General features: G+C 44.1%; 1 protein-coding gene across 1 annotated transcript; it reads left to right on the forward strand.

The window, feature by feature from the left end:
* Nucleotides 1-868: 868 nt before the first annotated feature.
* On the forward strand, nucleotides 869-47,721 carry LOC140427029 (non-selective voltage-gated ion channel VDAC1-like). The gene is made up of 9 exons (XM_072512445.1): nucleotides 869-1,022; nucleotides 25,880-25,987; nucleotides 26,496-26,545; nucleotides 29,065-29,217; nucleotides 29,300-29,352; nucleotides 29,907-30,134; nucleotides 37,236-37,386; nucleotides 37,547-37,604; nucleotides 43,872-47,721. Exons 2-9 carry the CDS (start codon nucleotides 25,885-25,887, stop codon nucleotides 43,961-43,963), a joined length of 888 nt encoding a protein of 295 aa, XP_072368546.1. The 5' UTR covers nucleotides 869-1,022; nucleotides 25,880-25,884; the 3' UTR covers nucleotides 43,964-47,721.
* Nucleotides 47,722-72,089: the final 24,368 nt, after the last annotated feature.

Here is a 72,089-nt window from a genome sequence, read left to right on the forward strand (position 1 = left end):
CATCTCTGCATCCTCCTCAGTTCACCCTCCCTTTTTGTGTCACCTGCAAATATGGAGATATTACATTTAGTTTCCTCATCATCTAAATTATACATTGTGAATAGCTGGGGTCCCAGCACTGATCCCTGCGGTATCCCATTGCCTGTCACTCAGAAAAGACCCATTTATTCCTACTCTTCGATTTATTCCTGTTTGTCTGCCAACCAGTTTGCTATCCATCTCCATACATTACCCACAATCGCATGCACCTTGTCAAAAACCTTCTGAAAGTTCAAATAAACCACATCTACCGGCTTTCCCTCATCAACTCTACTTGTTACATCCTCAAAGAATTCCAGTGGATTTGTCAAGCAGGATTTCCCTTTTGCACATCCATGCTGACTCTGTCCAATATTGTTTTCCAAGTGCTTTGCTATTGAATCTTTTATAATGGAGTCCAGCATGTTCCCAATGTGGAACTGCTACTATGTGGCGTGGTTGAAGCGATGAATACAAATACACTTCAGGAGAAACTGCGCACACATATGAGGAAAGGAATAGATTACGTTGGGAGATTTAAGAAAGGGAAGGCAGCTCAGTTGACTATAAACGCCGACGTAGAGCAGTAAAGAGAGTTCGGTGCTTTTATTCAGATAACCCTCAGCTACAGCACCTTAGACTTCACCGCTTTTAAACTTCACAGGCGGCGCCCCTCCCCCTCTGCACGCTAGCGACGCCCCTCCCCTTCTGTGCGCAGGCGCCGCCTTCCCCCTCTGCCCGCAGGCACCGCCCCTCGCCCTCTCTCGCGCAGGCGCCGCCCCTCGCCGTCTCTGCGCGCAGGCCCCGCCCCTCGCCGTCCCTGCGCGCAGGCGCCGCCCCTCGCCCTCTGCGCGCAGGCGCTCTTCGCTCAACCCTTTAGCCCCCACGCATGTGCAGTTGCTCACGTCCAGTGTCTGCTGCTGTGTGGTTCGGTTGAAGATTGCCGTCTGCTGGAAACCTCCTCCCCCACCACCACCTGCAGTCGGTGTGTGCGCTCTTCAGTGGTACGTGTGAGCCTCTAACACTTGCGGAACGTAGAAAGAATAACATACTCAGGGATGGGATGGGGGAGGGAAATGAGTGCCTTGTTCCGGAGGTTAAGGAACAGATTTTTATTTGAAAGGCCGGGGCCATGAGTAAGTAGCTGGCATCGTGTTAGCCCGTTCTTAGCCAGGGGAATGCGGTCCATAACCCTTCCCTCTGCCTCCAGGTTGAATCCATGGAAGAGTAGAGCGGGTTAAAGGTTTTGTATGTTTCCGCAGCAGGGATCAATGTGTTCGGCTCGCTGGGGGTTTATTGTATGGCGACTGGAGTTGACCTTTAAGAGCATGCAAGGTTGGGAGGCTGACAGCACGTCTCCTGACCAAAGGCTTTGTAACATTGTAAGTGCTTTTAAGTCGTGCCTCATTTGCGAGTACACGCCATTCCTGCTGTATTCATAAAGACCGCCTTCTAGTTTCACGATTTACAATTTATTTTACTTTTATTCTGAACTCCATTTCGTAATATACTCGTTACCGCTCGCCTACACCTAGTGCATTGCGCCTTGTACGATTATTCTTTTGCAACATGCCAAAGGAAAGTCGTGCCAGCTTGTAAGTAGCTCCCCAGATGTGGTAGGGTTAGAATGACATTAGCAATCGTGCGTGTCTGAATCTCATGAGATGAAAACATTGTTCAAAAGAACTGTTTTTTTAAAATGCTGTTCACCGGGAACATGTCTCCGAAAGCAAATTTTTTCACACCCGCATTAGTTCTATTATGGATGAGTACAGATCAGTACAGATGGTTATTTTCTTTGGTATTTTTAGGCGAATAATGCGTGATCAAGATTTCCAATTGCTCTCATCTAGGCATTTCAGCTGGACGTTATTCCTGGTATTATAAATGTGAGGAATGCTGCTAAGTCTAGCATTCATAATATCATTGTACATGACCTTCATGGAGAGGGCTGTCCCCCAAATGTCGGTTTTTATTTTGCAGATTTGAAATGGAGAATATTAACAAAGGGAGAAAAATATCAAGCTTCAGTACCAATATGCACGTATTAATGTTTTATGTTTAATGTTTTAGGATTCTTTAACGTATCAGTAGAATTTATTTTAATTTGAAAATGCAGTCTACATTGGAGTGCATTGCAGTGCTAGGATGTTCTATATTTTTGCAAAAAGCTGAGATAAGCTTGACTTAAGGTGGGAAGTGATACTTGGCCATGAATCAGCAAAGCATTGCAAAATCTTTGTTCCTAAATACAATCAAATATTAGTGTTCTGCACTTGTATCCTCCATTGAGTCTGCTTCCTTGATGTAAAACTGCATGAAGACTTTGAATTGCAATTTGAAATATTTAGAATATTGTGTGAACGTACACCAAAGCTTCCCTCTGAAGTCAAGTTGACTTTATGAACCAGACCTAAATCAGTAGATGATACTTGAGGTGATTGGGTGTACATCATGTTGCAACTAACCAAGTTGCAATGATAATTTGTTGTTCATTCCCTGGTATGAGTGTCATTGCTCAGATCAGCATTTATTTCCTTTATCTACTGTTCTGGGAAGGTGATGGACTGCCTCTTTGAAATACTGCATGTGATTTGATTCAACTGAGTGACTTGCTAGGCCACATTGTGGGCATTTGTGGGATTGGAGCCACGTATGTAAGTTATACCAGATAAGAACAGGTTTCCTTCCTTAAAGAACAACAAAGAGCAGCACAGGAACAGGCCCTTCTGCCCTCAAAGCTTGCGCCGATCACGTGTCCCATCTAGACCAAACGCCTGTATCCTTCTATACCCCCTCTGTTCAGATAAGTCTTAAAGGTCGCTAACGTCTCTGCTTCAATCACCTCACTTGGCAGTGCATTCCAGGTTACCACCACCCTCTGTGTTAAAAAACTTGCCCACACATCTCCACTGAACCTATTCCCCCTCACTTTGAACTTATGCCCCCTTGTAATTGTAATTTCCTCCCTGGGGAAAAAGCCTCCAACTGTTTACCCTATCTGTACCCCTCATAATTTTATAAATTTCTATTAGGTCACCCCTCAACCTCCGTCTTTCTAGGGAGAACAATCCCAGTTCATTCAATCTCTCATAGCCAATACCCTCCATACCAGGCAAAGTCCTGGTAAACCTTTTCTGTACTCTCTCCAAAGCCTCCACATCCTTCTGGTGACCATAATTGGACACAGTATTCCAAATGTGGTCTAACCAACGTTCTATATGACTAACATAATTTGTGAGCTTTTATACTCCATACCCAGACCTATGAAGGCAAGCATGCCATATGCTTTCTTTACCACCATTTCCACTTTGGCTGCCACTTTTAAAGAATGTGGACCTGCATGCCCAGATTTCTGTGTCTCTGCTCCTGATGGTTCTGCCATTTATTTTATAGCTCCCACCTGAATTGAATCTACCAAAATGCATCACCTCGCATTTGTCTGGGTTAAACTCCATCTGCCATTTCTCCGCCCAATTTTGCAGCCCATCTATATCCTGCTGTATTCTCTAACAAACTTCATCACTGTCCGCAACTCCTGCAATCTTAGTATCATCCGCCAAACTTGCTAATCAAACCAGCTACGTTTTCTCCCAAGTCATTTGTATATATTACAAACAGCAGCGGCCACAGTACCAATCCCTGCGGAACACCACTTGTTACAGACCCTAATTCGGAAAAACACCCTTCCACTGCTACAGGCTGCCTTCTATGGCCAAGCCAGTTCTGAATCCATCTAGCTAGTTCACCCCTGACCCGTGTGATTTAATCTTTTGCACCAGCCTGCCATGAAGGACCTTGTCAAATGCAATGTTAAAGGATGGAAACAGTTTTTTACTACAAAACAATAGCCATTTTTACAGATACCAACTCTACAACCTGCTGAATAGTGATGCATAAATGTACCATGGGATCTTTACCAGCTGCTTCCAATGCAAGTAGGCCCCTCCTTTAACTGAAGTGACCAAACTGTACTCAGCCCTCTAGGTGGTCTCACCAATGTCCTGTACAGTTGTGGGAAGTCTTCCCTACTTTTATACTGCACCCCCATTGCAATAAAGAGCTATATTCCTTAATTTCTTGTTGTATCTATATGCTGACTTTCTGTGATTCATGGACAAAGGCACTCGGATCCCTCTACACTTGCAGAATTCTGTTGTGTCTCCATTTAAATAATATTCTGCTTTTCTATCCTTCCTGCCCAAGTTGTCAGCCTCACATTTTCCCACATTATATTCCATCTGCCAAATTTCTGCCCACTCACTTAACCTATCAATATCCCTTTGCAGGTTCTATGTATCTTCCCCTCAACTTGCTTTCTACCTATCTCTGTATCGGCAACAAATTTGGCAACAAAATGGTCAGATATAAGCCAATATCATGCCAGGACTGGTAATATTAACTGTGGAGTTATTCTGTAATTTAAGAGATTTAACAAATTTATACGGTGATAAAACTTCAGACTATTATATTATCTGACTGATTTGTTTGGAGTTGTGGGATTGGCTGACTATTTATGAAATCTGGTGTTTCAAGGAAATACAATCCTTGTATTTTTTTCAATTGATATGGAAATTTAAGATAGGATAATGAGCTAATAAATGTGAAAATCACACTTCACTCAATCAAACTAAACCGAATACAAATACAGTCATTTGAGAATTTGTGGGAGGCATCAACAAAAAAAAGTGACTGACATGTTAGATGCATGTAATGATGTACAGGATTAAGAGAACTAATCAAACTGATGTAGGGGGGGAAATCCAGAAAACCCCACTCCCATTTTATGATTAAAAACTTAAAAGTCTCTTCAGACCTTGTGGATCTTCACAAAGTGTCTGATTGCAGGTAGCAATAAATCTAGAGGGATTAGGAAAAGGAGGATCCAGTGTTGGATCAGATGAGAAAAAAACATGTTACATTGATCAGAACATGTCTCTTAGTCTTTCAAAGTCACACAGCAGATATGAGACATGGGGTCATATAAAATATGGCATGAAGGAGCAACACCCAGGGATGAACCTAATAGCAAGTTAGAGATGATAATCAGTCATTCTGTACAGAAATAGTAGAAGTGGAATTTAACAATAGAATCAAATGGTAAATGCTCTGTTACACTATTGCAAATCTTGTGACTGACAAATTAATTTCACATCCCAAAAAAAATGAAAGCTGGTTTGTTAGTTCTATTTAATTTGTTGTCATCCGTGTTTCTAAGGTTATTGATTGCAGATCTAGGTGAGAGAACAAAATTGGGGAACTCTTGACATTGCATCAATGTCTATTTTCTACTCGGCAGGATGCTTTTATTATTAAGCTAGTGTTAGGAAAACAAAGCCAGTTTTAAGGGAATTAGATTTGTATTGATAAACATTAGAAATTAAGTGAGTGTGTTTTTTGGCACCTGTAAGGGTAAAACCTATAGTTAGATTCATGCTGGAAAAAGGTGTTTGTATGTTTGGGGGTTGGTTAAGCTCCAGCTATGTTTCTCTTGTGCTTAGAGGGCTATGGCATGAGGAATAAATAGGCAAGCAGAGGTATGTGGGTGTTGCTTAGCAACTGGGGCCTTGTAAGGTAGAGACGCTTTTATGTTTTAGTTTGCAGTTGGAGATAGGTAGTGAGAGAAAAGGCAGCCTCACAGCTCTGCTAGGAGCAGTTGGTTTAGCAGGCGAGAGAGAGAACATCTCTTTCAGCTTTGCTAGAAAAAACCCCACACCATGGAGTAATGGTTAAGAAAATGAGTGCAGAGATTTGAAAAGCAGCTAGTTAAGGAAACTAGAGAAATAAAGAGAAGTTTCTAAGAAGTCAGAGGTTAATGGTATGAAATCAGAGAACTCTTCAACAAAGACAAAGCTGAGAAGGCTGAGGCACCAGAAATTTATCTGAAGGGAGTGAGAGGTTTTACTACAGCCTGTGGAATGCATGTTGAAATAACTATGGAAATCGGTGGCTGGATCATGGAGTTTGTGTGAAACCAGTTAAGAAAAAAGAAACCCAGGAGTGAGTGATGCAAAATCCTGGACTGGATTCTCTGTCAAAAGTGGAACGGAAGCTTTTTTAAAAAAAAAGAAGAAACGCGTGTAATTTGGAATACCAGGTCTGGGTTTTGGAATGCAAACTGCTAAGGGAAAGGATAATTACAAGAGAAGATTTAAACGGTGTTTCTGGGAGTAGATTTGGAAACTCTCATGTGGCAATCATTTGGGGGATTCTGAGAAGACATCCACAAAGATTCACTTTAGGTTCAGAGAGAAGTGTGTCTTCACACAGTCATCTGTGTTTAAAAGGGAGTTCGTATTAATGAGATCGTTGTAGCTTAAGATGAAAACCGTATTAATCTTAAAACCTGTGTGTAATTGTTAAGCTAAAGGGGAGTAAAGGACTATTGCATTATTATCCAACTTTTTCATGGTTCATTTTTTTTCTTGTTAAAACTAATGTTTTATTAAAAAATATATAAAAGTTATTGGGCTGGATTCTCTGCCGGTGGGATGCTCCGTTTTGGTTTCCCGATGGCGTGGGGCTGCTCCACAATGGGAAACCCCATTGACAAGCCGGTGTAACAGAGCACCCTGCCGGCGAGGTGAAACAGAAATGTGGCGGGGCGGAGAATCCAACCCATTGTCTTTTGAGCCAGGGTTCCATTCTGGGATCTTCTCATCCAGTTATTTTTTTAAAATTAAAACATTTAGAGTATTTATTTTTTTCCAATTAAGGGGCAATTTAGCATGGCCATTCCACCTACCCTGCACATCTTTGGATTGTGGGGTGAGACCCACGCAGAAACGGGGAGAATGTGCAAAGTCCTCACGGACAGTGGGCCGGAATCGAACCCGAGACCTCGATGCCATGAGACAGCAGTGCTAACCACTGCACCACCTCTTCTCATCCAGTTATAACATCAACTGGGCTCAGAACACTCGATAATGGAGTTTATATGTCATAATAGTTGATGTTGCTAGTTTACTAGATTGTGCCAATAGCAGTAAGTTTCAGCACCTGGTTACTAGAGTAGTTTATTTTACAGAATGCTTATAGCATTTTATTAAAATATTTCAATATTGTAAAATAAATGCTACCCTTGAGAGGAAGCAATCTCATACAATGAGGTTCATTAGTCTAATTTGGGAGGCTCACAGCTTTTGTTCATGGTGCTTCCATAAGTTCTGTTACCTATTCCAAGCAGATCTTAGCAGTAGCAGTTTGTCTTTCCATAGCCTTCTTTCAGAGCTGCCTCAATGTTCTTTACAGAGTAAATAGAAAACTGGAGAGCAACAAGCTTAGGGCACGGGAGTAAATTGCCGGGAGACTTTGATGGAAAGGACATAAATGCCAATGTGGAAATTCTGGAGGAGAGAGATCCAGATGATGGTGGCACGGTGACAAAGGAAATAGCCACTGATTAAGGAACCTAGTGGGTAGGGAACAAGGAGTCCTTTGGTGTCATACAAGTGTTGAGTCTCTGCTGAAATGTACTGGAAGAAGACAATATTGGATGTTTGATGGAGCAAAGCCGTGAATGAAATTTAAGACAAAAATTAAAAATCTTGGTCAATTAGATGGGGCACAAAGATCCAAGCCGGGAATCGAACCTGGGACCCTGGAGCTGTGAAGCAACTGTGCTACCGTACCGCCCAGTGAGATCTAGTTCATTGCCACTCATTATGTAAAAAAAAAAATATTTCTCATATTCCCCCACTTTATCTCTTGACCAAAATTTAAAATCTGTGTCCACCTGACCTTGTACCATCACGAATCACAGCCACTTTTATTTGTCTACCTTATCTGAACCTGTCATAATCTTGTACACCTCCATCAAACTTTCACTTAACAATTTCTGCGTCAAGGAGAATATCCACCAGCTTCTTCAACTTAACCTTGTAGCTAAATTCCCTTATCCCTGGAACCATTTAGTAAATCTCCCTGTGGTCTCTCAAGGACTTTCACATCCTCCCGAAAGTGTGGAATGAAGTCCAGGCATAATACTCTTGTTGTGGCCGAGCAAGAATTATATAAAGGTGCAGCATAACTGCTGTTGTACTCAATACATTTATTTTGGAAGCCCAAGATCGCATATACTTGACTTACTACTCTCTAACTATGCCATCTCTAAAGACCTATGCAAGTGAACCCCTGTATCTCTCTGTTCCTGCACATTCTTTGAACTATACCATTCCCCCCAAAAAAAATATACTTTATTCAAAAAATTGTAGAAATACATTAAATAATATTATGGAAACTGCAATACAGATCAGGTTTTCCCCATATATTGCATGAGGTGCCTCATTAAAATTTATACTTTATATTTAAAGTGTATACTTTACATTGCATGTCAAATATGTTTTGGTGGATACAGCCTGGGTGATTTTACATTGCTTCCATCCTCGCTATACAATGGTGGGAGGACCTTTGTGTGCTTTCCAACTGTGCCTTTAAGTCTATCTAGCCTCTCGCTGTCCCTTTTGCCAAACAGCATCACCTGCCACTTCTCTATATTAAATTCCAGCTGCCACTTGACTGCCCAATTTTGCAAACTTGCCTGTGCTCTGTTGCAGTTGAGTGGTATCATCCTCATTGTCACACCTCCAAGTTTGGTAGTAACAAAAATTGAAATTTTCCTTTGTATTCTAATATTCAGGTCATTTATATATCAAAAAAGCAGTTGTTCCAACACTGACCTTTAGGGAATACTGTTGTTTACCATCCTCCTGTCTGAAAAAACAACCATTTATCACCACTCACCGTTTTCTGCCCATAAGCCATTATTTTTTCCAAGTTGAGACTCGCCCACCTATCCATGCACCTCAGTTTTGTTACCTCGGCTTTTATGTGCTTCTTTGCCAAATGAAGCACATTGCCTTCATTAAAAAAAAATGTTTTTTTTTAAATTTAGAGCACCCAATTCATTTTTTCCAATTAAGGGGCAATTTAGCGTGGCCAATCCACCTAGCCTGCACATCTTTGGGTTGTGGGGGCGAAACCCACGCAAACACGGGGAGAATGTGCAAACTCCACATGGACAGTGACCCAGAACCGGGATCGAACCTGGGACCTCTGCGCCGTGAGGCAGCAGGGCTAACCCACTGCGCCACCGTGCTTGCCTTCATTAATCTTCTCTGTTACTTCAACAAAAAAATTAATTAGATTAGGTCAGCACTACTTCTCTTTCAGAAATCTGGGCTGCCTTTCCTTAATTAACTCGAGCTTCTCTGAGTTATTCCAAAATGATTGCCTCAGAAACTACTCAACACTGATGTTACATTGCTCGAGGCGCACTTTTCTTTTCTTGCTCCATTGCCATTCCTTTGCCTCTGGAGGATTAACTCTTCAGTCATTCAATCTCTCCTGATTTTCACCCTATCACATGCATGCCTTTTGTCCTTGTCCCATCTACCCCTTGCTCAAAATCTATGACATTTCTAGCATTTCCCAATTCTGATGAAAGGCCTCATAACCTGCTGAGTATTTCAAGCATTTTCTGTTTTTTCCCCTTCAGTTTTCTAACATCTGCAGTATGCTGCTTTTCAACTGATGTGGAAGCTGTAGTTGCAGGGAAGCTTGTAGTTATAGGAATGTCCTTGCACCTTGCTTGAACAAAGGTGTCACATCTGCCTTTCTCCACTCTAGCAAGTGTCTTGGAAAAACTGAAAGATTATTGCAAACCCTTGTGCTGTTTGAATGGATTGGAACTCTTCAGAGTTACACCACACTAATCCAAACTGTTTAAGTTTGATTTCCAGGAGCTAGTTCTAGGCATTGGCTTTGACCCAGTGGCTGACTTACTGGTACCCTGTCCATTACCGTAAGCATTTATTTCTTCCATCACTGGCACACTGTTTAAAATGTGTACCAGCTGAAGGACGAGGAGGAGAGGTGGGGAGCTGAAGGAGGGGGAGGGGAGGTGGGGGGCTGAAGAAGGGGGAGGGGTGGTGGGGGGATTGTGGGAGGTGGGGGGGCTGAAGGAGGGGGAGGGGAGGTGGGAGGGCTAATGGAGGGTGGTGGTAGGGCTGAAGTAGGAGTGGCAAGGTGGGGGGGGGGCTTAATGGACGGGGGGTTGGGTGATGTGGGGTGGGGCAGACTGAGGGGGATTGGAGACTCTATTGGACCAAGGGGGTGACAGAGGGGATGAAGAATTGGCGATGAGGGGGATGGTGAAGGACGATGAGATGGAGGGGGGGCAAAGGAAGGGGAAATGCAGGGAGGTGAAGGAGGGAGTGGTGATGGGACAAAGTGAGGGGAAGATGACGGGTGAGGGAGGGGGAAGTTGTAGAATGCTCAACTCATTTCCTTCCCCTGATCAACAATTGAAGACTTTCTCCCTCAACAAATATGTCCCCCAGATTTTTACTCTGAGTCATACAAACTCTGAGGCATTAAACTGGGGTCACACCGGGAAAAGTTTGGAAAGCACTGACGGAAGCAGGTGCATATGACTGCCACTACCTCTATTTTCTCCTCCAAGTGGCATACCATTTGGACTTGGAAATATATTGCTGTTTTTCACCAGACCGAAATCCTGGAACTTTCGACACTTTTAACAGTCCTTTCAACACTTGGGCTGCAGTGGCTGAAGAAGATGACTCACCCACTGCCTTCTTCAGGTATTTCGGGGTAGGCAATAAATGCCACCAGTGATGCCCATATCCTGTGAATGAATTAAGAAAACTTTTTAACTCGATCTACATGGTTGATGTAGGTTGTTAGCATAAATGCAGTGATAGAGCTTTGGGAATACAAATTGAAAGTATAGTATAAAGGTAATATGAATGTCAACTATAAATGTGATGTTACAGCATTGTTTGTTTTGTTGTTTTGCTCTCCAGCATACAGTCCTTAAGTTTATTAGTGCTGCTTTTTAGCCTTTAGCTCTTGTGTTCGATTCCCAGCTTGGGTCACTGTCTGTGCGCGTATGTTCTCCCGTGTCTGTGTGGGTTTCCATCCGGGTGCTCCAGATTCCTCCTACAAATCCCGAAAGACGTGCTTGTTAGGTGAATTGGACATTCTGAATTCTCCCTCAGTATATCCGAACAGGCGCTGGAGTGTGGTAACTAGGGATTTTCACAGTAACTTCATTGCAGTGTTAATGTAAACCACCTTGTGACACTAATAAATATTTTTATTATTAAATGGGCTTTGCATCTGGAGCAGCGCTTTAACGAGCAATATTTTGTTTTTAAGTTTCATTTCCTTCTGGAATATAGCTGGTATGTAGAACATAGAACGGTACAGCACAGAACAGGCCCTTCGGCCCTCGTGTTGTGTCGAGCTTTGGCCGAAACCAAGATCAAGCTATCCCACTCCCTGTCATTCTGGTGTGCTCCATGTGCCTATCCAATAACCGCTTGAAAGTTCCTAAAGTGTCCGACTCCACTATCACAGCAGGCAGTCCATTCCACACCCTAACCACTCTCTGAGTAAAGAACCTACCTCGGACATTCCTCCGATCTCTCCCACCCCGAACCTTATAGTTAAGCCCCCTTGAAACAGCTACATCCACCTGAGGAAATAGTCTCTGAACGTCCACTCTATCTATCCCCCTCATTGTCTTATACACCTCTATTAAGTCGCCTCTCATCCTCCTCTGCTCCAAAGAGAAAAGCCCTAGCTCCCTCAACCTTTCCTCATAAAACCTTCCCTCCAAACCAGGCAGCATCCTGGTAAATCTCCTTTGCACCCTTTCCAATGCTTCCACATCCCTCCTTTAGTGAGGTGACCAGAACTGCGCACAATACTCCAAATGTGGTCTCACCAGGGTCCTGTACAGTTGCAGCATAACCCCACGGCTCTTAAACTCAAGCCCCCTGTTAATAAACGCTAACACACGATAGGCCTTCTTCACTGCTCTATCCACTTGAGTGGCAATCTTCAGAGATCTGTGGACATGAACCCCAAGATCTCTCTGTTCCTCCACATTCCTCAGAACCCTGCCGTTGACCCTGTAATCCGCATTCAAATTTGTCCTACCAAAATGAATCACCTCGCACTTATCAGGGTTAAACTCCATCTGCCATTTTTCGGCCCAGCTCTGCATCCTATCAATGTCTCTTTGCAGCCTACAACAGCCCTCCACCTCATCCACTACTCCACCAATCTTGGTGTCATCAGCAAATTTACTGACCCACCCTTCAGCCCCCTCCTCCAAGTAATTTATAAAAATCACAAATAGCAGAGGACCCAGCACTGATCCCTGCGGTACACCGTTGGTAACTGGTCTCCAGTCTGAAAATTTTCCATCCACCACCACCCACTGTCTTCTATGTGATAGCCAGTTACTTATCCAATTGGCCAAATTTCCCTCTATCCCACACCACCTTACTTTCTTCATGAGCCAACCATGGGGAACCTTATCAAACTCCTTACTGAAATCCATGTATACGATATCAACTGCTCAACTATCTACACACTTAGTTATCTCCTCAAAGAATTCAGTCAAATTTGTGAGGCAAGACTTGCCCTTCACGAATCCGTGTTGACTATCCCGGATTAAGCTGCATCTTTCCAAATGGTCATTAATCCTATCCCTCAGGACCTTTTCCATTAACTTACCGACCACCAAAGTCAGACTAACTAGTTCTTAACTAATGTACTGTGTAATTAGAATTTCATTCTAACTTGGTGAAGAATATTATTCCTATAAATGCTTCAATTACTAAAAGTGCGATAGATTGTTTAATTTCTGAGGTATTACAAAGAACGTTCGTCTGCATTCCATGCTGTACTATTAACACATTGTTCCTAAATGTGAAGTTCTACTATTTTTGCTGGATGGGGCTGTCTTAATCTTTTGCTGAAGCAGTCAATCTGGCACTTCAACTAACAAATTACTGGTAACATTCCATATCTGTGGAAATATTTATGGGGCAGCATAGCAGAACGCAGTGAAGAAAAAATCTGTAGCAACATGATTCTGATTGAATTGTTGATTTGGATGATTTAATTATATGGTGATTCACACTTTGCAGCCTGTTTCTGATGTTGTAATCTCGGTTTTAAAACTACAGTAAAACTGTAGTGCATTGCAACAGTGGTGCAGAATCTTTTCTTATTCCACTATGCTGCTACATGCTTTTCTTTAATTGTAATGATTATACTCCAGAAACCAGAGTGTACGTTTTGCAACGGCAGTTTGTCCATTGCTGTGATTCAAATCAGAGAGTTGTGACTTCCTTGGGTTTGGATAAACGCAATGCTCAGTATTGTACTGAGACCAGTATACCAGGACCAAGAAAGGAGACAGACCGTGGAGTGGCAATTGCTGTTGGATTGCCACTCTGCACTTTTTTATTTATTTAACCAGTTAGGGGGCTGCACGTTTCTTGTGCTATCTTCTGTCCCAGACCTGGTAGAAATGTGAAACGCAGCGGCTCCGGCCGGATCCTTTCAGTGCAGGATAACAGCGACTGGGGAAATTTAGCCACTCTTCCTTTTTACACCACCAGCTACCGCAAGATGCATAAGTTTGAAGTGTTCCAACCACTTTGAGAAACCAAAGAGAAGGTAAGTAGTTGGGGGATGTGTCAGGGGGGCCATCGGGAGGTATGTCAGTACGTTGTTCAGGGGCCGGGGGGGGGGGGGGGGGGGCGCAGCAGATGATTTTGGGAAAGGGGGGCGTGGTAATTGGGATAGAGGGAGGGAGGGAAGTGTGGTGCTCAATATTATACTTATTATCCAGATGTTAGAAGTAGTTTTGCTCCTAACCTTTCCTTGGTAAATCAAAGAGAGTTGGAACCATCCAAATGCACTGATTTTGGCTAGGAGTATCATGTTTTATAGGTGAATGTCCATCTACTGAATTAGACAGTGTGAAACCTTCTGATGTTTTATAACTCTTTTATTGTGATACAATAGTTCAGTGCAAATACCAATTTCCACTTTTCCCTTCTGGATCCTCTCCCTTGTTAAGGAATGGGTTAAGAAACATTCCAATTAGATGTCTCATTGATCCAATAATTGGCACTGATATGTAAAGAGGCTACAGGTGGCCTTGGGAGCATGTGATGTGATGATCGAGTTTGGTGCTGAGTGTGTTCACGGAAAAATAAAGGTGTTTGGGAAAAGGAGCAGAACTCTTGACTCTTTACTCAATAGCAGCCTGAGGCCAACATCCCTGTCCAGAAGCCTTGCCAACTGGGGAAAAAACAGACCAGGCTTCAATGAGCATTACCTGCTCTCAACTCCCTCTAAAGCAAGACCGTATCTACTCAAAAAGGAACCTGCGTTTCGAGTCTTGTCATATCAGATAGTTCCAGGTGCAGAGTAATTGCCCATACTTCCCGGCAGTTTCCGTGCAATTCCTGCGCAGTGCTTGCTTGGCACTTGAGACAAGTCCCCCACCGCATCTTCTTGGGTACAACCTTCCAGAGAACAGAAATTCTGGGCCCTTATTTGCTTGGTTGTCTTAAAGTGGCAGCAGCCTCTGGTTTAAGTAGAATCAATACCCAGAGATTCCTTGCTGAAAATGCACCCATGTTGTTTGGAGAAGGACAAGACTGGGCTCACATGTGATGTCCTTAATTTTTGCGGTGAACACATGAATGCTTGCTGAAGTAATATGCCAAAGAGCTGTTGGATAGTGTCCTCCACTGTAAAGAAATGCCTTAAGGAACAGGAACATTTTTTCTTTGTTTAAAAGGAAACCTATGATTTGAAAATGTTCTTATAGTCATCTGTAAATTTGCATCAGATCAACTTGATAAATGTGTGTTTGTGTGTGGGGAGAGGAAGAATGTTAATTGAAAACAAGGTCGGCTTTTGGTGTAATGCCTCCATAGGTGAACAGCATTTTAGTACTTTTGCCAAGTCTCACTCGAGAAGAATGGCAAACTGAGTGATGGACTAGATGGCTGCTATTGCCTATGGGTCCATACTCCAATGTAAGTTTCCACTGCTTTCAAGGAAGAAGTAAAGGAATAAAATAATGCAGATCTGTTTGAAATTCCTACTTTTTTGGAATTTTAGTGACTTAATTTTGTTGATTCTATACTGGGTACAATGTGGATAAAGTCAATTAACATCTGACTTTGTGTTGGTGCCTAGAAAATAATCTGACACAACTACAAAAGTATGGGTGTAAAATGTTTATCATCTATATACAAGAAGAAAGGTGGGAAATTACCATCAGCCCATCAGGCCACCTTGTTCTCCAATCCAATACTGTTCATGCACCTGGTATGGCCGAGCAATGCTATCCCCTGAAAGGCAAAAAAACAACTTTTATAAAAACTTGCAACCCCAATACAGCATTCTCCGGCAGCGGGATTCCCCATTGCGCCGGCAGCGCTCCCACTCCTGTGAGTTTCCCGCCGGTCTGGGGGGCGCCATGATGGGAAATCCCAGTGGCAGGTGGTGGGAACTGAGAGTCCCGCTGCCGGTGAGGGCGCGCGCCCAGGAAAACGTGGCTGGCGGATCAGAGAATCCCGCCCCTGATATTTTGTTTCCAGCATCATGAGGCTGTCACGAAAGTTCAGAGATTGTGGCTGTCACGTTTTGTCACGATTAGGGTTAGGGTTTGCACTGAGTGCTGAATTTGGTGCATTTGAGTGCTATAGTAAGAGTTTGGTGACCGAGGGAGTATAAGGCTTCATTTTTATCTAAAGTTTAGTCTTTCTTTTATTTAGTTAATTAACTTAAAAGTTGCTGTTTGGTTTAGAAGAAGGTGAATTTTCAATCGGCTTTAAACAAGCTTCTACTTGTAGGCACTTACAGCTGGAGCTTGTTAATTAGTTAATTGGATTAGGCCAGTTTTCAGAGGCTTTGTTTGCACTGAGTGCTGAATTTGGTGCATTTGAGTGCTATAATAAGAGTTTGGTGACCGAGGGAGTGCTGAATTTGGTGCATTTGAGTGCTATAGTAAGAGTTTGGTGACCGAGGGAGTGCTGAATTTGGTGCATTTGAGTGCTATAGTAAGAGTTTGGTGACCGAGGGAGTGCTGAATTTGGTGCATTTAAGTGCTATAGTAAGAGTTTGGTGACCGAGGGAGTTAGGTGAGGAGGGAGTAAGGTGCTCCTTTCATTTTGTTTCCGACATTTCCGCAAAGAGTGAGAAGAGAGCCAGGAGTTTACAGAAAGTGTAGCTGACTGGGAGCAGAGTCAGAGGGCGGAGATCTAGTTAGTCCCCAGGGCAGCTATATTCTGTCAGGTAAGAGGGGATGGAGGCTATGCCAGTTGCATGCTCCTCCTGTAGGATGTGTGTGGTGAGGGATACCACCCGTGTCCCCGCTGACTATACCTGCGGGAAGTGCACCCAACTTCAGCTCCTCAAAGACCGTGTTAGGGAACTGGAGCTGAAGCTGGATGAACTTCGGATCATCCGGGAGGCAGAGGGGGTGATTGAGAAGAGTTACAGGGAGGTAACCACACCCAAGATACAGGACAAGAATAGCTGGGTTACAGTCAGGGGGAAAAAAACAAACAGGCAGACAGTGCAGGGATCCCTCGTGGCCGTTCCCCTTCAAAACAAGTATACCGTTTTGGATGCTGTTGGGGGGGGGGGGGGGGTGACCTACCGGGGGAAGGCCCTAGCGGCCAGGTCTCTGGCACTGAGTCTGGCTCTGGGGCTCAGAAGGGAAGGGGAGAATAGAAAAGCAATAGTTGTAGGAGATTCAATGGTTAGGGGAATAGATAGGAGATTCTGTGGTCGTGAGCGAGACTCCCGGAAGGTATGTTGCCTCCCGGGTGCCAGGGCCAGGGATGTCTCGGATCGTGTCTTCAGGATCCTTGAGGGGGAGCAGCCAGAAGTCGTGGTGCACATTGGTACCAACGACATAGGTAGGAAAAGGGGTGTGGAGGTAATAAACAAGTTTAGGGAGTTAGGCTGGAAGTTAAAAGCCAGGACAGACAGAGTTGTCATCTCTGGTTTGTTGCTGGTGCCACGTGATAGCGAGGCTAGGAATAGGGAGAGAGTGCAGCTGAACACGTGGCTGCAGGAATGGTGTAGGAGGGAGGGCTTCAGGTATTTGGATAATTGGAGCGCATTCTGGGGAAGGTGGGACCTGTAAAAACAGGACGGGTTGCATCTGAACCAGAGGGGCACCAATATCCTGGGAGGGAGGTTTTCTAGTACTCTTCGGGAGGGTTTAAACTAATTTGGCAGGGGAATGGGAACCGGATTTGTAGTCCAGCAACTAAGGTAGCCGATATTCAGGACGCCAAAGCATGTACTTCAATGCAAGAAGCATCAGGAATAAGGTGGGTGAACTTAAGGCATGGATCGGTACTTGGGACTACGATGTGGTGGCCATCACGGAAACTTGGGATAGAAGAGGGGCAGAAATGGTTGTTGGAGGTCCCTGGTTATAGATGTTTCAATAAGATTAGGGAGGGTGGTAAAAGAGGTAGGGGGGGTGGCATTGTTAATTAGAGATAGTATAACAGCTGCAGAAAGGCAGTTCGAGGAGTATCTGCCTACTGAGGTAGTGTGGGTTGAAGTCAGAAATGGGAAAGGAGCAGTCACCTTGTTAGGAGTTTTCTATAGGCCCGCCAATAGTAGCAGAGATATGGAGGAACAGATTTTAGAAAGGTGCAGAAGTCACAGGGTAGTAGTCATGGGTGACTAACTTTCCAAATATTGAGTGGAAACTCTTTAGATCAAATAGCTTGGATGGGGTGGTGTTTGTGCAGTGTGTCCAGGAAGCTTTTCTAACACAGTATGTAGATTGTCCGACCAGAGGAGGGGCAATATTGGATTTAGTACTTGGTTATGAACCAGGGCAAGTGATAGATTTGTTAGTGGGGGAGCATTTTGGAGATAGTGACCACAATTCTGTGACTTTCACTTTAGTAATGGAGAGGGATAGGTGCGTGCAACAGGGCAAGGTTTACAATTGGGGGAAGGGTAAATACGATGTTGTCAGACAAGAATTGAAGTGCATAAGTTGGGAACATAGGCTGTCAGGGAAGGACACAAGTGAAATGTGGAACTTGTTCAAGGAACAGGTACTACGTGTCCTTGATATGTATGTTCCTGTCAGGCAGGGAAGAGATGGTCGAGTGAGGGAACCATGGTTGACAAGAGAGGTTGAAGGTCTTGTTACGAGGAAAAAGGAGACTTATGTAAGGCTGAGGAAACAAGGTTCAGACAGGGCATTGGAGGGATACAAGATAGCCAGGAGGGAACTGAAGAAAGGGATTAGGAGAGCTAAGAGAGGGCATGAACAATCTTTGGTGGGTAAGATCAAGGAAAACCCCAAGGCCTTTTACACATATGTGAGAAATATGAGAGTGACTAGAGCGAGGGTAGGTCCGATCAAGGACAGTAGCAGGAGATTGTGTATTGAGTCTGAAGAGATAGGAGAGGTCATGAACGAGTACATTTCTTCTGTATTTACAAATGAGAGGGGCCATATTGTTGGAGAGGACATTGTGAAACAGATTGGTAAGCTCGAGGAAATACTTGTTAGGAAGGAAGATGTGTTGGGCATTTTGAAAAACTGGAGGATAGACAAGTCCCCCGGGCCTGACGGGATATATCCAAGGATTCTATGGGAAGCAAGAGATGAAATTGCAGAGCCGTTGGCAATGATCTTTTCGTCCTCACTGTCAACAGGGGTGGTACCAGGGGATTGGAGAGTGGCGAATGTCGTGCCCCTGTTCAAAAAAGGGACTAGGGATAACCCTGGGAATTATAGGCCAGTTAGTCTTACTTCGGTGGTAGGCAAAGTAATGGAAAGGGTACTGAAGGATAGGATTTCTGAGCATCTGCTTGATTAGGGATAGTCAGCACGGATTTGTGAGGGGTAGGTCTTGCCTTACAAGTCTTATTGAATTCTTTGAGGAGGTGACCAAGCATGTGGATGAAGGTAAAGCAGTGGATGTAGTGTACATGGATTTTAGTAAGGCATTTGATAAGGTTCCCCATGGTAGGCTTATGCAGAAAGTAAGGAGGCATGGGATAGTGGGAAATTTGGCCAGTTGGATAACGAACTGGCTAACCGATAGAAGTCAGAGAGTGGTGGTGGATGGCAAATATTCAGCCTGGATCCCAGTTACCAGTGGCGTACCGCAGGGATCAGTTCTGGGTCCTCTGCTGTTTGTGATTTTGATTAATGACTTGGATGAGGGAGTTGAAGGGTGGGTCAGTAAATTTGCAGACGATATGAAGATTGGTGGAGTTGTGGATAGTAAGGAGGGCTGTTGTCGGCTGCAAAGAGACATAGATAGGATGCAGAGCTGGGCTGAGAAGTGGCAGATGGAGTTTAACCCTGAAATGTGTGAGGTTGTCCATTTTGGAAGGACAAATATGAATGCGGAATACAGGGTTAACGGTAGAGTTCTTGGCAATGTGGAGGAGCAGAGAGATCTTGGGGTCTATGTTCATACATCTTTGAAAGTTGCCACTCAAGTGGATAGAGCTGTGAAGAAGGCCTATGGTGTGCTCGCGTTCATTAACAGAGGGAATGAATTTAAGAGCCGTGAGGTGATGATGCAGTTGTACAAAACTTTGGTAAGGCCACATTTGGAGTACTGTGTAATGAGTACAAACTCATTGTACTCAAAATGAGTTCTGGTCGCCTCATTTTAGGAAGGATGTGGAAGCTTTGGAAAAGGTGCAAAGGAGATTTACCAGGATGTTGCCTGGAACGGAGAGTAGGTCTTACGAGGAAAGGTTGAGGGTGCTAGGCCTTTTCTCATTAGAGTGGAGAAGGATGAGGGGCGACTTGATAGAGGTTTATAAGATGATCAGGGGAATAGATAGAGTAGACAGTCAGAGACTTTTTCCCCGGGTGGAACAAACCATTACAAGGGGACATAATTTTAAGGTGAAAGGTGGAAGATATAGGAGGGATATCAGAGGTAGGTTCTTTACCCAGAGAGTAGTGGGGGCATGGAATGCACTGCCTGTGGAAGTAGTTGAGTCGGAAACATGAGGGACCTTCAAGCAGCTATTGGATAGGTACATGGATTACGGTAAAATGATGTAGTGTAGATTTATTTGTTCTTAAGGGCAGCACGGTAGCATTGTGGATAGCACAATTGCTTCGTAGCTCCAGGGTCCCAGGTTCGATTCCGGCTTGGATCACTGTCTGTGCGGAGTCTGCACATCCTCCCCGTGTCTGCGCGGGTTTCCTCCGGGTGCTCCGGTTTCCTCCCACAGTCCAAAGATGTGCAGGTTAGGTGGATTGGCCATGATAAATTGCCCTTAGTGTCCAAAATTGCCCTTGGTGTTGGGTGGAGGTGTTGAGTTTGGGTAGGGTGCTCTTTCCAAGAGCCGGTGCAGACTTAAAGGGCCGAATGGCCTCCTGCACTGTAAATTCAATGATAATCTATGATTAATCTAGGACAAAGGTTCAGCACAACATTGTGGGCCGAAGGGCCTGTTCTGTGCTGTATTTTCTATGTTCTATAACAACTGAGCAGCAAATTTCCCACAATAAGTGGAATTCCTCTTTCAGAAAGTTGAAGAGGCTGCAGTGACTCTCAATTCAACATATCTCTCAACAGTTTACAGAAAGTAATTAGCCTTTGCTAGCTACCAAAATTTCTTCTATCATTTTGTAGTTATCATCTCTAGTTCTGTTGCATTTTCAATAAAACTATTTATTCCCTCATAATTTTAGAAATGACACACTCATTCCCCCTCAAATAGAGTTACCGATTTTGGTTGGAGGTAATCCTGAAGGTCTGACTATGATGATAGCTAGCTGAGTGACTACTGCAAATGTTACTGCAGTTACCATTTAAAGATTAGGTCCCCTAAAGTTGAGGAATACATTTGCTCCTAGTTTTGTACAAACAGATGTTGAGTGACGATCAGGGGTCAATAATTTTTTGGTGGGGGGGAGGGCTTCGCTTCTCTTGAGATGTTACTGAGGGCCACTTTTCGGTTTTCAGGTGCTTCTTTTTCACTTGCGCTAATTCTTTAATAGGTGTTGCAGTAATGGTGCAACATTAAATAAAATCAACACAAATACACAATGTAAAGTTTCCTTATTCGAGTAGATAAGACAGCACAAATGCGATGATGGCATCTGTCTGTCTTGTGAGACTAGATTACTCCCTGGGGTGCATGTCACTTCTGTATTGAAGACTGTTTGCTTTAGCAATAAGAGGCCAATTTGTGAGTGGCTCTCCCTTCTGCAGCTCGCACAGCTGATTAAAATGTGTTTGTTCATTTATTACAAATCTGCCAGGCTCCCTTTCCCAAATGACAATTCTAACTATTTGGCACAAAGTAACTTATTGGGAATGAGTCTCACACCTGCAGCCCTGCAATGCGTTTGAAAAATTAGTTGAAAGCAGTCAGCATTTTACAGCATTCTTTGGGTTTTATCTGTCTATTTCAAGTTTCTTCCTGCTCAGCACTTAAACACATCAGGATACTGACTTCAGTGGTCCAATTGTGCAACACTGGGAATACACACACATTACTTCTGCAGCACTGAGCTTGCTGTCAAATAATGAATTGTTTAATTCCATATAATTCACATTTCAGTGATTTTCTTTTTCCAAGTGAATGCAACACCTTGTATGATCACCCATGCTTTAACCAGACATAGATTGGAACCCCTTTGCACAGAAGCACTCTAAAGAACAAAGAAATGTACAGCACAGGAACAGGCCCTTCGGCCCTCCAAGCCCGTGCCGACCATGCTGCCCGACTAAACTACAATCTTCTACACTTCCTGGGTCCGTATCCTTCTATTCCCATCCTATTCATATATTTGTCAAGATGCCCCTTAAATGTCCCTATCGTCCCTGCTTCCACTACCTCCTCCGGTAGCGAGTTCCAGGCACCCACTACCCTCTGCGTAAAAAAACTTGCCTCGTACATCTACTCTAAACCTTGCCCCTCTCACCTTAAACCTATGCCCCCTAGTAATTGACCCCTCTACCCTGGGGAAAAGCCTCTGACTATCCACTCTGTCTATGCCCCTCATAATTTTATATACCTCTATCAGGTCTCCCCTCAACCTCCTTCGTTCCAGTGAGAACAAACCGAGTTTATTCAATCGCTCCTCATAGCTAATGCCCTCCATACCAGGCAACATTCTGGTAAATCTCTTCTGCACCCTCTCTAAAGCCTCCACATCCTTCTGGTAGTGTGGCGACCAGAATTGAACACTATACTCCAAGTGTGGCCTAACTAAGGATCTATACAGCTGCAACATGACTTGCCAATTCTTATACTCAATGCCCCGGCCAATGACGGCAAGCAATACCGTATGCCTTCTTGACTACCTTCTCCACCTGTGTTGCCCCTTTCAATGACCTGTAGACCTGTACTCCTAGATCTCTTTGACTTTCAATACTCTTGAGGGTTCTACCATTCACTGTATATTCCCTACCTGCATTAGACCTTCCAAAATGCATTACCTCACATTTGTCCGGATTAAACTCCATCTGCCATCTCTCCGCCCAAGTCTCCAGACAATCTAAATCCTGCTGTATCCTCCGACAGTCCTCATCGCTATCCGCAATTCCACCAACCTTTGTGTCGTCTGCAAACTTACTAATCAGACCAGTTACATTTTCCTCCAAATCATTTATATATACTACAAAGAGCAAAGGTCCCAGCACTGATCCCTGTGGAACACCACTGGTCACAGCCCTCCAATTAGAAAAGCATCCCTCCATTGCTACTCTCTGCCTTCTATGGCCTAGCCAGTTCTGTATCCACCTTGCCAGCTCACCCCTGATCCCGTGTGACTTCACCTTTTGTACTAGTCTACCATGAGGGACCTTGTCAAAGGCCTTACTGAAGTCCATATAGACAACATCTCCTGCCCTACCTGCATCAATCATCTTAGTGACCTCCTCGAAAAACTCTATCAAGTTAGTGAGACACGACCTCCCCTTCACAAAACCGTGCTGCCTCTCACTAATACGTCCATTTGCTTCCAAATGGGAGTAGATTCTGTCTCGAAGAATTCTCTCCTTTAATTTCCCTACCACTGAAGTAAGGCTCACCGGCCTGTAGTTCCCGGGATTATCCTTGCTACCCTTCTTAAACAGAGGAACAACATTGGCTATTCTCCAGTCCTCCGGGACATCCCCTGAAGACAGCGAGGACCAAAGATTTCTGTCAAGGCCTCAGCAATTTCCTCTCCAGCCTCCTTCAGTATTGTGGGGTAGATCCCATCAGGCCCTGGGGACTTATCTACCTTAATATTTTTTAAGACACCCAACACCTCGTCTTTTTGGATCACAATGTGACCCAGGCTATCTACACCCCCTTCTCCAGACTCAACATCTACCAATTCCTTCTCTTTGGTGAATACTGATGCAAACTATTCATTTAGTATCTCGCCCATTTCCTCTGGCTCCACACATAGATTCCCTTGCCTATCCTTCAGTGGGCCAACCCTTTCCCTGGCTACCCTCTTGCTTTTTATGTACGTGTAAAAAGCATTGGGATTTTCCTTAACCCTATTTGCCAATGACTTTTCGTGACCCCTTCTAGCCCTCCTGACTCCTTGCGTAAGTTCCTTCCTACTTTCCTTATATTCCACGCAGGCTTCGTCTGTTCCCAGCCTTTTAGCCCTGACAAATGCCTCCTTTTTCTTTTTGACGAGGCCTACAATATCACTCGTCATCCAAGGTTCCCGAAAATTGCCGTATTTATCTTTCTTCCTCACAGGAACATGCCGGTCCTGTATTCCTTTCAACTGCCACTTGAAAGCCTCCCACATGTCAGATGTTGATTTGCCCTCAAACATCCGCCCCCAATCTATGTTCTTCAGTTCCCGCCTAATATTGTTATAATTAGCCTTCCCCCAATTTAGCACATTCATCCTTGGACCACTCTTATCCTTGTCCACCAGTACTTTAAAACTTACTGAATTGTGGTCACTGTTACCGAAATGCTCCCCTACTGAAACATCTACCACCTGGCCGGGCTCATTCCCCAATACCAGGTCCAGTACCGCCCCTTCCCTAGTTGGACTTTCTACATATTGTTTTAAGAAGCCCTCCTGGATGCTCCTTACAAACTCCGCCCTGTCTAAGCCCCTGGCACTAAGTGAGTCCCAGTCAATATTGGGGAAGTTGAAGTCTCCCATCACCACAACCCTGTTGTTTTTACTCTTTTCCAAAATCTGTCTACCTATCTGCTCCTCTATCTCCCGCTGGCTGTTGGGAGGCCTGTAGTATACCCCCAACATTGTGACTGCACCCTTCTTATTCCTGATCTCTACCCATATAGCCTCACTGCCCTCTGAGGTGTCCTCTCGCAGTACAGCTGTGATATTCTCCCGAACAAGTAGCGCAACTCCACCTCCCCTTTTACATCCCCCTCTATCCCGCCTGAAACATCTAAATCCTGGAACGTTTAGCTGCCAATCCTGCCCTTCCCTCAACCAGGTCTCTGTAATGGCAACAACATCATAGTTCCAAGTACTAATCCAAGCTCCAGGTTCATCTGCCTTACCCGTAATGCTCCTTGCATTAAAACATATGCACTTCAGGCCACCAGACCCGCTGTGTTCAGCAACTTCTCCCCGTCTGCTCTGCCTCAGAGCCACACTGTCCCTATTCCCTAGTTCTCCCTCAATGCTCTCACCTTCTGACCTATTGCTCCCGTGCCCACCCCCCTGCCATACTAGTTGAAACCCTCCCGTGTGACACTAGCAAACCTCGCGGCCAGGATATTTATGCCTCTCCGGTTTAGATGCAACCCATCCTTCTTATACAGGTCACATCTGCCCCGGAAGAGCTCCCAGTGGTCCAGATAATGGAAACCCTCCCTCCTACACCAGCTGTTTAGCCACGTGTTTATCTGCTCTATCTTCCTATTTCTAGCCTCACTGGCACGTGGCACAGGGAGTAATCCCGAGATTACAACCCTCGAGGTCCTGTCTTTTAACTTTCTGCCTAGCTCCCTGAACTCCTGCTGCAGGACCTCATGCTCCTTCCTGCCTATGTCGTTAGTACCAATATGTACAACGACCTCTGCCTGTTTGCCCTCCCCCTTCAGGATGCCACTCTAGTTACATCAAAGATACATACCACTTTAGAGATGGTTAACTCACTAATTGTAACCCCCCAATACCTGTTGCATAGACACAAAGTCTGTACACAAATATGGAAACAGTCAGAGGTTTGGCTGTCTGAAATCTCTGTAATAAACGTCCACAGCCTGAAGTATAATCCGATGACAACACTTATTTTTAATAAAACACTATTTTGAATTCAATAGTGAATTTTATCTCCAAATTGAAAGGCACAGCTTTGGACAATACGTTTGCCCCTGCCTATGCAAATACAAATATGACCGGTTAGGAAGAGCGTATTTAGCAGGCGTCCCAGGTTCCCTACAGATTACTACAGATATTTGGTTGACGTATGGGGTATGTTGAAGCACAATTGGAAGAAATCGTCAATATTTTCAATAATTATTGCCTCACCATTAAACTTACAAAGCCACACATCAGTAAAGCTTTAATTTCCCAGATCTGACAGTGTCTGTCACACTGATTGGCACACGAGAACAGTCAGTAACTGGCAACTAAAGTGTATTTTTAATAATGGCTGGCCCAAACCTCTCGAAATACGAAGTTTTCGCAGATTGGTGAGGTTTCAGCTGATGTGTTTTCACCACATATGCACAAAACTCGAAAATTTCAGCCAGGTAGTTACTGACTACCCTTTTTTTACTGCACTAAGACTGAGAGACCAGACGCACTGATTCCCCAGACATATCAAGCCAATTTTTTTGAGAGCACTAATCAACCCAGTGTTTCAAGGTAGGTTAACACGAAGACCATCATTTCATCTCCACTCGCTTTCTCGCTCCCCCATTATCAACAGATTCTGGACAGCAAATTTGGATTGTGATTATCAACTTTTTATAACTGACATAACAATATCTGATTGTTAAGCACAATAGTCACCAAACTGAGTGTCATTGTTGTGTATTCCTTTTCCAGATAAAATGGCAATTCCAGATAAAATGGCAATTCCAGATAAAATGGCAATTCCACCAACTTATGCAGATCTTGGTAAAGCAGCCAGGGATGTTTTTACCAAAGGATATGGTAAGGAATTCAATATTTATCAATATGGTGCAGTTTTTTGACAGAAACTGACTGCAGCAGCTGCTTGTTCCAAATGTTTGTGTGTGGATTATTACACCATGAAAAGCGTGGTGTTGTCCTGTGCACTTTGCTATGTGCCATTGCTAAATTCAGTTGCATAATGAGAGGCAGTGTATTGATTTTTGGCATCACCATTGAAAGAGGAGAGGGAAATGGTCAGAGGATCACTGTCATTGTGTGAAACGGCTTTGTACACTGAAATCCAGTTTCCTTAATTGAGTCAAATACACATGTGGGAAGTTTGATATGGCTACATTGAAAACTGATGAAGTTTTTCTGTAATAAGCTGTTTAATGAAACACTTAAATATGTCATATTGTGCTTAATTACATACTAGTTAATGTATTGAAATTTTGATTTTTCTTAATTGATGAATGTTCTGTAAGTAATGTACCTGCACAATTAGTGAAAACTGGGCATCTTAAATTTATCTTTGATCTCTTGATAGGATTTGGTTTCATAAAGCTTGACCTGAAAACTAAGTCAGAAAATGGACTGGTGAGTGCCACAGCAAGAAAAGTAGCCGGTAACCTTATTCCATTGTGCCCCATTCTATCGAATCATCTTGCTTCACATCATCATGCTGGTAGCCATTTACCTTTCAGATCTGTGCAAAGTCAGTCAGTAGAATATCGTATATCTCTCAGAACTGTGCATTGCTGTTTTGATTTACATAATACAATGAATCTGGTTATTCAACGTATTGGCTTATTGAGGTGAGCAAGAGGATAATTTTCATGGTGGTGGAGCCATCTATATGTTTTAATACTTGTATGTTCAATTGTGATTAAAGCCAATTTCAAAGAGGTGGAAGTTATGCTAACTTGTGGGCAATTGGTTAGACTGAAACTGGTTAGACTGAATCTGGAGTACTGTTTTTAGTTCTGGACACTACAACACAGGAGGGATACATTGCATTTGGAGGAGCAGTGCAGATGCAGCAGAATAATACTAGGGCTCTAAGGGTTAAATTATGAGGACAGGTTGCATAGACTCTGCTCGTATTCCCTTGAGCAGTAATTCCCAAACTTTATTTATCCTTTCGGGACACCGCTGTCTGCGGACCAGAATGCAGTTTTCGTATTTTACTCCTTATTACTATCCACATATTGAATAAAATGTACAAACTATAATACAGAACCAATGCCATAATAGTAGTACATGCCATTAATATGATGAATGAGGTTGTTTGTTTGAGCATAGGCTTATAATGCTCTGTGTGCTATGTTATATTTTGAGTGGTAAATTGTTTAAAAACTACTTGATTTAACTTGTATTTATCTAGTGCCATTAACACAATGCAATGTCTTCATGGGAGCGTTATTACACAAAGCCTTAATTGGCCTGGAGAAGTGGCAGTCCTGAGTAGCCTCTATTCGCAAAAAACATTGGTCTACTTCTTTCAGTGGAATCAGTGGCAAAAGTTGACATTAATTGGGAAGACCTTACAATCTATAGAACGCTCCCACCCCACCTCATCGGCTTCCTTATCTCATCCATAACCATAATCTATTTGAAGAACAATACTCACAAGCCCTAATATGACAGCTGTTGAACAACTGGCAAGTCTCCCCAACTCAGCAAACTGACTCTTCAAATCAGCTGTGTAAACAAAGTCACACATAATGTAAGATGTTTAGGCAGTTGGATTGCAGTTAAGGGTTCATAAAACTCCCCAAGTAAACAAACAGACTTCAGAGCTGCTATCTTGACAGATGTCTAAACTGAATATATAAAAGCAATGGGAAAAGCTTAAACAAATGGACATTTATTATAATAGGCTACACTTTTAGTACTGTAAAATATACTCTACCTTTTATCCATTTCATGAACTTTTTAAATTCATCTGAAAATCTTTCCATGTTTATAATGTTGATAATTTAGTTGACAGATTGCAGTTGGTAGAGGTAACCATCTGTTTAATGGCTCGTTACATCTTTGAATACAGTACTTGTGATCTTCGCTTTCTGGATGAGGATGGCTTCGAAGTGTGCCTCACAAAGAACATCAAGCTATGTTTTGAACAAAGCTGATTTATTAACACTACAACAAAATAGATTTGAATTGCTTACTGAAATATAAATACTACAAATAAACTAAGACTATGATTCTATCTACAGAGCTTTTGAAAACACGATTACTCTCTATCCTGCCTAATCACCTACTCCCAGAATCAAGGGTATCACGTGATCCACGTGTATACTCTTGTTCCCCATCTAGTAGTTGGATGCATTTACATTAAATTGTTAACCTTTCATTTACCTTACAATATATATATTGTCACAGTACTGTCATTAGTCACCTTGATAAAGACAGATACAACTTGTGCTACAAAAGGAGACAAAACCATTTTACTTACCGTCTACATTCTTCCCGCCTCCAACCCATGATTCAAGCCTCTGTGCAGCTGGTGTAAAACCCGACAGCTGTTAGTGTGGCCACCCGCCCCCCCCCCCTGCCCCCCCCAACAAATTTATTTTGATATAAACTTACCTGGGGGGAGTTCTTAATGTTGGTAATTGCGTCATTAATAGGCATGTGTCTGGTTTCTGGCCGTGCCCTTTTCCATGCTCCACAAAGTGGAAATGGAGGTCGCCCCAGTGAGCGACCATATTTTTTTTTTTGCCATCCCCCTTCCATGTGGACCTCTCTTGCGACTGCAAAGTCTGGTCCCTAATGTCAGAATAGCTGCAGAGTGTAGATAAAATGAGAGCAGTATATGAGTTCGATTAAAGCAGAGAGTGTGTGTGAAAGTGAGTGGAGGAGGTCTGAGAGAGTGAATCGTAGAGAGTTGGTGCAGTCTCAATGGGCCAAATGGCCTCAATCTGCACTGTAGGGATTCTATAAGAGAGCATCCGAGTGGAGGCAGTGCGAGAGAATCCACTTTTAGACAGTTTTCTCTGCATACTCCTAAAGATGTCTCAAATAGCACAGTTGACAAGACTTGCGTTTACATTTTTGTCAGTTCTGAAAATGGAGTTCTTCTCTGCCTTTTAAATAATTGTTTCCTGTTGTAGGAATTCACAAGTGCTGGTGCTGCCAACATAGATACTGGAAAGGTCACTGGCAGTCTGGAAACAAGGTTCAAGTGGGCAGATTATGGACTGACATTCGCAGAAAGATGGAATACCGAAAATACTTTGGGAACTGAAATTACCATTGAAGATCAGGTAACTTGAGTGAAAATGGTAAACATTAATCTTATTCCGCCTTTTCAAGCCAAAATGCAAACAGCACTTCTTTTCTGTTTAGCTTCTGAAAGGTTTGAAGATTGGATTTGATTCTTCATTTTCACCTAATACTGGGTGAGTAAAAAAGAAAAAGCCAAAAAAATGGACAAGTACCTTTTTCTAAACTTATAGTAGTAGCTTCACTTCTTTCAACACAACATAACATTCATGAATTTAGTGCATTCAGCTCTTTAAAAAAATATGTTCTTTTCCTCCTTTTCTGGTGGAAACATGGTGAGATAGTATGCTTTATAACTAGCAAATCAGAGGTACATAAATAATTTGAGCTGATTCTTCAATTTCCCTCTTTTGTGAGGAAGCACCTGGCCTGAGTGGTGCACCTTTCCACAACAGCATTCTAGAATGAGCCCCACATCCTATAACTTTGCAGTACAGTGTTGTGAGTTTTGGATACCCCGCTGAGTATTTTAATGTATTAAAAATTATTGGCCTAATAGAAACAAAAATAAAATTAACCTTTTTTTAAAAAATGGTGAGGGAAAGATTAACAGGAACTTTTTAAATTGTTTCATTTAGAAAGCAGAAATATAATTGAATAAGTAGTATTTTGGAATGGAACAGGATAAATTTTAATTGCTTTTGCTTTGTTCTTATTTTCCTAACAACAGAAAGAAAAGTGGAAAAATCAAGACTGGTTACAAGAGAGAACACATCAACTTGGGACTTGATGTCGACTTTGACATTGCAGGGGCTGCTATACGTGGGTCCATTGTGCTTGGTTTGGATGGATGGTTAGCAGGATATCAAATGACCTATGAAACTGCAAAATCTAGGGTGTCCCAGAGTAACTTTGCTGTTGGTTACAAGACAGAGGAATTCCAGCTTCATACAAATGTGTAGGTATACACCCAGTGCATTCTTAAAGATAGGAGATATATGTTAGAACCTTGTTATAATGAGCTGACTTACAGAAAATGCATCTTATGATAAGTTTCCAAATTCTATTGATGTACGTAGCTTTTGATACATTATAATGCTTTAATACAATGTTGAGTTGGTAAATGGGGAGCAGCTTTGGTATCCACCTCTATCATTGCCCACATCTAGACTTCCATGAAAAGGGGAGCAAAAATTCTTTCAATTTAACAGCTTTTTTGTATGCAGAAAATTGGGTGGATGCCTTTTACTGCCTTTTACGATCTCAGGATGTCCTAAAGGGCATTAAACTAATGCAAAAAAACCTTTGAAGAATGGTCACTGGTGTAACTTTGACATAATTTATCTGGATTTTCATAAGGTCTCGGATGAGATGTCCCGTAATTGTCTAGTGAATAGGGACACAATAATCAATTTGGATGAGGAAAGTTGGGAGAAAACTCGCATGGAGTATCAATACCAGCATAGATAAGTGGGGCTGAATGGCCTACTTCTGTGCTGAATATCCTGTATGAAATGCAGTAGCCAGCAAGGTTCTATAAAATAACAGAGATAATGACCAAATAATCAAACTAGTGATACAAAAGATAAATACTGTGGATGCTGGGAATACGAATTAAAAACGAAGAATACTGGATGTTCTCCGCTCTGGTGGCATCTGGATTGGGATGCAGAATTATTTTTTCAGGTCATTGACCTGTATTCTGCCAGACCTACTGAGGATTTTCTGCTTTAATCTAATTAATGTTTATTTTTTTATATATAAATTTAGAGTACCCAATTTATTTTTTCCAATTAAGGGGCAATTTAGCATGGCCAGTCCACCTACCCTGCACATCTTTTGGTTGTAGGGGTGAAACCCACGCAAGCACGGGGAGAATGTGCAAACTCCACAGTGACCCAGAGCTGGGATTGAACCTGGGACCTCGGTGCCGTGAGGCAGCAGTGCTATCGACTGCACCACCATGCTGCCCTAATTAATGTTTATTGATGAATATATTTTGGTCAGGATAGAAAACTCCCATGTTCCACTTTAAATAATGCCATGCGAGCATTTACATCTATGCAAATAGGGCCTTGATTTCACCTCATTGGAAAGCTAGCAGTTTTCAGTGCCAGCCTAGATCTGGGACAAGCACTCTTTTTTCACTTCTTGGGATGCAAGGTGAATATTTCCAGCTCCTCCAAGACCGAGTTAGGGAACTGGAGCTGGAGTTGGAAGAACTTCGGATCATTCGGGAGGCAGAAGGGGTCATAGATAGCAGCTTCAGGGAATGAGTTACACCAAAGATTGGAGATAGGTGGGTAACTGTAAGAGGGACGGGGAAAAAGCAGTCAGTGCAGGGATCCCCTGCGGTCGTTCCCCTGAGAAACAAGTATACCGCTTTGGATACTTGTGGGGGGGACGACTTACCAGGGGTAAGCCATGGGGTACGGGCCTCTGGCACGGAGTCTGTCCCTGTTGCTCAGAAGGGAAGGGGGGAGAGGAGCAGAGCATTAGTAATTGGGGACTCTATAGTCAGGGGCACAGATAGGAGATTTTGTGGGAGCGTGAGAGACTCACGTTTGGTATGTTGCCTCCCAGGTGCAAGGGTACGTGATGTCTCGGGTCGTGTTTTCCGGGTCCTTAGTGGGGAGGGGGAGCAGCCCCAAGTCGTGGTCCACATTGGCACTAACGACATAGGTAGGAAAGGGGACAAGGATGTCAGGCAGGCTTTCAGGGAGCTAGGATGGAAGCTCAGAACTAGAACAAACAGAGTTGTTATCTCTGGGTTGTTGCCCGTGCCACGTGATAGTGAGATGAGGAATAGGGAGAGAGAGCATTTAAAGACGTGGCTACAGGGATGGTGCAGGCGGTAGGGATTCAGATTTCTGGATAACTGGGGCTCTTTCTGGGGAAGGTGGGACCTCTACAGACAGGATGGTCTACATCTGAACCTGAGGGGCACAAATATCCTGGGGGGGAGATTTGTTAGTGCTCTTTGGGGGGGTTTAAACTAATGCAGCAGGGGCATGGGAACCTGGATTGTAGTTTTAGGGTAAGGGAGAATGAGAGTATAGAGGTCAGGAGCACAGATTTGACGTCGCAGGAGGGGGGCCAGTGTTCAGGTAGGTGGTTTGAAGTGTGTCTACTTCAATGCCAGGAGTATACGAAACAAGGTAGGGGAACTGGCAGCATGGGTTGGTACCTGGGACTTCGATGTTGTGGCCATTTCGGAGACATGGATAGAGCAGGGACAGGAATGGATGTTGCAGGTTCCGGGGTTTAGGTGTTTTAGTAAGCTCAGAGAAGGAGGCAAAAGAGGGGGAGGTGTGGCGCTGCTAGTCAAGAGCAGTATTACGGTGGCGGAGAGGATGCTAGATGGGGACTCTTCTTCCGAGGTAGTATGGGCTGAAGTTAGAAACAGGAAAGGAGAGGTCACCCTGTTGGGAGTTTTTTATAGGCCTCCTAATAGTTCTAGGGATGTAGAGGAAAGGATGGCGAAGATGATTCTGGATATGAGCAAAAGTAACAAGGTAGTTATTATGGGAGACTTTAACTTTCCAAATATTGACTGGAAAAGATATAGTTCGAGTACAATAGATGGGTCGTTTCTTGTACAGTGTGTGCAGGAGGGTTTCCTGAAACAATATGTTGACAGGCCAACAAGAGGCGAGGCCACGTTGGATTTGGTTTTGGGTAATGAACCAGGCCAGGTGTTGGATTTGGAGGTAGGAGAGCACTTTGGGGACAGTGACCACAATTCGGTGACGTTTACGTTAATGATGGAAAGGGATAAGTATACACCGCAGGGCAAGAGTTATAGCTGGGGGAAGGGCAATTATGATGCCATTAGACGTGACTTGGGGGGGATAAGGTGGAGAAGTAGGCTGCAAGTGTTGGGCACACTGGATAAGTGGGGCTTGTTCAAGGATCAGCTACTGCGTGTTCTTGATAAGTATGTACCGGTCAGACAGGGAGGAAGGCGTCGAGCGAGGGAACCGTGGTTTACCAAGGAAGTGGAATCTCTTGTTAAGAGGAAGAAGGAGGCCTATGTGAAGATGAAGTGTGAAGTTTCGGTTGGGGCGATGGATAGTTACAAGGTAGCGAGGAAGGATCTAAAGAGAGAGCTAAGACGAGCAAGGAGGGGACATGAGAAGTATTTGGCAGGAAGGATCAAGGAAAACCCAAAAGCTTTCTATAGGTATGTCAGGAATAAGCGAATGACTAGGGAAAGAGTAGGACCAGTCAAGGACAGGGATGGGAAATTGTGTGTGGAATCTGAAGAGATAGGCGAGATACTAAATGAATATTTTTCGTCAGTATTCACTCAGGAAAAAGATAATGTTGTGGAGGAGAATGCTGAGCCCCAGGCTAATAGAATAGATGGCATTGAGGTACGTAGGGAAGAGGTGTTGGCAATTCTGGACAGGCTGAAAATAGATAAGTCCCCGGGACCTGATGGGATTTATCCTAGGATTCTCTGGGAGGCCAGGGAAGAGATTGCTGGACCTTTGGCTTTGATTTTTATGTCATCGTTGGCTACAGGAATAGTGCCAGAGGACTGGAGGACAGCAAATGTGGTCCCTTTGTTCAAAAAGGGGAGCAGAGACAACCCCGGCAACTATAGACCGGTGAGCCTCACGTCTGTAGTGGGTAAAGTCTTGGAGGGGATTATAAGAGACAAGATTTATAATCATCTAGATAGGAATAATATGATCAGGGATAGTCAGCATGGCTTTGTGAAGGGTAGGTCATGCCTCACAAACCTTATTGAGTTCTTTGAGAAGGTGACTGAACAGGTAGACGAGGGTAGAGCAGTTGATGTGGTGTATATGGATTTCAGCAAAGCGTTTGATAAGGTTCCCCACGGTAGGCTATTGCAAAAAATACGGAGGCTGGGGATTGAGGGTGATTTAGAGATGTGGATCAGAAATTGGCTAGCTGAAAGAAGACAGAGGGTGGTGGTTGATGGGAAATGTTCAGAATGGAGTACAGTCACAAGTGGAGTACCACAAGGATCTGTTCTGGGGCCGTTGCTGTTTGTCATTTTTATCAATGACCTAGAGGAAGGCGCAGAAGGGTGGGTGAGTAAATTTGCAGACGATACTAAAGTCGGTGGTGTTGTCGATAGTGTGGAAGGATGTAGCAGGTTACAGAGGGATATAGATAAGCTGCAGAGCTGGGCTGAGAGGTGACAAATGGAGTTTAATGTAGAGAAGTGTGAGGTGATTCACTTTGGAAGGAATAACAGGAATGCGGAATATTTGGCTAATGGTAAAGTTCTTGAAAGTGTGGATGAGCAGAGGGATCTAGGTGTCCATGTACATAGATCCCTGAAAGTTGCCACCCAGGTTGATAGGGTTGTGAAGAAGGCCTATGGAGTGTTGGCCTTTATTGGTAGAGGGATTGAGTTCCGGAGTCGGGAGGTCATGTTGCAGCTGTACAGAACTCTGGTACGGCCGCATTTGGAGTATTGCGTACAGTTCTGGTCACCGCATTATAGGAAGGACGTGGAGGCTTTGGAGCGGGTGCAGAGGAGATTTACCAGGATGTTGCCTGGTATGGAGGGAAAATCTTATGAGGAAAGGCTGATGGACTTGAGGTTGTTTTCGTTGGAGAGAAGAAGGTTAAGAGGAGACTTAATAGAGGCATACAAAATGATCAGGGGGTTGGATAGGGTGGACAGTGAGAGCCTTCTCCCGCGGATGGATATGGCTAGCACGAGGGGACATAGCCTTAAACTGAGGGGTAATAGATATAGGACAGAGGTCAGAGGTAGGTTCTTTACGCAAAGAGTAGTGAGGCCGTGGAATGCCCTACCTGCTACAGTAGTGAACTCGCCAACATTGAGGGCATTTAAAAGTTTATTGGATAAACATATGGATGATAATGGCATAGTGTTGGTTAGATGGCTTTTGTTTTGGTGCAACATCGTGGGCCGAAGGGCCTGTACTGCGCTGTATTCTATGTTCCATGTTCTATAAGGTCAGAATTTATTGCTGATCCCTATTTTCTCACCTACAACTGAGTGGCTTACTTCCACATCAGTGGACAATTGATCCCCACATTGATGTGGGTATGAAGCCACAGATAATTCAGACTAGATATCAATTGCAGGTTTCCTCTTGCTGAAGGGCATTATTGAATAAGGTGGGCTTTTACAACACACTGGTAGTTTTGCAACCATTAGTAACAAATTACTTGAATTAAAATTCCTCCTGCTGCAGTGATGAGATTTGAGCCTATGTCTCCGGATTACTAGTTCAGGTCTCTGGATTATTAGTCCAATAATGTTGCCAGATACTACCCTGGAACCATAGCTGACACTTTAATGTTGGTTTTTTTGTCTTTAACTTAAGTAATAGGATAAACAGTGTGTGAAATTGTACACTGAAAACTGAAAGAGTATTTATTTTAAAAAGTCAAACTTAATCCTCAGAGAGAATTTTACCTTCAAAACTGTTAACAAAGGATAATGACTAAGATTCTTCTTTATGATTTTGATGGGAAAAGGAGCAGAATCACAGTCCCTGAAATATTGGTTTAAAAACTCCAGAATTCAACTTAATAAACATAGGATATGACTTGGTCAGTTAACATAAAAGAAGTGCCCCTGATGGTTGTGCCATTATACATCTGAAACTAAATTTCTTTATTGCTGTAAAACACTCTGATATCTCTTGGTTGAGAAAGGCAGGTTACTTTTCTTTACTATGGATGTGTGCTTGGCTCCAGTCATTTTTTTTCAATCCGTTGTCACAGGAAAACTGTTTTTTCACCTGTTAAACAAATGCTCACTCACCTGATGGCCAGATTGGTAAACTCACTATCTCATGTGGAATCTTCATCATACCGACCAAGAAGATGCTGCATGTGGATCTGTGGTCATCTAGGTTCATGATTTTTAAGCAGTGAATGCAAATTCAGCTTCTGCACACTGATCGATGCAGCATACATGAACACATGTTATTAAGGGCTCATTCCTCACAAACATTGGTCTGGTATACCTCTGTTATGTTTGTAGACAAAAATCACTTCAGTATAAATGATGACAGGGTCCATTTCCATGCACATTTTGACTCCCACTCCAGACTGAGGCCACTATTTCTAGCTATTCACTCTTGACCATTCCCTTCTCACTGCTCCCCTCTGTCATCTAGTATTTGCTGTCTTTCCTTCTCATTCTTGGATATTTTGCCCATCTAATTCTTACACCAACCTAACACTATTTCCCACTCTTCTGCTATTTGTAACCCATTTTATAAACCTGTGGGTATCCATAACATTTTATATCGAAACATTTAAAATTCATAGTAATTCATTGTTCTGTTCTTTCGTTATAACCTGGCAAACCCTGTTTTCTGAACTAACATGCGAATGATGAGCATTATGAGGAATGCTATTTTCCTTAGGCTACAAAAGTATTTCTATAATGTTAGATGTATTGACTCAGCTTGATTAATTAAGATTAAAACTATGTTTAATGTATTTAATCCAGTGTGATGGTCTAATGGTTGGGGGTAGGGTGCAAGTGGATGGGTGGTAGTGAATGAATTAAGCCATGAGGCCAGCCATGATCAGTAGCAAATGATAACAGCTGAATTGTTCTACAAATGAGTGAGTTTGATTGCTGTGGGAAGCTTTCAGCCCATGAGATCCAGTATATATAAACTATAACCAGAGTAGATTTCGTATTTTGGGCTTCTGCAAAGTGTCCTCAAAAATTTGTTAAGGAATTGGGTATCTGATAGTTCAATATTTTTTCTGTTGCTTCACTTAATCTAGCCTTATGAGTATTGCATTTATATTTTTCTCTAGAGTGAGGACTCTGTTCAGGGAGAGTAGGGCCCCAGCCTCTTCGATTTTTTTTTTTTTCTCTAGGGGCTGGGTTACAGAATGGCATCAGCAGAGGCCAGTAAGTAATTGCACTGGTTGTAATAGCATACAATTAAGTGGCCTAAAGTGGGATAGATAAATAATTGGAGACGAAAATGTAAGATTGCTTTCGTTGGTGTTTGTGTCAAAATGGTGGTATTAGTATCTTCCTCCTGAATGATTTGCATCTTCCTTATTACAGAAATGATGGTACAGAATTTGGTGGTTCCATTTATCAAAACATCAGTGAAAATCTCGAAATTGGCATCAATTTAGCTTGGACAGCTGGGAATAGCAATACCCGATTTGGTATTGCAGCAAAATACATGATTGATGATAAAGCAACATGCTCGGTGAGTATGTACTGGATAACTTGTTCATAGTTAGATAATATGGGTGGAGGGGGCACCATTATTTGCAATCCAGAGTGCATATTCATGCAAATGAAATAATACAAATACTTTAATTTTTGGAGAATTGTTATAAGGAGTTTGTTCTTTTTATCTTTAACAGATTAAAGTGAACAATTCAAGTCTGATTGGACTTGGATACTCTCAAATCCTGAGACCAGGTGAGCCACATTTGCTCTTAAATAAATGTAGTCTTGTTCATTTCACAAGTATTCTAAAGCAATATTGAGGATGAGAAATAGGACTTTACAGTATATTTTGCTCTTAGCAGAAAAAAAGCAAATTACTGTGGATCATGGAATCTGAAACCAAAGAGAAAATGCTGGAAAATCTCAGCAGATCTGGCAGCATCTATAGGGAGAGTCCAGATGACCTCCGCGCCGTGAGGCAGCAGTGCTAACTTTGACAAAGGGTCATCTGGACTCAACGTTAGCTCCTTTTTCTCCCTACAGATGCTGCCAAACCTGCTGAGATATTCCAGTATTTTCTCATTGCTCTAACCAGAAAGTGCTTTCCTTTCTAGGTTTTCCGAATGTGTTTTCCCCCCCCCCCTCTTCCTCCCTTGTCCCAAATTCACTCGTAGGGCATTCCACAAGTCCTGGCATCCCTTTGGTGCTCCTGATTTTTCATGTGTGAGTTTGCACCTTGCGTATTACCTTGGAGATCTTGCTGAAACCTGTGCTTAGTTGGCATTCATCAACACTTTGTATTAATAGCCTTGCCTACTTTGATGTTCAGTGACTCTGATGCCACTTTGTCATCATTGCCACCCAGCTGAGCCAGCGATGCAAACTTGGGATGGATCTGAGGTTCACTGGTCTTATTTGGTTCACTACCACACCAATGCAGTTACAGCCACTTGGCCATTGGGGAAACTGATTACATTTTTGCATTTTAAAATAATTATCATCTTCATGGCCTAATAAGGATAGATACAGAAGAATGGGGGACCTGTTCATTGACTGGACGTTTGCGAGCCTAGGGGCACTAGAGGAGAAGTTTGAGATACCCCCGGGAAATGCTTTTAGATATATGCAGGTGAGGGCGTTTGTGAGGCGACAGGTGAGGGAATTCCCGTTGCTCCCGGCAGAAGAAATTCAAGACAGGGTGATCTCGGGTGTATGGGTCGGGGAGGGCAAGGTGTCGGCAATGTACCAGGAGATGAAAGAAGAGGGGGAAGCATTGGTAGAGGAGCTGAAGGGTAAATGGGAGGAGGAGCTGGGGGAGGAGATTGAGGAGGGGTTATGGGCAGATGACCTAGGTAGGGTTAATTCCTCCACCTCGTGTGCCAGGCTCAGCCTGATACAATTTAAGGTGGTTCACAGAGCGCACTTGACGGGGGCGAGGTTGAGTAGGTTCTTTGGGGTAGAGGACAGATGTGGAAGGTGCTCAGGGAGCCCGGCGAACTATGTCCATATGTTTTGGTCATGCCCGGCACTGGAGGGGTTCTGGAGAGGAGTGGCGGGAGCAATATCTCAGGTGGTGAAAGTCCTGATCAAGCCAAGCTGGGGGCTAGCAATATTTGGAGTAGTGGACGAGCCGGGAGTGCAGGAGGCGATAGAGGCCGGCATTCTGGTCTTTGCGTCCCTAGTAGCCCGGCGACGGATCTTGCTAATGTGGAAGGAGGCGAAGCCCCCCAGCGTGGAGGCCTGGATAAACAACATGGCTGGGTTCATAAAGCTGGAGGGGATTAAGTTTGCCTTGAGAGGGTCTGCGCAGGGGTTCTACAGGAGGTGGCAACCGTTCTGGACTATCTCGCGGAGTGTTAGAGGAAGGTCGGTCAGCAGCAGCAGCAACCTGGGGGGGGGGGGGAATGGGGGCTTGCCTGGGAGGGTGGATGAGCAAGAGATAACATGAAGGATTGGGGAAACTGGCACGTGCGGGAGAGAGCCAGTGTACAAAGCTATGTAACATATCATTTTACCATGTATATCATATCTTGCTCTGTGCGATTTCTTATTTTGTTACGAGGGGGGGAGGTTATTGTTTGTCAGGGTGAAAAATTGTGTTAAAAAACTTTAATAAATATATATTTTTAAAAAAAAATAAGGATAGATACTACTTGGATCAGATCATGGTAATCAAAATTAGGAGACCTTGGGTGGGATTGTTAATTTAGTTAAGTAGCGAATCAACTGGAGTTGAGTAATAGGTTTGAATGCCCCGGTCCAGGGAAGGGAAAACATCAGTTAGCACTCCATTTTTGATTGATAGCCGGTGAATTCATTATGTGTGGACTGCGAAATAATCCACTGATGCTTACTATTATATGTTTAAAAATTGACGGTCTTGATGAAGTATTGGTGGGCTAATTTAGGAACCAGTGCGTTCAGAAAAGGGGGAAATGGAAGAACTAAAGTGAGAATATTATGTTGATTAATGTTAAAATAAGTTGGGTGAATGTGCAGTTTACACAGAAACATAATAGAAAATATAAACTGGAGGAGGCCATTCATTATGATCCTTGCTGATCATCAAGTTCAATATCCTAAGCCAGCCCCTCCACACTGCAATATCCCTGGATTACTTTAGCCCCAAGAGCTATATCTAATTCCTCCTTGAAACACTGGGCGGCACGGTGGTGTAATGGTTAGCACTGCTGCCTCACGGCGCTGAGGACCTGGGCTCGATCCCGGCCCCAGGTCACTGTCCGTGTGGAGTTTTCACATCCCTGTGTCTGTATGGGTCTTAACCGCCACAACTCAAAGATGTGCAGGGTAGATGGACTGGCGATGCTAAATTGCCCTTTGGAATAAGAATGAATTTGGTACTTTTTTCTTTCTTAATAAATTTAGAGTATCCAATTAATTTTTTTCCACTTAAGGGGCAATTTAGTGTGGCCAATCCACCTACCCTGTAAATTTGAATTGAGCACTTCAAATTTTTTTTTTTTAAGTTCTTCCTAGAAACTACAGTGTTTTGGTCTCAACTACTTTCTGTGCTAGTGAATTCCACAGATTCACCACTCTCTGGGGGAAGAAACGTCTTCTCACCTCAGTTTTAATAGATTTAACCCTTATCCCAAAACTATGACACCCTAATTCTGGACTCCCCCACCATCGGGAACATTCTTTCTGAATCGGCCCTGTCTAATCCTGTTAGAATTTTATAAATTTCTATGAGTTCCCCCCTTCACTCTTCTATACTCCATTGAATATAATCCTAACCGATTTAGTCTCTCCTCACATTACACTCCTGCCATCCCAGGAATTAAGCTGGTAAATCTTCGCTGCATTCCCTCCATAACAAGAACATCCTTCCTCGGATACTTCCTCAAAACTGCACAGAATACTCCAGGTATTACATCACCAATGCCCTATATAATTGCAATAAAACACCCCTATTCCTATATTCAAATCCACTCGCAATGAAGGCCAACATATTATTTGCTTTTTTTACTGCCTGCTGTACCTGCGCGCTTATTTTGAGTGACTGATGCAAGAGGACACCAAGGTCTCGCAGAGTATCCACCTCTCTCAATTTCCACCCATTCAAATAATAATCTGCCTTCCTATTTTTGCTACCAAAGTGGATAACCTCACCTTTATCCACAGTATTCGTCCATGCATATGCTCACTCACAGACTGTCCAAATCCTGCTGAAGCTTGTCTGCATCTTCCTCACAGCTCACCCTCCCACCCAACTTTGTATCATCTGCAAATTTGGAGATAATACATTTAGTTCCGTCATCCAATTTATTAATATATAATGTGAACAGTTGGGGTCCTAGCACAGATCCCTGCGGTACCCCACTAGTCACTATCTGCCAATTGGAAAGGGACCCAGTTATTCCAATTTTTTACTTCCTGTCTACTAACCAGCTCATCCATTTTAAGACACTACCCGCAATCCTATGCTCTTTAACTTTACATAGTAATCTGCCTTGTGAGACCTTGTCGAAAGTCTAAGTAAACCACATCCACCGGTTCTCCCTGGCCAACTTTACTAGTTACATCTTCAAAGAATTCCAGTAGATATGTCAAGCATGATTTTCCTTTCATAAATCCATGCTGACCTTTTCTGATTATACCACTGCTTTCCAAATGCTGTGCTATGGAATCCTTGATAACGGACTCCAGCAACTTCCCTATAACCGTCGTTAGGCTCACTGGTCTACAGTTCCCTGTTTTCACTCCATTTCCCTTTTTGAATAGCGGGGTGACATTAGCTACCTTCCAATCTGTAGGAACCATTCCGGAGTCCAATGAATTTTTGGAAAATGGCCACCAACGGATCTAATATTTCTCGGGCCACTTCCTTACGTACTCTGGGATGAAGAATATCAGGCTTTTTGGAGATTAATCCACCTTCAATCCCATTAATTTCCCCCAAACTATTTCTTTACTAATTTCCTTCAGTTCCTCACTGAAATTTGTGTTTCTCAGAACTTCCAGTGCATTATATGCATCTCCCTTTGTGAAGATCGAAGCAAAGTATGAATTTAGTTCCTCAGTCATTTTTGTGAATTCCCCGTTTCTGACTGTAAGGGGCCTTAGTTTTTAATCAATCTTTTTCTCTTTACATACATGTAGAGACATTTACAGTCAATTTTTATGTTCCCCGCTTGCTCACCTTCAAATTGTATTTTCTCTTCTTACTAAATCCCTTGGAATTTTAAACTGTTCCCAATCCTCAGGTCTATTGCTTTTTCTATCTAATTTCTATGCCCCTTCTTTGAATCTAATACTACTTCTAATTTCCCTTGTAAGCCATGGTTTGGCCACAGTTCCCTTTCTACTTTTGTGCCAAATAGGAATAAACACCTTTTGGAGTTCACCTATTTTCTTCATGAATGCCTGCCATTGCCTGTCCACTGTCCTTCCTTTGAGTAATGTTTCCCAGTCTATCATAGCCAGCTCATGCCTCATACCATTATAGTTACCTTTATTGAGGTACAGGACCCTGGCCTCAGAATCAACTACCTCACTATTCAGCTTGACAAAGAGTTCTATCATATTATGGTCACTCATCCCCAAGAGTTCTCTCACAACTTGATTGCCAACTAATCCTTTCTTATTGCACAACATGCAGTCCAAGGTGGCCTGTTCCCTTGTTGGTTCCTCAAGGTATTGGTCCAGAAAACCATCCTGCATACACTCCAGAAATTTCTCCTCTACTGTACTGTGCCTAATTTGATTCACCCAATCTATATGCAGACTAAAGTCACCATAATCCCAGATGTTCCTTTATCACATGCATCTCTGATTTCCTGCCTAATGCTATCCCCAACATTACCATTGCAGATTGATGGTCTGTATACCACCCCTGCGAATGTTTTTTGCCCCTTGGTGTTTCTAATAGTTTAAATAGTATTGGATGTCATTGAATGTAAGTATACATCAAGATGATAAAATGCTGTGGAATACTATAAATTTATCCTCAGACCATTGAATCATCTATAAAATATAACTAATGAGTTGTACTAATGTAGATTGTAATGTTTGTTTGAATGCTGAAGTTATTTGTTTGGATCACCTTCAACGTTCAGAGATATTCCAAGGTTTGCTCTTTTTGCACGTTTACTTCAATTGTGAGATTAAATAAGTTTGGCAATTTCCTTGGTTGTGCAAATTGTATGTGGCCGATTGAAAGTTTGGGATTGATAAGCTAGGTAGCCTTTTTCTATTGTAAGTGTTCATGATTACGGCTCTACTTAAAAGTTTAACTCCTACCGTTGACTCCTTTTACTCAGCATTGATTAAAATGATCACCTTGTCTATCTGGAAATTTCCACTGATAGTGCTCATCCTTCTCAGTTTGCTGATAAGTACATTTAAATGATGTTAGTCACTTTTACTTTTGAATGACTAATAAAATGTCTCTTGAGAGTGATTGCCCATAAGTTGAGACCAATTTCACCTGAATTCTTTGTGACATTTTAACAGATCTTCACTGTGATAATTTTATTTAAAGGGCCAAATTCAATTTAACAATGGGGAGGAGCTAAACTCTAAGGACATAGTAATGACGAGGGTTAAATAACATCACCCCCTTCAAAAAAAACTTGCCTGTTCTTTTCAAGAATACATAGTTCTGGGCAGAAACATTGCACAACGGTACTTTTACCCAATATGTTTTGTCCAATCCAGGATTATTCGATGCAAACAGCAAAAATGTTTCACTTTGGAAGCGAGCAGAGGTCACAATTTTCATACATTGTACTCTTGAATGTTGAAACTAAGATGTTATTTATAAAAAGTTGTAAAGGCACAGCAATAATATTGTAATGTACCTGGGATTAAAGCAATTCTCAATTTCATAAGTAAAACAAGCCGATTTCAACCCCATTCTCATTATCTTTCTGTACATTTGTATTGGTCATTTTGTGAATGTGTCCATTTGGATAAAACTTGCTGTTCATCCTGTCTGCCGCTTCGATGAGAGCGATATGCAATCAGTATTATATGATGTATCATTTTTCTCCTTAGGTGTTAAGATAAACCTTTCAGCACTGCTGGATGGCAAGAATATTAATGCTGGTGGACATAAACTTGGTCTTGGATTTGAATTTGAAGCATAATCCCAGAAATGGGGGAAACCTACAATCAGTAAATTCCAAATATTTTCCAGTGTAGCGACCCGAAGAACCTGCTGTTCAATTTTTTGTTGAGCCTTGTGTCCAAACAATGTTGTAAAATCAAATTGTTCTCCAGATATGATCCCTTGAAGAACAGAATGCATTGTCAAAACATGTCATTATGACTATTTATTGTATCCCTTAGACACTTGAAATTCACTTGTACATGTCTTTTTTTCCCTGGTGAAGACTGGTTGTATGTGGCGTAAAAGCAAATTACACACTTTATTACTGTTGGTTGAAATAATGGTTCCCTGACCCATGCACCAGCTGAGAAGGTTGATGCGACACAGCCATTTGGAGAGATTTGTATGTTTCCAGCTGGTATTTGTGATGGCTGGGCTTAATAGAAAGTTTAAACACACACACACACACAAAAGAAATTTAGTGTACAGTCTTTTTGAAAATTTGCCTGTTGTGCAGTTCTTAGCTCGAAATAAATATTGTCTTCCATGTTCTGGGCCTGAAGTTAAATGAAATTATGTAGCCTAATTTGACCAGTTTTATCAGCCCTGAATAGAGACATATTTAACATGACTTTGTGGTCGTCTTGCTGAAGTCGACAAAAAAACACTACGACAGTTGACGTTCAGTATACAAGATATGGTTGAGGACCCATCTACAGGTATCAGCCATATTAGGTTAGCTTGAATATGCCTTTTAATTTCCTGGGTCTTTTAAACAGTTCAAAATTCCTCACTCCTGCAAAGTAGAGTGGGCAGCACAGACCTCCGCTCCCCAATCTACCCTGAGTATACAGGTGCCATCTTGGACACTTGCCAGGGTGGGGAGAAGGTAAAGCAGGAATAGAAACACTGTCAAGCCAGTCAGTGATAAGCCAAAGACAGTGGCACATCAATTTATTGCTGTGTTAATCAACCTCTTTTCCAAGGGACAATATTGATTATATCTGAATTTGGGGGGGGGATATTTCTGACCGTTCAAAGGGCTTGTGTCAAGGTATTTAGAGGCCAAGACCATGGAAATTCCCAATATGGAAACTCTTCGCCTCGCCCCATCTGATTTCAGAAGCCATGGTTGGGATGACAGAAACAGATTGATGCAGGAGGAGTGCTGCGTACAGATTCAGCTCTGTATAACTTGCATCACAGGATAATTGTTAGAAGAACTTTGGTCCTCGTATATCTTTTGGTTAAATTGGCTTCCATACTCCAAAAAACACAAGTCAGTGTAATCTGGTGTTATCATTAGATTCTGTTATCTGATGCTTTATTTGTAGTTCAAATATTTACAATATCTGTATGCAAATAATTTTTTAACAGACATGAAAATGTGAAACAAATGAATTCACATTCATGTAAATCTGCGTTGCATTTTAGCAGAAGCCGTGCTTTTAAAAAGAGGTACTTTTTAAAACAATGTCTTACTTTTGTTGCCTTCGTCATTACTGCAACATACGTGCTGATCACTCCAATAGACTACATTTCTCCCCCTTCCTGCCACCCCTCATACAGGTGCACACTTCTACAATTTACCAAATTTTCTTCTGTTACATCTTCATTCGCTTTAGTATTGATATCTTTGAATTCATTATTTGGCATCTGCAAAAAGGTATTCGATATGCCAAAATAGTTTTTGCACATTGCTGACCTAAACTATTTGAAAACATTTCACTTGTTTTGCAAGTTAAGGCTGTCATGGATAGTTCCAAAATAATTTTCTTTGGAATGGGCAGGTTAAATTCTAAATTTGTTTTGATGTGCATCAACTTAATTTCTTTCTTGCAGCATTCAAAAGCTCTCAGAATTCTCACAGTAAAACCACTTAAAAGAATGCAGTCTTTGTCTGGAAAACGTTTTGAGTTACTGCACCATTGTTATTGTAATGTATAATGTAGAGAGCATGAAATACAGGTTGTTTTCCTAAAGTCTTATCTTTTCATCTTCTATTGGTGTAATTGTTATAATTTTTCAGGCTTTGCATTTCTGCAGTGGTGTAGAACCAAAAAGTATATCAAAATTGAACTAAGTTAAAATTGTTTAGCTGACACTTTGAAGCGCAGATCGTGTGATACTGAACATCCTTTCTCCCCAGTAAGTAAAGACAATTCTTCATAAGGTACCTGATGACAGATTAAATATTTCAATTGATTTGTATACTTAGTTTATTGCATAATTTCTTTTTCCATGAACAAATTAATGACCTATATATAACCATACTTTAGTTTCAGATGCTTCACAGTCTCCGAGTGAAACTTTCCCACTGAGCAGTTGTTAAGAATTCCAAATAATGTTTTTTAAAAAAGCAAGATGATGGAGTATTAAGAAATCTGAAATAAAATAGAAAATGCTGCAAGTACTCACCAGTTTAAATAACATCTGTAAAAAGAGGACAATCGTGTTAATGCTAGAGATATCTGATCGCTTGACAAAACCAGATCATATGTCGCTTGACCTGTTAAGTGTTTGCAGCATTTTCTGCTTTTACACAAAATACCAAATAAAAAGTCCTATTTAAAATAACATGGGTATAAATATAGAATTTTATTAATTGGAAAGATAATGTCACTTTTTAACATGAAAATCGCTTATTGTCACAAGTAGGCTTCAAATGAAGTTACTGTGAAAAGCCTGTGGTTAGCTTTCCGGAGATCATAATGTACACGTTTATTCCTTTCAACAATTAGGCTGTTTGATTTTCGGGCTTGACCTAAAATCCAATAATTGCCCCAAAAGGTGACTTTATGCTTTTTCTCAAAAATCCTTAAATACAAACTCCTGAATGTATATTGTTTTCTTACTTGTCCTGTATGATTCATGGCAAGTATTATATGCACCTCCCTTTTGTAAAATTACATTTTCAGTTCATTGCCCACAATTATATTAAGCAGATCGTTTTTCACTTGTAACTTCCAAACTTTTCTCTCAATACATTGTTTATTTTTGTTCCTGAAAAGCAACATTGCTTGTCGCCCATTTCAACATTTTTCAAACCTAAAATTCTGTTTTAAAAAGGTGCCATCAGACAATCTACAATGTCACCAAAGAAAACCTCCCATGATATTTTATTTGTTTTCTGTTCCTGCCTTCACAGGTTTCCAAGCAAAGTCATACAGCATTGTACCTTGGCACACCCTTTGTCATTATTTCGGTATTTTACCCGTACATCTTAATTCTTGTTCCTTTAAGTCTACCTAATGAATCAGAGTATAATTACACTTCAGTGACAGGCATAAACCTGATTTGGTCTGCAAGTAGATGAGGTTCTCTCTTCATATTTACCTTGTTCTGACTTGTTTAGTTTATTGCACATCAATTTTGCAACAAAACAAATTTTTATGGTGAATTGTATATTACAGTACAGTGTTCTACCCAACACTGTTGTGTTTACTTTCTGTGGGAGTTATGCAGTGTTTGACCATGGTACCTCTGGAAACCTCTGCATAAATATTGGCTCCTCTGTCAATACCAGTTGCGGACCACTCAAATTCTGTTCTTGTCATGCAATTAATTGTGTAAAAGCATGAGCAATACACTACAGGATATAGCTGAATTGTCAGCTTCTATATAATATGTATTTCATCACTGTTCCGGCAATTGCAGTATTTGAGGAAAGGTTTTAATTCTAATGCAAAAATACAACTAAAAGTTGTAATGGGAGTGTTATCTTTGTTACAATTTCTGATGCACAACTGCTAACATATTGAAAATACAATAAATTTTCTTTTGTGTGCAATTGAACTGCTTCCTTCTCCCCAAAATACTTTTCTTCCTCCCCTTCTATTGAACCCTTGATTTACATGTGTGTTTGTGTTAACCTCGAGAGTGAGCTTCAACAGGTTGTATCACCATAATATGCATTTGTTCACAAGGGATCTAGGCAGGGATTTGGAGTAAGGAATTCAGGCTTTGTCCCTTGACCAAATAGTTCTGCCCTACTTCAAGCATGGTAAACTTTATGACTCAGTATCATATCCAGGGGCTACATGTAGTGTCTATCAAGGAAATCAGGCTTTGTCCCTTGACCAAATAGTTCTGCCCTACTTTAAGCATGGTAAACTTTATGACTCAGTATCATATCCAGGGGCTACATTTAGTGTCTATCAAAACTAGCAATCATTTTTAAATAAAAGTCCTTTTGGGGAGAAGCATTGCGCTGGTCAAGGAGACACAGCCTGAGTGAGTGAGACACAGACAGAATGAGAATTTGGTGCAGTGAGGTAAACAGGAAAGGTAAGTGGTTCATCTAATTGTGCTGTTTTTCAGTTAAAAGTGCAGTGTAGATTTGTGTCTGATTGGCTGAAGCTGCCCCCACCCTAATTGCTGAGAGGCAGTTATCTGGCAGTCACCTGAGGCCTGTTAAGGGGCACAAAGGTACACATTGTATTCTTCTCTTTGAAGTTTTAGTGTGAGTCATCCTAAAGTCTGTATAAAAGACAGACAAAGCGCACTTAGTAAGCATTGCGCTGGTCAAGGAGACACAGCCTGAGTGAGTGAGACACAGACAGAATGAGAATGTGGTAATTTGGTGCAGAGGTAACCAGGAAAGGTAAGTGGTTCATCTAATTGTGCTGTTTTTCAGTTAAAAGTGCAGTGTAGATTAGTGTCTGATCGGCTGAAGCTGCCCCCACCCTAATTGCTGAGAGGCAGTTATCTGGCAGTCACCTGAGTCCTGTTAAGGGACACAAAGGTACACATTGTATTCTTTTTGAAGTTTTAGTGTGAGTCATCCTAAAGTCTGTATAAAAGACAGACCGAAAGCGCATTGCGCTGGTCAAGGAGACACAGCCTGAGCGAGTGAGACACAGACAGAGTGAGAATTTGGTAATTTGGTGCAGTGAGGTAATTCGGTGAAGAGTGGGAGAAGGTGCTTTTTCCCGACTGTTTTGTTCTCTCTCTTTCTTCGGGCCTAATTTTGGGAGCCGTTCGGAGGAGGAGAAGCAGTCTCTGTGAGTATAAAAACGGTAACTTCCTGTTTTATAGTTTTGTTTTTTTCTTCCAAAAGTGATGTCAGAGTGAAGCTGTGATCTGATCGGTTGATAGCAAATCTGCTCCCAATTTTTTTTTTAAACACCGCTAAACTCGTAAACTTAAATTAAACTAATTAATTAATTAGTGATGGCTGGTCAGGTGATGTGCTTGAGCTGCTTGATGTGGGAGCTGGCAGATCCCATTGCGAGCTGCAGCGACCACATCTGCAGTAAGTGTTGGCTGCTCGAAGAGCTCCGGCTCAGAGTTGATGAGCTGGAGTCTGAGCTTCAAACACTGAGGCACATCCGGGAGGGGGAGACTTACCTGGACACCGTGTTTCAGGAGGCAGTCACACCTGTCAGAGTAAGTAGTTTAAATCCTGCCAGTGGCCAGGGACAGCAGGGTGTGACTGCAAGTCAGGCAGGTAAAGGGAACCAGCAGTCAGGAACTCAGGAGCCTCAGCCCTTGACTCTGTCCAACAGGTATGAGGCACTTGCTCCCTGTGTGGATGGCGAACAGGGCTGCAGGAAGGATGAGTCAGCTGACCAAGGCACCATGGTTCAACAGGCCATTCAAGGGGAGGGAGTAAATAGGCAAGTTGTAGTAGGGGATTCTATTATCAGGGGGATAGATAGTATCCTTTGTGAGCAGGATAAAGAGTCCCGCATGGTATGTTGCCTGCCCGGTGCTAGGGTGCGGGACATCTCTGGCCGGCTTGAAAGGATACTGGAGAGGGAGAGGGAGGATCCAGTTGTTGTGGTCCATGTCAGTACCAACAACATAGGCAAGTCTAGAAAAGAGGACCTGTTTAGAGATTATAAAGAGCTAAGATTCAAATTTAAAAAAACAGGTCCTCAAGGGTCATAATCTCCGGATTACTGCCCGAGCCACGTGCAAATTGGCATACGGAGGCAAGAATAAGGGAAGTTAACACGTGGCTGAAAGAGTGGTGTGGGAATGAGGGGTTCCTTTTCATGGGACACTGGCATCAGTTTTGGGACAGGGGGACCATCCCAACTATACCGTTGGGATGGTCTCCACCTGAACCGAGCTGGGACCAGTGTTCTGGCGAAAAGAGTAAATGGGGTGGTCAATAGGACTTTAAACTAGAGATTGGGGGGAAGGGAAAGTCAGGGAACCAAGAGGTGAAGTAATCAGTGGGAAGCGTAGCTGCTTAGGAATACAAAGAAGCACGAAAAGACAGAACTCAGGAGAGGTTACGATAGTCCCCATCCCACAAAATATGACACAGTGTATGGAAAGGCTCAGTAAACCAAGGTCCACCACACTAAGAAAACAAAAAGGGACGGTCAATAGAGAATTAAAGGTGCTATATTTAAATGCGCGCAGTGTACGGAATAAGGTAGATGAGCTTGTGGCCCAGATTGTGACTGGCAGGTATGATGTGGTAGGCATCACAGAGACGTGGGTTCAGGAGTGGCATTTAAACATCCAGGGATTCACAACCTATCGAAAAGACAGAGAGGTGGGCAGAGGGGGCGGGGTTGCCTTGTTAATTAGGAATGAAATTAAATCAATAGCACTAAACAACATAGGGTCAGATAATGTGGAGTCTGGGTAGAGTTGAGGAACCACAAAGGCAAAAAAACCATAATGGGAGTTATGTACAGGCCTCCTAACAGTGGTCAGGACCAGGGGCACAAAATGCACCACGAAATAGAAAGTGCATGTCAGAAAGGCAAGGTCACAGTGATCATGGGGGACTTCAATATGCAGGTGGACTGGGTAAATAATGCTGCCAGTGGACCCAAGGAAAGGGAATTCATTGAATGTTTACAGGTGGGCTTTTTGGAACAGCTTGTGATGGAGCCCACCAGGCGACAGGCCATTCTGGACTTAGTGTTATGTAGAGCCAGACTTGATTAAAGATCTTAAAGTAAGGGAACACTTAGGAGGCAGTGATCATAATATGGTAGAATTCAATCTCCAATTTGAAAGAAAGAAAGTAGAATCAGATGTAAAGGTGTTACAGTTAAATAAAGGTAACTACAGGGGCATGAGGGAGGAAGTGACGAAAATCGACTGGGAGCAGAGCCTAGTGGGAAAGACAGTAGAACAGCAATGGCAGGAGTTTCTGGGAGTAATTGAAGACACAGTACAGAGGTTCATCCCAAAGAAAAGAAAGGTTATCAGAGGGGGGATTAGGCAGCCATGGCTGACAAAGGAAGTTAGGGAATGTATCAAAGCAAAAGAGAAAGCCTATAATGTGGCAAAGAGTAGTGGGAAGTCAGAAGATTGGGAAGGCTACAAAAACAAACGGGAAATAACAAAGAGAGAAATAAGGAAAGAGAGGATCAATTATGAAGGTAGGCTAGCCAGGAACATTAGGAATGATAGTAAAAGTTTATTTAAATACATTAAAAACAAACGGGAGGCAAAAGTAGACATTGGGCCGCTCCAAAATGACGCTGGTAATCTAGTGATGGGAGACAAGGAAATAGCTGAGGAACTGAATAAGTACTTTGCGTCAGTCTTCACAGTGGAAGACATGAGTAATATCCCAACAATTCCGGAGAGTCAGGGGGCAGAGTTGAATATGGTAGCCATCACAAAGGAGAAAGTGCTAGAGAAACTAAGAGGTCTAAAAATTGATAAATCTCCGGGCCCAGATGGGCTACATCCTAGAGTTTTAAAGGAGATAGCTGAAGAAATAGTGGAGGCATTAGTTATGATCTTTCAAAAGTCACTGGAGTCAGGGAAAGTCCCAGAGGATTGGAAAATCGCTGTTGTAACCCCCTTGTTCAAGAAGGGAACAAGGAAAAAGATGGAAAATTATAGGCCAATTAGCCTAACCTCGGTTGTTGGCAAGATTCTAGAATCCATTGTTAACGATGAGATTTCTAAATTCTTGGAAGTGCAGGGTCTGATTAGGACAAGTCAGCATGGATTTAGCAAGGGGAGGTCATGCCTGACAAACCTGTTAGAGTTCTTTGAAGGGATAACAAATAGGTTAGACCAAGGAGAGCCATTGGATGTTATCTATCTTGACTTCCAAAAGGCCTTTGATAAGGTGCCTCACGGGAGACTGCTGAGTAAAATAAGGGCCCATGGTATTCGAGGCAAGGTACTAACATGGATTGACGATTGGCTGTCAGGCAGAAGGCAGAGAGTTGGGATTAAAAGGTTCTTTTTCGGAATGGCAACCGGTGACAAGTGGTGTCCCGCAGGGTTCAGTGTTGGGGCCACAGCTGTTCTCATATATTAACGATCTAGATGACGGGACTGGGGGCATTCTGGCTAAGTTTGCTGATGATACAAAGATAGGTGGAGGGGCTGCAGAAAGATTTAAGACAGTTCAGGAGAGTGGTCCAAGAAATGGCTGATGAAATTCAACATGGGCAAGTGTGAGGTCTTGCACTTTGGAAAAAAGAATAAAGGCATGGACTATTTTCTAAACGGTGACAAAATTCATAATGCTGAAGTGCAAAGGGACTTGGGAGTCCTAGTCCAGGATTCTCTAAAGGTGAACTTGCAGGTTGAGTCCGTAATTAAGAAAGCAAATGCAATGTTGTCATTTATCTCAAGAGGCTTGGAATATAAAAGCAGGAATGTACTTCTGAAGCTTTATAAAGCATTAGTTAGGCCCCATTTAGAATACTGTGAGCAAGTTTGGGCCGCACACCTCAGGAAGGACATACTGGCACTGGAGCGGGTCCAGCAGAGATTCACACGGATGATCCCAGGAATGGTAGGCCTAACATACGATGAACGTCTGAGGATCCTGGGATTATATTCATTGGAGTTTAGGAGGTTAAGGGGAGATCTAATAGAAACTTGCAAGATAATGAATGGCTTAGATAGGGTGGACGTAGGGAAGTTGTTTCCATTAGCAGGGGAGACTAGGACCCGGGGGCACAGCCTTAGAATAAAAGGGAGTCACTTTAGAACAGAGATGAAGAGAAATTTCTTCAGCCAGAGAGTGGTGGGTCTGTGGAATTCATTGCCACAGAGGGCGGTGGAGGCCGGGACGTTGAGTGTCTTTAAGACAGAAGTTGATAAATTCTTGATTTCTTGAGGAATTAAGGGCTATGGAGAGAGAGCGGGGTAAATGGAGTTGAAATCAGCCATGATTGAATGGTGGAGTGGACTCGATGGGCCGAATGGCCTGCCTTCCGCTCCTATGTCTTATGGTCTTATGGTTTCTAAATCATTTTTTCACTGCTTGTTTTCAAATCCCTTGATGGCCTTGTTCCTCCCTATCATTGTAACCTTCTACAACTTGCCAAAATCTCTACTTTACTAATTCTGACATCTTGCATGTCTTTGATTTTTCATTTCTGAATGACTACTATGACTCATATTGCCTGGCCCCAAGCTCTAGATTTCAATTTCTCTCTCCCTCCTCTCTCTTCTCACTCTCGCTAGTTCTCTCTCAAATCCCATTAGCAGCTATCACTCTGACCACGATTTTGGCCACTTGTCCCATGATGTAGTATGGTGTTTTGTTAATGCTCTTGTAAAGTGACTTTCTATGTTTTACAACATTTGACATGTCACAAAAATGCAAGTTGTTATTTAAGCACAACTTGTGACAGATAAGATTAGACTTGCGTTATTTTGTAAATAGTGTTGAAACATTGCTCTTCACTTGCAAATGTACCATGGTACCAGTTGTCATACATTTCTGACTATTCATGGACAAAAATAATTTGCTGGGCAATTTCTCATGAAGCTGACATCTCTTCAAACATTTAGAGATACAGGTTCAAATCATAATTGAAATTCATCCAAAATATTGATTATGGTAATGAAAACATTAGACTATGAATGCTTTGTTAATCAGGAAAGAAATTTGAGCACAAACCTGAAATTACAAAGGAATATGGTTATTAAATCTTAAACTACAGTGAAATGCAGTGACTTTGAGAAAATTGAAGGTTCTTTTTTATTTTGGTGGAGAGGGGGGGGCACCACTTGAATGAAGGTTTTTTTTTTAAAAGTAGCAGTTTTGCATTTGTCTTTCTCTACTCCTAAAAGTGTTAATTCCTTGTAAAGGTGCAGTTCCATGATGGAGGTTGCACTCGAAAACTGAACCCAAGTACCATTATGTATGTGAGAATCATCAATGTCAGCACGCTATTTTAGTGCAAGGGACATCCCAAGCATGCAGAGGACACTGGATAATCAGTTCACTGGAACTCCTGCCATGGTGTGTGCATGCTCACTCGGCTAGAATTATGTTTGCCGGAGGACTGCAAGGTTTCTCCTGCAAGTGACGTAATTTTTTTTATAAATTTAGAGTACCCAATTCATTTTTATCCAATTAAGGGGTAATTTAGCATGGCCAATCCACCTAGCTTGCACATCTTTGGGTTGTGGGGGCAAAACCCACGCAAACATGGGGAGAATGTGCAAACTCCACACAGACAGTGGCCCAGAGCCGGGATCGAACCTGGGACCTTGGCGCCGTGAGGCAGCAGGGCTAACCCATAGCGCGACCGTGCTGCCCCAAGTGACGTAATTTTATGCAGTAATACATTCTATTATGGGAGGTAGAACCTTTATGACTTAAATTATCTTATCGCAGTTTTATTTTGCTTCGTTCTAGCATTTTGGCTGAAGTTGTAAAAGGTTACTTGTTTGACAGTGAATGTTATTTCTGTACTATTTTGGTCTAACTGGAATGCAACAATTTTGTAGTTTAATTGCCATTTGGGATTTCAAGTGTTTGAAATAATTGTTGAGCTGGTGTCTAATTTTACCTTTACACCTTTCGTCCTCCTGCTTGTTGGTCTTTATTAGATTCTTAGAATTACAATGGAGTTGGTTTAACAAGCATTCCAGCAATGTACACAGGTAACTGAATTGTTAAGATAGAAAGGTCTTTGCATTTGTTTATAAAACATTTTGAGGGCAGGAACCAATACACACTGCTATCTCCTACAGGACGGTCTTGAGACCTCCCTGCTTCTTCCTTCAATCGGGGCCCAACCAGTCCTCGTCTACAACTATCCTCTGCCGGTTGAACTTGTTCTTAATTTCATTAACTTCCTCCAAATAAAAGGTGGTGTTATGTTGGTTCTTAGCTAAAATTGCCTTTTTTGAGGTATGTGGGACATTCTTTGTTCCAAATCTACTCTAGTACCCTTTCACCTCATCCCAGCACATTGATTTTATTGGTGCTATTTTTTGCTCTCACCCTGAACTGCAAACATTTAATTAACATTGTTTCTAAACTTCCCTCCCTTCACATGACCACCTCTGACTCTTCCCTCCCTCATCTTCATGTCCCCATTTCTAGGTTTAGGCTATCGGCCAATATCTACTTATCACTAGGACACAATTTGGCCTAACTCCTACTCTTTTGATTAGCTCGCCTTTTTTTCAAGATCATCGTTCTTTACCACCGTCCCAAATATGATAAAGTTTCACTGCTTTTCTCTCCCAGTCTTTGCACTGAATGACTTTTCATCCTCAACACAAAAGTAAAATACTGCAGATGCTGAAAAGCTGAAATTACAGAAAATGCTGGAAATCTCACCAGGTCAGAAAACATCTCTGAAGGGAAAGTTGTTTCTCTGCACAGATGCTACTGTGGTAGTCGGTATTAGAGGTATTACGGTACCTAGGTTGGAGGTACCTGATGCTGTAAGATCATTGGTGTTGGAGGTACCTGATACTGTAAGATCATTGGTGAAGCCTGCCTGCTGGTTCCGCCCAGTAAGGCGGAGTATAAGAGTCTGTGTTTCTCTAGCTGCTGCATTCTGTACCTGCGCTGCTGGGGGAAACATTTAGTTCAGTAAAGCCTTCAATTGTCCTACAATCTCGCTTTGGGAGTTATTGATCATGCATCAATTTATTGAACTAGAGTTGAAGAATGGAGCTCCGCATCAAGCCAGAGTGTCTGCAACTTAGACCCCATGCGGCAAACTCAGCAGCGACCTTTAAACACTGGCTGGCGTGTTTCAACGGATACATCAGGACGGCCACAATTACACCCACAGAGGACCAGAAACTGCACGTTCTCCACTCTAGGGTGAGCCCAGAAATCTACACATTCATAGAGGACGTGGACAGTTTTGAGGCCACGATGACCCAGCTGAAAGGACACGACATTCGCCCAGTAAATCAGGTTTACGCCCGACATCTAGCTACCAGACGACAAATTCCGGGGGAATCGCTAGACGAATTCTACCGCGCACTGCTGGTACTTGGTAGGAACTGTGACTGTCCGCAAGTTTCAGCCAACGACCACACCAAACTTTTAATCCGGGACGCCTTCGTTGCAGGCATGCTGTCCTCCCAGATCCGCCAGCGGCTGCTGGAAAAGGAGATGCTAGGCCTCAAGGAGGCACGGGCCCTCGCAAGCTCCTTAGACGTAGCCCCCGACCGTGCGGCAGCCCCATGGGCAGCATGGACCCCACCCGCAGCCGATTCCGACGCATCCCCCAACCCCCCACAAACTTGTGCTGCGTGGCTGCCAGGCAACCCCGGAGGGCCCCGATGTTATTTTTGCGGGCAAACCGAGCACCCCCGGCAACTCTGCCCAGCCCGTTCCGCAACTTGCAAGGGCTGTGGGAAAAAAGGGGCATTTTGTGGCAGTATGCCAGGCCCAGGCGGTCGCCGCTGTCTCCGGGGGCGAACCGGGGCCGCCGCCATTACCCTCATCGCAGGCCATGGGCGCCGCCATCTTCGATCCCGCGAGCCACGTGTGGACCCCGGGTGCCGCCATCTTGTTTCCCAGAGACCATGTGCGATTTGTGGGCGCCACAATCTTGCCCACCCCCGGCTGTGGACGCCGCCATCTTGGCTGGAGTCTCAAGACCCCGATTTGGATGACTGCACACCGCCCGAGGAAATCCATCAGCTTCTGCCATGACTACCATCGGTGACTCTGGACCAGTCTCGGCCCCGAACTCTTTCGACCGCTACGATGGCTGTACTCATCAACGGACACAAGACATCCTGCCTGATCGACTCCGGGAGCACAGAGAGCTTTATACACACCAACACGATAAGGTGCTGCTCCCTCCCTATACACCCAGTTAACCAGAAAATCTCCCTGGCCTCCGGGTCTCACTCTGTACAGATCAAGGGGTACTGCATAGCTAACCTCACAGTCCAGGGAAGAGAGTTAACAATTTCCGATTCTACGTCCTCCCTCATCTCTGCGCTGCCACACTCCTGGGAATGGACTTCCAATATAAACTCCAGAGCTTAACCTTTAAATTCGGCGGCCCTATACCCCCTCTCACTGTCTGCAGTCTCGTGACCCTCAAGGTAAATACTGCAGATGCTGAAAAGCTGAAATTACAGAAAATGCTGGAAATCTCACCAGGCCAGAAAACATCCCTGAAGGGAAAGTTGTTTCTCTGCACAGATGCTACCTGACCTGAATTCACATCCTCGGTGATTCCAATGCCCATCTCAACTCCTGTTCTCTCTGAGTTCACTGCCCTCTTATCCTTCCAAATTTCTCCCTCCTTGTAGACTCACCAATTCATAGCCACCCCCTTGACCTTGCCATCTCACATGGTTTTGAGTCCCATTATATCAATTACAAATAAGGCAATCTCTGATCAATTCCTGTATCACTCAACACCCACATTCCCCTTCCATGATCTTTCTGTATCCATCCCCAGAAAATAAAACTATATCCCCATTTACATAGAACTGCGCTTACAAAATCTCAACTGTTTAGTCTCTGGCTCTCAAATTCCCAGTAAATTTTTGAAGCCACTGATTTTCTCAACAGTACGCTCACCTCCACCTTTGCCACAGTCCCCAATAAAACCATTGCTCTCTCACTTACCCTGGCCATTCCTTATCGCAGCATAAGTCCATGGGATGCAAACTTGACTGGTTTAGTCATCTACTACGAGAACTGGCTGGACCGCTTAAAACATTATTAAGTCCAGTTGTCATCTAAAACTGCGCACTTTTCAGGGATTATTGTGGAATGCAACGATCACACCCAGCTTCTTGACTGCAAACTATTTTCATAAATCTTCTTTGTCCCGTCCATTCTCTCATAAAATCCTGACCGTGCAGAAGGAGGCTGTTCAGTCAATAGAGTCTGCACCGACCCTGTGAAAAAGCACTCCACCCAACCATACTCCCCCGCCTTATCCCCGTAACCCCACCTAACATTTAGACACTAACGGGCAAGTGGATTTTGTTCATTATCACATGTACCGAGGTACAGTGAAAAGTATTTTTCTGCGAGCAGCTCAACAGATCATTAAGTAGATGAAAAGAAAAGGAATTAAAAGAAAATATGTAATAGGGCAACACAAGGTACACAATGTAACTACATAACACCGGCATCGGGTGAAGCATACAGGGGTGTAGTGTTAATGAGGTCAGTCCATAAGAGGATCGTTTAGGAGTCTAGTAGCAGCAGGGAAGAAGCTGTTTTGAGTCTGTTGGTACGTTTTCTCAGACTTTTGTATCTCCTGCCCGATGGAAGAAGTTGGAAGAGTGAGTAAGCCAACTGAGCATGGCCAATCCACCTAACGTGCACATCTTTGGACCTCCAAAAAGAAGTACACAAGGTTCATAGTGTTCTTAAGTTTAAACCACTTGATCAGCTGTCTTTTTTTAAACAAAAATTATTCATTTACAGGATGTGGGCATTGCTGGCTGTAGCGCACAAAGACTCCGTGAGACGAATAGAGTGAAGTCGATGAGGCTTTATTAAGCGTGTCTGTTCCCCCGCAGCTCGATAGTAAACTGGCCTGCGGGGGAAGACCCTGGCTTCTTATACTCCGCCTTCAGGGCGGAGCTTGAGGTCAACGGCCAACCAGGACCCGGGATCTGTCAGCCAATGACATTAGGGCTTCCAGTCCCACATGACCCCCAATACATACCACCACACTGGCTAGACCAGCATTTATTGTCCATCTCTAGGTTCCCTTGAGAAGGTGGTGGTGAGCTGCCTTCTTGAAATGCTGCCGTCCAAGCTGTATGTACACCGAACATGTTAGGGAGGGTACTCCAGAATTTTGACCCAGCGACAATGAAGGAACAGTGATGTATTTCCAAGTCAGGATTGTGAGTGGCTTGGAGGGGAACTTCCAGGTAGTGGTGTTCCCAGTATCTGCTGCTCTTGATGGAAGTGGTTGTGGGTTTGGGAGGTGCTGCCAAAGGGATATTGGTGAGTTCCTGCAGCGCATCTTGTAGATGCCATTGTGTCAGTGGTGGAAGGATTGAATGTGGAAGGGTTAGCAATCAAGCAGGCTGCTCTGCTTTGGATGGTGCCACCCTTCTTGAGTTGTTGTGTTCCCCTGCCCTTCTGGCCAAACTTCCTCTGATGCTTCTTCCTTGATCCTTGGCTTGAATCTCTTTCTATCTCATCGCCCACATGCTCTCTGAGCTCATTTTATATTTGAATTGCCCCTTCCCCTCTGTTAACCAATATTGTTAACTACTCTCTCTCTTTCAGGTGTTGTCTCCTATAAATCTGCAGTCATTACCCCTCTTTTTAAAAAAAAAAAAAAAAAAACCTCAATGTGTAACCATCTGGGATGGCCACTTGCAAAGGAAACATGGATACTTGCAAAGACTGAAGGGAAATATGGCCAATACAGGATTCGGGCAAACTCAGAGCCTAAATGTATATTTGCTAACAGAGAACCAGACAGTATCGAAACCCCTAGCCGATTTGTATTCTAATGGCCCATTTCCCCAGGGCAAAGGACTGGTACTCGGGTATCAGATACAATTCCAGACACATCAGTGCCACTCCCTTCACCCAGGAAGCCCAAACAGCCAAGGTCAATGACCACTCAGGACATGCCCAGCCATCAAGGCACCTGCCCTTTTATTGGCTCAAATTGAAGGCAGTAATCGAAGCCTGCCGAATTATTGGGTCCAAAGCTAAGGACCGCCCAAAAGAGCACAAAACCCCAAAGGATAAAGAGAGACACTGCCATGTGTTTGATCGCTTTTGGCCCTGGCACACCGGCACTCTTCGGCCCGGCCTATACCTGAAGCCAACTGCAGCACCACGACCAGAAGCAAGTTCAAGATCAACAATCGCTACCAGGCGGGTGAGCCCCCAAAACTGAAGTCACTTCTCCAGATCCGAACAAAGGCCTTGTTCCTCTGCCAAAGCCGGGTGCCTGAACGCCTTATGAACCCACAGGAACCCGAGGTCGCAGCGACCAGTAGAGCAGAGCAGTGTCCCATATGGGAAGAGGAACTAAGGAAATACTTAAAGGGGAAAGGATGGCCCCTTTGGTCTGAGTTTTGTTCGAATGAAGAGTCAGGTCCTGGTAGTATAGGACAAACATGGTGGGACAACCTAACCGAGATACACAAGAAGAGTTTAGGGAAAGTTCGTAAGCCGATGGCAATCATGTCCTGTCTGGCACAATTGCGAGACACAGAGGAGGTCGCGAGGACGCTCCGCAGACAGCTTGTAGAGAAAGAGGAGAAGAGTGAGGGAAATGTTAGCAAATGTGAAACCGTTAATGAGCGACTCTGAGAACAGCTAGCAGCAAAAGACAAGGAGGTGGCTGATGTCAAACGGGCACACCAATCTTGTTTAGTCCACCTAAGCAGCTTTCAGACACAATACGTAAGGCCTACAAAGATGCACAACGCGCAGTATTGATAAGAGAAGAGACGGAACAACAGGTAGAACAGTTAAAGAAGCAATGCGCAGATTTGAAGGCAGCTTTATGAGCACTCCACAGTTCCACAACGGAACAAAGGCAGAGTTCAGTCGACTACGCCAAATGCAGGCTGCAAATTTCAAGGTTACAGTCACTGCTCTCAGTGCAAAATGGTTTCAGAGACACCTTTGGACCAAATTTAGACCAGGAAGATGGCCCTGATTGTCAGGAACTCAATGAAACTGCCTATAGGTATGTAGAAGATACCGAAAATTACAATAGAGCCCTCCAGGCCCCAAAAAGGAAAGCACCTGCACCACCGACTGCACAGGCAGCACACAACCCCATGAATCCAGTCACCACACAGCGCACGTCACAGGATCTCATGAGGAGCCCAATTTTGTTTACACCACCCCACTAACCATCACCCAATTGAGACACGCCTGCGCCAAAAGTTAACCATTCCAACCCACAGCAGACCCACACCATTTCTTTGAGAGAGTAAGACAACAGACAGTTATGTACGGTCTGGATAAACCGGAGGAAGTGAAACGTATAGTGATGAGCCTTGATCCATCCGTTAGTTCAGCACTACCCGATTCACAATGTAGGAGGAGGAAGCCTCCAGGAGATGAAGGCAGCTATTTTAGATGCAATTGGTTATAACAGAGGAGATCCCGTAGAAGGTCTAAATTGCTACAGACAAAAGAAGGGAGAGCATCCAACTGCATATGCAGGTCACCTTTGGATACACTTCAAAGCGGTATTTGGAGATTTAGTCCACGCACACTTAAATGTCGAAAACACAACCAAATGGACCCATATTTTATTCTCCCACGCTACAGAAGCAGGTCAAAAAGCCTGTGCATTTTATGACCCCTCAGACACCACACATAACGAAGAGTGGGTTCTGAAGAGACTCTCTGGAGCTTGGGAACAACCCCTACATAAAAAGGTAGAGCAGGAGAAGGCAGAAGCAAACATGAATCCAGTAAGGACACATCAGGACCCCGCATGGGTAAACGAAGGTAGACATGACGGACAGCGCCACAGAGCACAGGGATGCTATAATTGCGGACAAAAAGGACATTACGCCCACAAATGCAATGCTCCCCCCCCCGAACCAGCAACGGAATCAGGAAGCGAACGTCCCACATAGGAACAATGCCAGGCCTATACACAGTATTAGCGCCCGCTCAGACAATTCTGCCATAAGTAGCACCGATTGACGGTGTTCAGACTCCCCAACTTGGGTCTACACTCTGGGACAAGGCAGGTAGACCAATAGTCACAGGCACAGTCTGGGGACACCCCGTAGAGTTCCTTTGGGACACAGGAGGACCACGCACCACTTTAAACTCCTCCACAATGTTTCAGCACGACAAATGGCCCACTACATACACTATCACTCTTAGCGGATTTACAGGACATATCCAGCAGGGATATATTACGGCCCCCTTAGATATCCAAATCAGAAACGTTAATACCAAGCACCCCATTGTTTTAGTAGATTTGCCCCGAAAAGCAGAACACATTTTAGGGATCGACTTCATGAGTTCACACATCCTTTCCTTTGACCCCGTGAATAAGTGTGTTTGGAAAATGGCTAGGTCAGCGAGAGCCCCCGCCACGCTCACAGTTGGAGACTACGAACACAGAATCTGCTCAGTAGGCAACTATTGGTTTGATCCACAAGCCATTAGTACAGATAGGACAATTAGAGATGTCCTAAGGAAACACAAAGCATCCTTCGCCCAGCACAAGCACGACTGTGGAAAAATTCCGGGAACAGTAGCCATTACAGGTCACGATCCCAAGCCCCAGAAACAATACGGCTTCCCACAGCAAGCCGAGGGAGAAATTGCAAAAATAATTCAAAGTTTGCTAGACCAAGGTGTAATTCGGCCCATAGCCTCAACAAACAATGCCTCAATTAGGCCCGTAAGGAAACCAGACAGTTCATGGAGACTGACCATCGATTACAGGGGGAAGGGCAATTATGATGCCATTAGACGTGACTTGGGGGGGATAAGGTGGAGAAGTAGGCTGCAAGTGTTGGGCACACTGGATAAGTGGGGCTTGTTCAAGGATCAGCTACTGCGTGTTCTTGATAAGTATGTACCGGTCAGACAGGGAGGAAGGCGTCGAGTGAGGGAACCGTGGTTTACCAGGGAAGTGGAATCTCTTGTTAAGAGGAAGAAGGAGGCCTATGTGAAGATGAAGTGTGAAGTTTCGGTTGGGGCGATGGATAGTTACAAGGTAGCGAGGAAGGATCTAAAGAGAGAGCTAAGACGAGCAAGGAGGGGACATGAGAAGTATTTGGCAGGAAGGATCAAGGAAAACCCAAAAGCTTTCTATAGGTATGTCAGGAATAAGCGAATGACTAGGGAAAGAGTAGGACCAGTCAAGGACAGGGATGGGAAATTGTGTGTGGAGTCTGAAGAGATAGGCGAGATACTAAATGAATATTTTTCGTCAGTATTCACTCAGGAAAAAGATAATGTTGTGGAGGAGAATGCTGAGCCCCAGGCTAATAGAATAGATGGCATTGAGGTACGTAGGGAAGAGGTGTTGGCAATTCTGGACAGGCTGAAAATAGATAAGTCCCCGGGACCTGATGGGATTTATCCTAGGATTCTATGGGAGGCAAGGGAAGAGATTGCTGGACCTTTGGCTTTGATTTTTATGTCATCATTGGCTACAGGAATAGTGCCAGAGGACTGGAGGACAGCAAATGTGGTCCCTTTGTTCAAAAAGGGGAGCAGAGACAACCCCGGCAACTATAGACCGGTGAGCCTCACGTCTGTAGTGGGTAAAGTCTTGGAGGGGATTATAAGGGACAAGATTTATAATCATCTAGATAGGAATGATATGATCAGGGATAGTCAGCATGGCTTTGTGAAGGGTAGGTCATGCCTCACAAACCTTATTGAGTTCTTTGAGAAGGTGACTGAACAGGTAGACGAGGGTAGAGCAGTTGATGTGGTGTATATGGATTTCAGCAAAGCGTTTGATAAGGTTCCCCACGGTAGGCTATTGCAAAAAATACGGAGGCTGGGGATTAAGGGTGATTTAGAGATGTGGATCAGAAATTGGCTAGCTGAAAGAAGACAGAGGGTGGTGGTTGATGGGAAATGTTCAGAATGGAGTACAGTCACAAGTGGAGTACCACAAGGATCTGTTCTGGGGCCGTTGCTGTTTGTCATTTTTATCAATGACCTAGAGGAAGGCACAGAAGGGTGGGTGAGTAAATTTGCAGATGATACTAAAGTCGGTGGTGTTGTCGATAGTGTGGAAGGATGTAGCAGGTTACAGAGGGATATAGATAAGCTGCAGAGCTGGGCTGAGAGGTGGCAAATGGAGTTTAATGTAGAGAAGTGTGAGGTGATTCACTTTGGAAGGAATAACAGGAATGCGGAATATTTGGCTAATGGTAAAATTCTTGAAAGTGTGGCTGAGCAGAGGGATCTAGGTGTCCATGTACATAGATCCCTGAAAGTTGCCACCCAGGTTGATAGGGTTGTGAAGAAGGCCTATGGAGTGTTGGCCTTTATTGGTAGAGGGATTGAGTTCCGGAGTCGGGAGGTCATGTTGCAGCTGTACAGAACTCTGGTCCGGCCGCATTTGGAGTATTGCGTACAGTTTTGGTCACCGCATTATAGGAAGGACGTGGAGGCTTTGGAGCGGGTGCAGAGGAGATTTACCAGGATGTTGCCTGGTATGGAGGGAAAATCTTATGAGGAAAGGCTGACGGACTTGAGGTTGTTTTCGTTGGAGAGAAGAAGGTTAAGAGGAGACTTAATAGAGGCATACAAAATGATCAGGGGGTTGGATAGGGTGGACAGTGAGAGCCTTCTCCCGCGGATGGATATGGCTGGCACGAGGGGACATAACTTTAAACTGAGGGGTAATAGATATAGGACAGAGGTCAGAGGTAGGTTCTTTACGCAAAGAGTAGTGAGGCCGTGGAATGCCCTACCTGCTACAGTAGTGAACTCGCCAACATTGAGGGCATTTAAAAGTTTATTGGATAAACATATGGATGGTAATGGCTTAGTGTAGGTTAGATGGCTTTTGTTTCGGTGCAACATCGTGGGCCGAAGGGCCTGTACTGCGCTGTATTGTTCTATGTTCTATGTTCTATGTTCTACAGTGAACTGAATAAAGTAACCCCATTAGCAGCCCCCACCGTTGCCACGAATCCCAAGACAATGCTGAAGCAGGGACTACAGTCGCGGTATTTTACGGTACTGGACATTAGCAATGGCTTCTGGTCCATTCCATTAGAAAAGAATTGCCAATATAAATTCGCCTTCACGTTCCAAGGACAACAATATACGTGGACATGCCTTCCGCAACGTTTCCACAACTCCCCCCTCCATTTTTCACCGACAATTGGCAAATGGATTATCCAAATTTTCCTGACCCGAATGCCTCATTCAGTATGTGGACGACTTGCTCCTACAAACTGATACCAAGGAAGAGCACATTTCGCTTCTTTCTGAATTATTAGGTCTTCTACACTCAATTGGATGTAAAGTCAACCCAAAAAAGGCTCAAATCCTAAAAGAAAAGGTCTTTTATTTAGGCACAGTCATCACGCATGGAAAAAGAGAGATAGAGCAAAAATGGATTGATTCGATTGTTAAATTGCCCTTGCCCCATAATGTCACTGCACTACGGTCATTTTTAGGACTGGTTGGTTACTGTAGGAACCATATAGATGGTTTCGCCACCAAGGTAGCCCCACTTTCCTAGCTCCTAAAAAAGAAAGCCTCTTGGGAATGGCTTCCACAGCACACGGATGCCATTGATGCATTAAAACGCGCCCTAGGTACAGTCCCCGCTTTGCAGGTACCAGACCCACACTCCCCATACGCCATAGAAGTAGCGACCACCGACCGAACCCTATCGGCCGTGCTACTCCAAGAAATGCACGATCGTTTAGGATCTGTAGCCTATGCCTCACGAGTTTTGGACCCAGTGGAGCAAGGATTTTTAGCCGGCGAAAGGCACTTGCTCGCCATTTTTTGGGCTGTTCAGTACTTTGCATACATCACAGGCCTCAACCCCGTAACGATTTTAACCGAGCACACCCCAACGCAACTACTGTTAGATGGTAGGTTAAAGGACGGTTCAGTGAGCCAGATTAGAGCAACGCGCTGGACCCTACTCTTACAAGGAAAAGACATCACAGTAAAAAGCACAAAGACACACACATTTTTAGCAGATAATTTGCAGTATGAAGGAACCCCACATGTGTGAAATCATTGCAGCCAGGCAAAACACACAACCCTTTATTCCAAAATCGCTACCCACAAAAGCAGGCATCAGACCGCAGAAAACCCAGCCCACGGATAAATCTTAAAACATTTATTTAGATGGCTCCTCCACCATTGATAATGGAAAATGGATTACAGGATGTGGTATATATGTGGAAGACGCGCAGGGACGCGCATTAGAAGAGATATCGCTAAAATTACCAGGACATTTAGGATCCCAGGCAGCCGAGTTAGCAGCCATCGCACACATAGTGCAGCACCCAGATTCTTTCCCAACCCCCTGTAGAGGGTGCCATCTCCGCTACTCCACTACTGGGCCGATATCTGGGGTTTGGATGTCTGTGTGTGTCTCTCTCCAGCTGGCACTGAAACTTCAGAGGCCAGGGGATGTCGCACTGGGACACTTCCACTGAAGAGAGCACTGATTCAAGCCTGCCGTTTATTCCTAACCGACAGCCTGAGACTTATATCACACAGATCTCCAGACCCCTACCAATACCCAGGTGATTCTCTCTCTTGCCGGTGGTACAACCCCCACCCGGTTCCTACTCCACTAGAGTAGCTTTCCCAAGAGAGAGAATAGGACACTGCTGTTTATTTCCTAACCAGCAGTCTGTCCTGAGTGAATCGCTCAAGATGACCCTCGATTCTTGAACCCGGAATTAAGGTGAGGAGTATTTTTAACAATGACTTGGTCAGAGATCGCTGGTGAAGGATTGAAGAATTTAAACGACTCCAATTAGCATCAAATCAAGGTTTATTGTAAAACCCAGGTCAAAATCATCAACAGAAGAAACACAATAAAATCTTATGCTCTAATACAACTAAGTCTATTCAAAAGGTAATATAGCGGACACAATGAAAATTCTTACGGTTACACAGGTTTTAGCAAAATCACAAGGCACAAAACAAGTTCCCTTCCCCAAAGCCTCAACCACTATTAAAATCAAGGGAGCTTCGCAAGCTGCTGCGGGTTACTTACGGTCACAGGCTGCAGAGGTCAAGTCAGGGGTGCAGAGGTCGAGCCAGGAACGAAGAGACCCCCAATTGAAAACACAGCCCCTTTTATATTGCTTTACCTGGCTTTGTTCTGTGATCGGCCAGCCCCTTTTGCATTGAAAAGGTAAGTTTTAAAGTTCCCGCTGGTCCCGCCCCCTTTGAGCCGGTCAGAGCTGTCGAGATGGGAGTACCTGCCCTAGGTCCGCCTCCAGTCTGTTTTTTGAGATAACGAGGTTGAGCTCCCTTGAAGATTTTCAAAGACTTCCATCTGCTCCGGAGATGCTGCTATGTTGATGGGGTGTTGATTGGATTCTGCTCTGGTGGAGGCCAGGTCATTTACATTTGCATGGGGCTATGACCATCCCATTGTCCTGCTTGCATGCAAGCCTCCTGTGTATTCCCGTGCCCCTTTGTCTGTGTCTTGATGTTATCTTGTTGTCTGGCTCCTTCTTCCTTGTAGCTCCTAGGGGGGTGTTTGTAAATATTTATGTGCTTATGTCCCCACTCAGCTCAGCGGGCCAAGCCTGCTGGGAAAACTGGTTCTGTTCCCTTGGCTGGAAAGTCAGTTTACAGTCTCTGAGTTTCTCCAAAAGGGCCGAATTGCCCGAAAACCTTACAGATGCCCCTTCGATACGTCCCTACCTGCTTGGACCGTATCGACACAGGTGAAGGGCAATTATTTCCTTTTGTGTGGACCGTAGGTCCCCCCCCAACAACATGCGAAACTACAAGTCCCAAGACAGTTCCCTTAATCTAGGCTACCCCTGGTTTCAATGAAAGGGAAAGACAAGACCATATCTAATTTAAACACACAGTAACATATACACATTTCACCGGAACCCCAAACGTAAGGGTCCCTGTACATATATCACAATCAAGTACACATTTCACCGGAACCCCAAACGTAAGGGTCCCTGTACATATATCCCAGTCAAGTAACTGGGACCCGCGAATCCATACAACTATTTACAATTGCATCTGTTTATTTCATCAAGGATCCTCCTTTCTTGGCTGCACTTCGCTTCTTCCCGTTGAGGGCTCTTCATTTATCCTCCATCGTCGATACCTGCAGCTGAAAGGTTTAGTCCAACTGAGGCGGCAGCATAATGTACCCCCTGTACAACATTTCCTTTGTGGGGGCAAACACTAAACCATTCTCAGGCTCCCCCCTGGTGGTGATCGGACAGTTGTGAGGGTCGATCGGTTGGGCTGTGGGCAGGGGTCGCTTTACCTGAACCAGCAGTTCGGTAGCTTCTACAGTCATCCCTTCCCTGGGCGTTACACATCCCTCCCCACTGCGGTCAATTTATCCCGTTCCCTGGGTTCTGCCACCACCTTACAAAAGTGATTAATGCCCCTTGTGGACATGCCTTGGTAGATCCCCATGAACACAAATAAATGCCCTGGTCAGAAGCCCACCCCTTATCCCCGCAAACGGTGATCCTACCCGGTGACCCCGTGATGGTCCGTTAGGTGTTGTCCAGTCCGTTCCCAGTCCGAGGACCGATCCCTCATGTCCAGCCTCAGCTTCCTGGGCCACCACCGTCTCCCCAAAGGAACGTCCCCCTCACAGGTTGAACACACCCGCCTGCCCTCAGTCACCCTAACCCGGTCAGTCGAAGGACTCTTCTGTCTCGCCTCTGCGGAGTTCTCCCGGTCCCACCATCGCCAAGATCAGCAAACTCCACATCGTCGGGTGCCCCATCTGTAAAAACAAAACACATTCTTGCCTCTACAGCCCTACCTACCTTGAAGTGCATGGGTGCTATCCGGTGGCGGCAGCAGCTCCTGCTTTGAAGTTGCCGCAGCCTGTCTGGGGTTCTGTGTTTACAGCCCGGCTCCCCAGGGTCCTAGTGCTTGCCGCTATCCGGTGGCAGCAGCAGCTCCTGCTTTGAAGTTGCCGCAGCCTGTCTGGGGTTCTGTGTTTTACAGCCCGGCTGCACCAGGGTCCTAGTGCCTGGTGCTTCATCATTTTACCCTTGCACCAGGCGCTTCTGTGTTCCCACGATCCTAAATACTTCACACACAACTACACACTAATTAGAACTAGCAGGGGGAAAGAAAAAGGAATATGATATATACAATGCCACCCGTCTCCGGGTGGCCAAATTAAAACTGTGCCCCGCTAAACTGGGGCAGTCCACCTGTTTGGTCCAACGGCTCGGGCCAGACCGTCCCCTCCCGGGGGTTCGGGCTGCCCCTTGCCTCTCCTTTCCCAACAGGGTTCGGTGATCCCTCATCGCTCCCTTCTACTCTTAGGGGCTGCTGGCACGATTTCGTGCACTTTACCCTTAAGGGGCTTGTCCTCACCCCTCTCCCCATTGCGATAGGCGAGGGTAAGTTTCCTGAGGACCTCTTCCTCGTTAAGGGCCGGGGTCTGCGGGTCGAACCAGTGTTCGGCTTTTGCCCTAACGTTGGGGAGGCAATTGGCAACTAGGGTCTTCAGCCAGTGGGCGGTTCTTTCCCCTAAATTCCGTCTATCCGCTTGAACCCCGCATGCCTCCATATAGACAATCCACAGCCTGTCTGCGAACATGGTGGGAGATTCCCCTGGTTGCTGCTTGGTTTCCCCCACTCTCATGAAAGGGCTCCCCAGATTCAAGCCCATCGCCTCCAGAACAGCAGTCTGTGCGGCCGCCCATGTGTCAGGTCTTCCCCCATTCCCAGAGGTCACTGTCCTGCATAGCTGTGCATCTAGGGTCATCAGGAGCATCTTTATTTGCTCCCCTTCGTCGCAGTCATTGATGTTGGCAGCCTGTTCCACCTCCATAAAATGCAGCGACGGATCCCCCTTTGGAGTTAGTCTGGGAACGTGGGCCACCATCCCCCTGAGCGCGGATGCCCCATGAGGAACGATAATGTCGCCCTCAACCGGTCCCCTGTTTGCCATCCCCGCCGGGGGACCATACCTTCTTTGCCTGACAGGGCACATCTGCCCTACCTGGGGTTCCTGCTCCTCCTCCCCACTGTCCAGCTCTCCTGCCTCGTTGGGTAGCCCCCCTGTCCCCGGGCTAGCTACCCATATAGGAGACGCCGCTATCTGGGGATACACTGCCGACCCCCCTTGGACTTGCCCCTGAACGTGCAGCCCGATCCCCCCCTGCCGACCCGGACACGATCCCGGTGCCTCAGGAGGCGGTCTATTCCCCTTGGCCTTTGGGGAATCATCCGCTGCGAGGAGCACCTTGCCCCTTGGGACCCCCCCTGGACCTACCAGGTGTATCTGTCCCCTGAACTTGGACAAGGTCTCCTCCAACTCCGTTATTCGTGCCTGGCACGGCCCATGGGCACAGTCCCCTACTTCCTCGCGAGCCACCCGGTACGCTGCCTGGATGTCCCGGAACTTCCCCTCCAGCTTCCTACACTGCTCTGTACTCCGAGCATATAGTTCCTGGAGCCTCCGTTCCTTTTCTTTACCCTCCACTATCTGGCAGTGGAGATAGTCCTTCTCACACCGGTTAGACTCGCTTTCCTGTTTCATTTCTGTCATTTCTTCCCGCAGTCGTTCCGCTGCGCTAGCGCTGTCCCCTGCGCTGGCCCTCACTTCTCTCAACTCCTGCTCTAACTCTTCGACCCTATCCTCTGTCTTGACTACCTGCTCGGACAGGCAAACCAGCCAAACTGCCTTCTCCAAGTGCCTTTTGTGCGCCTTGCTTTCTGTCCATGCAGCCGCTGCCATTACCGGTTGCTCCGCATTGATCAATTCTGAAACCCAAGGTTTGGTGAGGTTGACCTTTTGCCACAAATACGAGGATATTCTCTCCTCCATTTTGCTTCGTTCCCTCACCCCCTCTGCCAAGTCACATACTCCAAACCACCGGGGTCCTGCCGCGGTCGCCATTGTAGAGGGTGCCATCTCCGCTACTCCACTACTGGGCCGATATCTGGGGTTTGGATGTCTGTGTGTGTCTCTCTCCAGCTGGCACTGAAACTTCAGAGGCCAGGGGATGTCGCACTGGGACACTTCCACTGAAGAGAGCACTGATTCAAGCCTGCCGTTTATTCCTAACCGACAGCCTGAGACTTATATCACACAGATCTCCAGACCCCTACCAATACCCAGGTGATTCTCTCTCTTGCCGGTGGTACAACCCCCACCCGGTTCCTACTCCACTAGAGTAGCTTTCCCAAGAGAGAGAATAGGACACTGCTGTTTATTTCCTAACCAGCAGTCTGTCCTGAGTGAATCGCTCAAGATGACCCTCGATTCTTGAACCCGGAATTAAGGTGAGGAGTATTTTTAACAATGACTTGGTCAGAGATCGCTGGTGAAGGATTGAAGAATTTAAACGACTCCAATTAGCATCAAATCAAGGTTTATTGTAAAACCCAGGTCAAAATCATCAACAGAAGAAACACAATAAAATCTTATGCTCTAATACAACTAAGTCTATTCAAAAGGTAATATAGCGGACACAATGAAAATTCTTACGGTTACACAGGTTTTAGCAAAAACACAAGGCACAAAACAAGTTCCCTTCCCCAAAGCCTCAACCACTATTAAAATCAAGGGAGCTTCGCAAGCTGCTGCGGGTTACTTACGGTCACAGGCTGCAGAGGTCAAGTCAGGGGTGCAGAGGTCGAGCCAGGAACGAAGAGACCCCCAATTGAAAACACAGCCCCTTTTATATTGCTTTACCTGGCTTTGTTCTGTGATCGGCCAGCCCCTTTTGCATTGAAAAGGTAAGTTTTAAAGTTCCCGCTGGTCCCGCCCCCTTTGAGCCGGTCAGAGCTGTCGAGATGGGAGTACCTGCCCTAGGTCCGCCTCCAGTCTGTTTTTTGAGATAACGAGGTTGAGCTCCCTTGAAGATTTTCAAAGACTTCCATCTGCTCCGGAGATGCTGCTATGTTGATGGGGTGTTGATTGGATTCTGCTCTGGTGGAGGCCAGGTCATTTACATTTGCATGGGGCTATGACCATCCCATTGTCCTGCTTGCATGCAAGCCTCCTGTGTATTCCCGTGCCCCTTTGTCTGTGTCTTGATGTTATCTTGTTGTCTGGCTCCTTCTTCCTTGTAGCTCCTAGGGGGGTGTTTGTAAATATTTATGTGCTTATGTCCCCACTCAGCTCAGCGGGCCAAGCCTGCTGGGAAAACTGGTTCTGTTCCCTTGGCTGGAAAGTCAGTTTACAGTCTCTGAGTTTCTCCAAAAGGGCCGAATTGCCCGAAAACCTTACACCCCGCAGATATATATTCGGACAGTTTATATGTCTGTAATAGTTTAACAGAATTCCTGCCCCTGTGGGAATCTAGAGGATTCATATCCACCAACGGTAAAC

The sequence above is a fragment of the Scyliorhinus torazame genome, chromosome 7, assembly GCF_047496885.1.
Source record: "Scyliorhinus torazame isolate Kashiwa2021f chromosome 7, sScyTor2.1, whole genome shotgun sequence".
Taxonomy (NCBI): domain Eukaryota; kingdom Metazoa; phylum Chordata; class Chondrichthyes; order Carcharhiniformes; family Scyliorhinidae; genus Scyliorhinus; species Scyliorhinus torazame.

Coding starts and splice junctions, on each gene's coding strand:
- LOC140427029 (XM_072512445.1), top strand. CDS start 25,885: ATGGCAATTCCAGATAAAATGGCAATTCCAGATAAAATGGCAATTCCA. Junction 25,988..26,495: donor TGTTTTTACCAAAGGATATG/GTAAGGAATTCA, acceptor ATCTCTTGATAG/GATTTGGTTTCATAAAGCTT. Junction 26,546..29,064: donor CTAAGTCAGAAAATGGACTG/GTGAGTGCCACA, acceptor TTCCTGTTGTAG/GAATTCACAAGTGCTGGTGC.